Source organism: Nannobrachium achirus, assembly GCF_963921795.1.
Source record: "Nannobrachium achirus genome assembly, chromosome: 2".
Classification (NCBI taxonomy): Eukaryota; Metazoa; Chordata; class Actinopteri; order Myctophiformes; family Myctophidae; genus Nannobrachium; species Nannobrachium achirus.
In genome coordinates, this window is record NC_137811.1 from 65,888,494 (window position 1) to 65,956,623 (window position 68,130).

The window sequence follows — 68,130 nt, forward strand, 5'->3', positions numbered from 1 at the left end:
ACTTAGTGGGCTCTTTTTCCCCCCTCTACACCAAATGTCTTTGCCAAAAATAACTGATCTACAACCTCACAATGTATCTGCTATTTTTGGCCAGTGATTCCCCTCAGAATCGGGATGCTATAGGGTTCAAGTGGTTAAATCAATACAGGACAACGGGCTTTTGGCACGCCAGTGCTGAGTGAGATTCCATTCCTTTGAACACGCACTGTGTGTATTAGGGATCACACACGCTGGCTTGTCTGAGCTAGGGATGGGACGATGCGCGATATCATCGTTTATCGTGATTAAAAACACTCACGATAATCGTATCGTGGAGAATTTAATTTATAGTGATATCGTCCTCCGTCATGCACTGGGATCTATTCACCTTTTATTTGCAGAGCTGCACATCCGGTACAACTTAAACCCTCTATAATTGGTAAACGGTACTTATAATATACGTACTTGATTGTCTTTTTTCACTTTCTATCAAATGTCTTTGCGGAAAAATAGCCGATCTACAAGCTCGCAGCGCGTCGCAACGCAACACGTTGTGAGCTTGTAGATCTGCTATTTTTTGGCAAATGTTCCGCCCAGGATATTATAACGCTAATATGGTAAATCGCGATTTCTTTTGTCACAATAATCGTCATATGAAATTTTCATATTGTCCCATCCCTAGTCTGAGCGCCATGGCCTACCTACTCACTCACTACACACCACGGGTAGAGATTTATAAGCGAACATCGAGGACAGACGAGAAGGTGAGGGCAGCCATTGTGAACCACTAATGACACACTGTCTGCCAGCGTAAAGTTACAGCAAAACGCACCGTCAGGTCATAACAAGGGCTTATACACAATTAGAATGAGAGAGGATTATTGAGCTTTTCTTCCTCATCAAGTTGCAGTCATCGACTCGTTCAGAGTTCTTATCGCAAAGGGAGTCTGGATTTACTGGGCCCCTCCACTGCAAATGAGGACGCTCCATCTCCCCAGTGTATGTACTCATGGACGACCACAGTTTACCCCTCTATTTATATTTTCTTAAGGATTTAGCTGATGCTCTTATCGGGATCCACTTGCAATAAGAAACAACCCACAACCTTCCCTTGAACCAGTGGGATTTTAACCTAGTTATCAACAACATACTGAACATTTCCTTCCTAGTTACTGTGAGGGCGTTGCCTATTTTTAACCACTTAAACCCTATATACAGTACTTTGTTGACTGCATGTGGTCCCCTAGGGGTCTATACTTTTCCCTCTACACCAAATCCCTTCACACTGCAACTCATTGTAAGCTTTTAAGTTTGCAATTTTCACAGAATGTTTGCCTATTATGACATGCCCAGAATAGGAATGCTATGGTTCATTTGGTTATACAAGGCCTAATTGCATGGTTCCATAAAACCGTAGAGCAGGGGTCTTCAACAGGGGGTCCGGGAGTTACTACAGGGGGTCCTCCAAATCTTTGTGTGATAGAAGTTTTTTTTCCCCATCCTTTTTAATATTAACCACTTGAACCCTAGCGTCCATATTCTGAGAACTTTAGACAAAAATAGCAGATCTACAAGCTCACAGGCCTTGGCCTGAAAACGTTGAAGACCCCTGACGTAGAGGGAATAATGACACTCATGTGAGCATGTTGATAATAATAACAGTGTCTCACATTTAGTACAATGGGACAGTAGAGGACGAACACAAAACGACAATACATACTCTACAGTCTACATAATCACTTGACATTAAGCATTCAGCATGCATCGTGTTACAGCAGCAGCATATTAGAGCAGTGGTTCTCAACCTGTGGGTCTGGACCCCCCGGGGGGGTCCCCACATTATTTTGGTCCCCAGATGATTAACTAAATGTGCAACATTGTTTTCTCACTCAACAGTAAACAAACCAACATACAGTGTAAGTGTATGGAGGGTATCTGCACATTTCTAAAGTGACAATGTAAGGACTTTTTAATACCTCTAAAATGACAAATTAAACATTGTCCAAATTGTCAAATATATAGAGGCAGAAATTGTGAAAATAGCCGACCTACATGATGCGAGGCGTTGTGAGCATGGAGATCTGCTATTTCCACAATAGAACAGTGTTATACAAAATGTAATGCCTCAACTCTTAGTGCTCATCAGGGTGGAGGGGGGTCCCCCAGTTAAAAGATAATCATTTTGGGTGTCGCAGCCTGAAAAGGTTGAGAACCACTGTATTAGAGCAACAGACCAGTTGTACAGAGTATAGCACGTGTACATGCATGGATACAGCTTGGGCATATTGTGGCGCACAGGTGCAAATCTTGAAACTCGAGAGACGCAGTGTCTGTCCGTTGACCCGGGATTCAGTTTCTACTTTAATATCAAAATCGTTAAGAGGATTACAGCAGCAGTGTATTTACAGTTGGTGGTGGGTATACTCTCCTCACCTCATGAATAGTAAATCGCCGTGCCTGCCTACCATAGGGCACTTAAACAGACCATTGTAATGCCATGAGCGGCGGCAGATTGTACCACGTAACGGTGGGACGCGAAGGGAAACTCCAGCATACACTAACGACAGTTATAAGAACGCAAGATTGCATTAAAAAAACAACCAAAACACTTTATTTACAGTGTACTTTGGTTTTAATTGTGTGCCTACAATTATTATTTTCATTTGAACTGAAATGTTGTGACATTGTTGCTGTGATTTTATCTGCTCCAGACAAGCAGAGTGAATGCAACATTATAATAATGGAGCCAAGTGACGATTACGGGAAAGGGGAGCGTTCTATCGTCTGCACCCCGCAGATGGCTGGGTGGGGAGCCCTGAGTGCCGCGCTGCAAGCTTGTAGATCTGCTATTTTTGAAAAATCTTGAAAACCTTTGCAAATCTTTGAATATATATATTTTTAAAGCAAACATTTGTAACTCAAATATTTGCTTCTGGGGGGAGTCCCTGATACATAATATTTCGAGATGGGGTCGGCGGCCAAATCATTTAGGGGTCCTTCATGTGAAAAGGTTTTGAGCACCACTGACATAGAAACATGCGTTTTACAAAAACCTTAGAAGGATTTACAAGACATTTATAGAATTTATAGATGGGCGAGCCCAGGGTCGAACTGTAACCTCATTACCAGATAACGGCTCTAACCCCTCAGCTACAGTAACCATAACAATACATCATATATAAATAACAGGCCTACTGTTTCATTTGAACGTTTCCTTGAACATAGTGACATTCATCAATTATTTTATCAAACTGAATTTGTTCTTTGATACAATTTAAATGGGAGGTGGAACATGTGTGTTTGGTAAGGTGCGAATGGTAGTAAATTGATGTGGGTTTAACTTGGAAAACGTTTTTAAGGTAAAATCAATAGTGTTAATGAGTGCCAAAACCTGAAGTGAACAATAAAAATGTTTCAGTGCATTTGTAGACCATCAGACCTGCTGATTATAACTATATTAACAGTGCCCATGTGGACGAGAAAGTTACTGTGCACACTTAGAAAAGCATGTCATGGGGGCGTGGTTATGGCGCTGAGCTGAGCACACGTAGTTCTCGTGAGCTCCCGACAAAAGTGGCTTAAACTCCTGTAAAATATATTTTTTACAAGCAAACAGACCCAATTTCCAACGGCTGAACGTTTACTGTACGACTGTACTGCAACATCATGCCAACAAGACGCAACACGACGAGAGCAAACACTGGTTTGGCTGTGGAGGACGCCGAGCTGGCTAGCAGTAGCAACCCAGCTAGCATACAACAACAGGACATTGCTAGTGATGCTAACCAAACAGCCGAGGCTAGCCTGGCCGTTCCTGCTGCACGTGATAACTCAGCTGCACTCCAGAAGACCGCGGCGGCTGCTAACGAGTCCCAAAACATGGACATCATACAGAGACTCGATGCAATGAAGACTGCCTTTGACTCAAAGTTTGAGGGGGTTCTTCAGGCGATTAAAGAGGTAAAGGCAGATGTGCGGAACTTTTCGAGTCGCATGGACGAGGCAGAACAGCGCATTAGCAATGTCGAAGACACAGTTACCACGGAGAAGAGCAAAGTCGACATGCTAGCCAAACAAATCGATATCCTGACAAATAAAATCGACGAAATGGAAAATAGATCAAGAAGATGCAACGTGAGGTTAGTGAACTTGCCGCCTGTAGAAGCAGATGACCCAGTAGGGTTTATTACTAAATGGCTACCTGAAGCTTTGGGGGCTACAACTTTCCCAGCTCCTTTGATCATCGAGGCGGCACATCGGCTACCAGGACGCGAGCGTCAATGGCGTTCCAACCGCCCACGGCCCCCGAAAGTGTTCATCTTGAAGTTTCTGAATTTCCAAGATAAAGTCAGGGCTATGAAGGCGGCGAGAGCCAAGGGGAAGGTAATGTGTGGCGACCACCAGGTGATGTTCTTCCCAGACCTGTCAGCAGAGCTTCACCGTCGGAGAAGGAGATTTGATCCAATAAAACAACAATTAAAATCTTTGAATATCCGCTACGGACTATTCTTTCCTTCCAAGCTGCGTGTATGGATGAATGGACAGACCCGTGAGTTCGAGACACCTGAAGACGCTGAGAAGTTTGTCCAGGGCATCCATCAGGAAGAACCTTCAGATGTACATCGCGGAGAAACTACAGATGGAATCACCGAGGAAGATGGAGAGTAAAAGGTTTATTCCAAGTCTTGTTGCACAGAGGAAAGAAGAGCCAATGACGTAAAGTGTGAATCTGTTATATGTTTGTCTGTCCTGTCTTGGTGTGTGTGTGTGTGTGTGTGTGTGTGTGCGTGCGTGTGTGTGTGTGGGTGTCATTTTGCTCTGTCTTTTCTCCCCTCTTTTTTTCTCTCTTTCTTTCCTTTCCTAGTTTCCCATATTTTATTTTTATATGGAGGTGACATGTTTATCTTTTGATAATATGGCCTATGGTTAGTTTAGGATAGGTCTTTTCTATTGGACATTTCTATATTGCTAGTTCTAAAGTTGCTGGTCTCTTCGTTTGAAGAGCATTGAGTACCCACCAATGTTATATGTTAAAGATCTTTCTTTGTTTTTGTCATTTTACCCGGACAGTCATCTACATTTTGTTTTAATATTGTTCTAATCTCAGAAATGTGAGTCTGAACCTCAGAGCTCTATTGTTATGAGTACTCTTTATTTTTTATTTTTTTATTATTCTAATCTACAACACTGAGCTTTGAGAGTTGTGCATTTAACAGCACATTTAATTTCTATTGATGAAGGCCAAGGTCACCGTATTGTTATTTATTTTTATTTTTATTTTTCTGTTTTGCAATATTATAAAGCCCTTCTTAATTGCTAATTTAACGTATCAAAGGTTCTGAATACTAAAGTTACATTAGGCCTCTTAAAAGCCTTGCAATGCAGCGTAAAAGGTGAACAGATTTATTTATTTTTGTTATGATTATCATTTTATAACTTTTTCCCACTCCTATATTATAATAGAGTCCACATGGGTATAATATGTACAGGGTACTTGATTTAATATTTGCGTGTATGGTTATTTTCCTTATCTTATGCCTGGAAAGGGCTGTTTTGCAAAGGCTCATAGTCGGGAGCCACGGGGATGGGTGGTTAGTTTAGGATTAAGTTAGCTTGGTTCTGAACAGAAGGCTTAGCTTGGTTAACTGCTCCCTTGCTTGCATTGGATCAGTTTGAGTTGTAATCTCAATCCAAGTTAGGGGGAGGGGGGATGTTTGAAGAGGCTGATAGGGTTTTTGGGTCAGCCGGAGGGTATTTGTTATGGCAGTTTTTTGTTTTTGTAATTTTTCTGTTTTCTTATGTCACAATACAGTTCCAACGACAATCTTGCCCTTTGATCGACTTCCACACAGAATGCAGCAGGCGTATATACAATATAGAGGTACTGACATTTGGTATAATCCTGTCTCATAGTATTAACGGATGACACCTACTAGAGAACTGAAGGTGACTTCCTGGAATGTAAGGGGAATGGCTAAGATTACCAAACTAAAACAAGTTTTTACTAGGCTTAAACATCTTGATGCATCCATTGTTTTCATCCAGGAGTCACATCTACTTAGTGAGGATATAATTAAGGTGCGTAGGCGATGGCCGGGCCTAGTTGTGGCGTCTTGTTTTCCCTCGCGATCAAGAGGGGTCTTGGTGTTGATTCATAAAAGTATACCGTTCCAGGTTACTAATACAATTACAGATAAAGCTGGTAGATATCTCATAGTGCAGGGCACTCTATTGAGTGAAAATATTATTCTCGTGAACGCCTATTGCCCAAATGATGATAACCCCTCATTCTTTGAGAATCTATTTTTATTAATTGCTTCCCTTCCTGGTAAAGTTTTAATGGCTGCGGACTTCAACCTTACTTTGGACCCGCTAGATCGTTCCACAGGACTAGATACCTCTCACCCACAAAGCAAAAAGAAATTACAACAATACATGAAAGAGCTGGCCCTATGTGATCCTTGGAGGACTCAAAATCCAACAAAAAGGGAATTTTCATGTCATTCGGCAACACATAATACTTATAGCCGAATAGATTTTTTCCTTATCTCCACCTCCTTATTATCTAATGTTGAAAATTGTAATTATGAGAGTATTGTATTATCAGACCATGCTCCTATCTCCTTGACATATAAGGACTCACAGCTACCTAAAAGATCCACAAGATGGCGCCTACAGCCTAGATGGCTGCAAGACCCTGACTTTATTAAGCATGTGGACTCCCACATTGATTGTTATTTTGCTACAAATACAGACCAAACCTCCGCGAGTATTAGGTGGGAGGCCTTTAAAGTTTGTATTAGAGGACAGATGATAAGTTACACTAGTTCTAAATCTAATAAATTTAAACTGCGAATGAAAGAGCTGGAGTCCAAAATTAAAGAATTGGAAATGGCTGCTAGTTTAGACAACTCAACCCAAACAAAACAGGAATTATTGGCTCTTAAAACAGAATATGAGGGGCTATCCACAGTTAAAGCTGAGAATTCCCTATTGAGGCTTAGGCAAAACTTTTATGACCAAGGGGAAAAATCTGGCAGATTACTGGCCTGGCAAATTAAAAAGCTGGATTCTCAAAGGGCAATAAGTACGATCAGAAGTGAAAAGGGGGTTTTAACCACTGACCCTAAGGAGATTAATCAAACATTTGAGTCCTTTTACAAGGAGGTTTATTCATCTCACCAACCTACAGATACAGTAAACCAGATGACCTTCTTAGATGGGTTGGATATCCCCTGTATTTCTGAAATTGATAAACATAACCTAGACGAGGAATTAGGAGCGGGTGATATTTCCAATGCAATTCTCAGTATGAACGGGGGTAAAGCATCAGGCCCGGATGGGATCCCAATTGACATCTATAAATTATTCAAAGATAAGTTAATTAATCCACTGCTCGATATGTATAGAGAATCCTTTGAACAAGGCTGTCTCCCTCCCTCACTTCAGAGTGCACTAATAACACTTATTCTGAAACCAGGGAAGCCACCAACTGAATGTGGGTCTTACAGACCAATATCACTATTAAACTCTGATGCTAAGATTATAGCTAAAGCCCTGGCTATGAGACTAGATGGTGTTTTGGATTCTATTATATCGAATGACCAGAATGGATTTGTGGCTAAAAGACAGGGGTTCCACAATGTTAGAAGAGTGCTCAATATAATTAATACAAATGAAGGAGCCCCTGATAAAGCGGTACTGTCGCTTGATGCCCAGCGGGCGTTCGACCAAGTCTCGTGGTCCTATCTTCAGGAAGTACTTAAGTGGTTTGGGTTTGGAGAATATTTTTGTAAATGGATTGACATCCTTACTGTTGACTCATCGGCAATGGTGTGTACAAATGACCTGACCTCCTTGCCGTTTAGATTACACCGCGGGGTTCGTCAGGGCTCCGCCATTTCTCCTTTGCTCTTCGTAATTTCAGTTGAAACGCTTGCTATAGCAATAAGGTCACATCCTATGATCAGCGGTATTAAAATTGACGAGCGGGAACATCATTTGGCATTATATGCTGATGATGCAATTTTATTCCTCTCAGACCTTGCCAAATCGATCCCTGCCCTTTTAGAACTTATCAGTCTGTTCGGTGGCTTTTCGGGTTTCGAGGTGAATAAAAATAAGTCTTATATTATGTTTTTAAATGAACAGGAGAGAAGAAATCCAAAAGTGGCGCACCCTTTTACGAATGCGGTGGAAGGATTTACTTATCTGGGTATTAAAATCAAGCCGGAGATAAAACAACTTAGCTCAGCTAACTATGAGCCTATGATGTCTAGGGTGTCGGAGGACATCACTAGATGGTCAACCTTACCGATCTCAATAATTGGACGAATAAATACAATCAAAATGAATGTACTTCCCAAATTCTTATATCTTTTCCAGGCAATTCCATTAGCTCCTCCTCTGAATCTCTTCAAAAGAATAAAAAAGCTATTCACAAATTATATCTGGAATAATAGAAAGCCCAGACTGAGACTCTCTCTTTTATATTTACCATATGATAGAGGGGGATTACAACTTCCAAACTTGCAGTGGTACTATTGGGCTGCCCAGCTGCGAGCTGCAATGTTTTGGTTTGCTCGAGATTTTGAACCGTCCTGGGTACAAATTGAACAACAATCCTCAGGAGAAATCTCTTTGGATTCCTTTCTTTACTCAGCTCCGGTTAAAAAATTAAAAAAGACAGTGACTAACCCCTTTGTCATCAACACTATTAATACTTGGTTTGAGGTCCATAAATATCTAGGAGATACCCCTGAGTTGTCTTGTTTCTCCCCAATTTGGGGAAATGATCATTTCATCCCAGCTAGAAAGGACTCAGGTTTTAAATTATGGTTCAATAGGGGGATATGGAAAATTATAGATCTATATGAGGATGGCAATCTAATGTCTTTTGAAGGGCTAAAGAGGAAATATGATATTCCCCAAAAGCACCTTTTCAAATATTTTCAGATCCGAAGTTTTATTTGTTCACATTTAAAAAATACAAAACAACCTTCCCTCTCTGTGCTCGAGAAATTCTCCACACAGAACTGTCTAGAGAAAGGGTTGGTCTCTCAAATGTATGGCATTCTGGAAGGTAATCATAAAGATAATTCTGAGAGTACAAGATTAAAGTGGTCTCAGGATTTACAGGAGGACATCGAAAAAGTTGACTGGAGTATAATATGTTCCAAGGCACAAACACAGACTATCAATTCCAGATTAAAACTAATTCAATACAATTGGATAATGAGAACATACATAACCCCAGAGAAATTAAATAAATTCAATCCTAACTTTCCAGATACATGTTATAAGTGTAGTGAACATAAAGGTACCCTATTCCATTGCTTGTGGGAATGTGAGAAAGTTAAATCATTCTGGAAATCGGTGGTGCGGTATATATCTCAAATCACGTCAGTGAGAGTCCCTCTCTGTCCTAAATTATGTATACTCAGTATTTACCCACTAACCTGCACACTAAAAAATAATGAAAAGATAATGATTGATCTCTGCCTACTTGAGGCCAGACGCTCAATCGCATTATGTTGGAAGAATGTCAATGCCCCCACGATTGGATTTTGGTTGAGGAATTTATCTTCCAGTCTAGCATACGAGAAACTAACATATGTAATTAAGAAGAAACCTGCTGCATTCTATAAGATCTGGGAGAGGTTTTTAGATTTCATGCATAATGGAAACATTGAAGAAGCGGTGGAGTAATAGTTCAAAACAGCAGTTGTAGGGTAGGGAAGTTGGAACTGTAGTAGAGATATTGTACATTGTATTTCATCTATTTACATTGTATTTCATTTATTTAATTTGTATTTGCCTTTTTATTTTAGTTGGTATTTATTTCTATTGTTTTTATTGTATGTTTCTGTAATTTGTTATTCCTTTAAATAATGTTGATTTTGTACTGCCATGAGTGTGTTTGGGATGGGGGGGGAAAAAAAAGACATCTATATTTGTACAATTTATTTCTCAACAATGTGAAAATCAATAAAGACATGTTTAAAAAAAAAAAAAAAAGAAAAGCATGTCATGCAAATGAAATACTGCATATATATATAGTGTATAGTTCAGTGGCCATCTGATCTTTGTGGGGTTCTCTCTCTGTAACCCACCGGAACATTTATTTTCGGTTTACTAAATATTTAGATCCTGTTTACGGAACAAACACCTATAGCTACAATTACTCTCGTAATAAAGATAACATATTAACAATAAACCTTTTGTTTTAACCAAAAAAAGATCACTTACAGCACCTTTAACCCTGGTGTCCCTATTTTGAACGTGGGGGGCTAACGTTTTCAAAGATTGTTTTGGAGAAAAAAAAAGATGATTGTTTTAAAAATGTACGAAGAAATTTCAAAAAGGGCTTATACCTCTCTAATTTATAACTCAGAGCAACACTGTCATGCACTGAAGTATATTGCTTGATAGTCCGTCATACGAAGAGGCACAAGTCCGGCTTAAACAAGGCTTTATCCACCCATGTTCGTATATCGTCATTGTCAGGCAGAAACCTCGTATCTCCAAGTTTTTTCAAAATGAAAGCCATACTTCATCATACAAGAATGTTGAGCAAAAGTAGTGAAAATAGCCGATCTACAGTACAGTAAATCGGCTATTTTCACTATTTTAAATCATTTTTTTTGTAAATAATTACACGTTTTAATAACACCTGCATTTTCCACTGTTTCATTTCCTCAAGATTACCAGTAAGACTCCCTAATCGGGAGATAAGCAACTGTCACGTCGCATACACAAACTTTAGAAGGCAATGGTAGCCAATCCGGTGGGAATATGGGAAATGGGACAGATCCATGTTGATGACATGCCTTTAGAGATACTGTGTACCGTTTTGCGTGATTTTAGGACAAAATCTGTAGGAGCCGTGTCCAAAAATTTGGGCTGGAGGTTGTGATTTGGCATCCAAGGAGAGTGTGTGCAAAGTTTGACATGGATAGGGGCAACGGTGGCAGAGATAAGAGCAGGGGGCCAAAGTGTGATGGGACGGACAGACGGAGGGACTGACTGACGGAGGGACAGCCCGGCCGGTGGAGCTTTTCATAGTAACTTGCGACCTGGTGGTCACAATAAAAAAGGAACGGTTTTGGACATACAAGGTTTCCACCCGACAAGACAATATAATACAACAACACAAGGCCTCCATACGTGTGCAGTGTGGCAACAACAAGACAAAAGACAAGACGAGGTGAATAGGTGGGTCTCTTACATGTTGGAGACTTACATTGAACCCCACTCCTCCCCTCTTGCAGCACAGACAGGTGAGGAGCAGCAACACGAAGGAGACCAGGCCGGAACAGGAGATGAGGATGACGACGTAGGGCGGCGGGGAGAGCGACGCGACCCTGGAGGGAGAGACTGAGAGGGAGAGGAGGAGGAGGAGGAGGGAAAAATAGAGAGTGAGAGAGAGGACGAGAAAAACACAAGGAGGAGGAGGACGAGATTTACGGTATCACTGCCCAAGGCTACCATCCGGCGCTTCAAAGGGGGGAGGAGGACGGGGCAGGCAGTGGTGGAAAGTAACTACTTATGTGCAATTTTGGCAGGTTTTTTTTTTTACGTAACTGGATTTCCAATTATTTTCAATAATTCTACTTCTACTCCACTACTTCTAACTTCCTTTCCATCAAAGGAAAATATTGTACTGTTTACTCCACTACAATTATTTGAAAACTTTAGTTACTAGAACCACTTCAGACCTATTTGAAAATAGCAGATCGATTTGCGGCGCGTGGTGAGCTTGTAGAGCTCAGGGCTTGACATTAACTTTTTGAGGCACTTGTCCTTTGAACAAGTACATTTGCCATTCACTTGTCCGGCCACAATTTCACTTGTCCGGATAAAAATCTGACATTTCACAGTTTCTTTCTTAAATGCATGCATAGAAGTCAGACATTGAAATACAATAAATAACAAAAGGACAGCTAACGACCCCCCTTGCTCCCTCCACCCTCCACTCCATATAGTATTGCCACTCCATAGTCTGCATACAGCACAAAGCTCAAAGCACAGTCACAGAAAAAGTAAATTTTTAATGAGCTTGTCCGGAAGGATTTATTACTTGTCCCGGACAACAGGACAAGCCTTAATGTCAAGCCCTGGAGCTGCTATTTTCAAAGGATTTTTATACATTTTATAAACTTGAAAACTTGCCCGGACATTCTTCATAATGAGTACTTTTACTTTTGGTACTTTAAGTAGTATATTTGGATGCCAATACATTTGTACTTATTTGTACTGTTTGGGGTTCGAGTCAGTGACGAGGGAGAACAGATGACAGTTCATTTAATCCGGGGGGGAAAAAAACTCTCAAGACATTAGAAATCGTTTTTTTTACAGAGGAGATCATAGAGGCAGGTTCGGAACACAGGGAGAAATAGCGGGGGAAACAAACCCAAGTTCAGAGAAAACACCAGTGCCTGGATCATTTAAAAGGAAAAGAGAGACTGCAATCAAAGAATTAAAAAGTTTGAAAATGGGAGAGTATATACATACTGTACCATTCCGGTTAGGATTAAAAGCAGGAGGAGAGAGGGGGGGTAAGAAATATCGGAAATGGCATTCCACTTAAGGAAACACAGTTGAGAAGCAAAGGGAGAAAATAGTCATTTTGGTAAGACGAGTGCCACACACAGTCAAATACAAGTGTTCATTTAGCTCTGAAAGTGTAAAAATTGAACTTCTTTTTTTTTTACACTTTGGGAGTTCGATTAACACTCGGGATTCTTTTGCTGTGTGCATGGGAAGGGTTAACACAAGAAATCAGGAAGGTGTACTATTTGAGGTCAGAGAGAGAGGGAGGGTTTAGGGGGCGTTTGATATTTGTACCTCAACGTGGTCGATTGGGAGGAGCCAACCATCTGTAAGAAAGAAGGGTCAGGGGTCAGGGTGGTTAAATACCCTTCAGCTCATTACTTACTGAAGGCCCCTGTTTCTCAACATCTGGTCCGGGGGCCCACCAAGGGGGTCCAAATGGACCCTTAGGGGTCTGTAACTCTGAGAGTCAGTGTACACTTTTATTTGTATTTTCTCCAGTGTTAATTTAACACTCTGAGAGTATAGAAATGGAACCAAATTGGACCTGTTTGTTTCTCTTCTGAGTTACAGACCCGTAGAGGTCAAATTGGACCCCCTGGGGTTCCCCTGACCTGACATTGAAAACCAGTGTCGTAGGCAACATCTGAACATGACGTAGTACAGGCTCATGCTTCATTTATACAGTATATACGGTAGTCCAGTGTACGTCACTCACTGCTAACAGCAGATCTGCAGGCTCTTAGTGTGAGCTTGTAGATTGGATATTTCCGCTGAGCGACACCACCGCTGCGCCGCACAACGAAGTGTAAATCAGTCTTCAATTAGGACAGACTAGAGTCGTTATAATGAATGACGCCGTGTCAATTGTCAGAAAGGTGTCAGATTTGTCCCAGCAAAGCCCAGAGGATTTCACCCTTTTCAGAATAGGTCAGGATAGTTGGCTACAATCTGACACGTTGTCTGAGATATGAATTTTGCCACTGGGCATGACTGAGCAAGTGCTGAATGACTGTTTACAAGTCTGTACTAGGCTACTGTTACTGTACTACAAATGACACCACCTGATCCTCTGAAAATAAATCTGAATCCAATACTACGTCCATTCACTAGACTGTAATAGTGCAAACACTGCATTTTAACATAGCAAAAACTATGTTGTTTCATCATCTATGGCGCTATATATATATCCCATGGAAACAGGACAGATGGTCCTCTCAAGAGTCAGATCTAAAGACTTTTACTGATGTTTGTCGTGTATAGGAACCTAACTGTGATTAACACTTTGGCAGGAGCTTTTTTTCCAGTTTCTCGGCAAAGCTTACAAAGATGTGTAATAAAGCACACAAGGAATGAGGTAGTCATCTGACTGACACAGGCCTGGGCTGGAGGCCAGATGACCTCAGCAGAGGTAAGCAAGGATGAGTTTAGCATAAAAAACACCTCCATGTCCCTATAGTGTGTAGGCTATCACATATGGCTGATTCTTAGAAAGAATCATTTGTATTTGAACAAATTAGAGCTGATTTAAAATACCAACTCTAAATCAAAATATATAGAATATATTAATTCATAAGCACATTTTTTTTTTTTTTTTTAGCAGGACTCATTTTAACTGCATGGTGTGATATGAAGAAAGACATGTACAGGCATAATATGAATTTCTAATGCAGTGCATGCATTCTCTGGGTGTTTAACTCTGGGTGTTCAAATTGATACCAAATGGTTCACATGATTTTACTGTGTGGTTACAAAAAGATAAAGGCTATATATCCCTCTACCATAACTAGCCTATAGTGGCTATAAAAACTGATGTACAATTCAATTCCTGTGCAAAAGCAGTTCTTTCATCTTCCCCTAGACGTCCAGACAGACACTGCATATAAATAGGAACATAACAGGGGCCTATACCAGCTCTGTGCCAAGAGCTTTTAAAAAAAAATCAAAACAATACACCACCACCATACAATGACGGCACACATTACACAAACACATCACATATGCGTTGCCACATCACGAGGAAACGGGGCAACCATGGGGGGTTAATAACAATAGCCTAAAAAACATGAAAAAAATATGTTCATTGCCAAAATGAAGGCTATTAATAAACATAGGCTATATCTTCAATTGGCCAAGCATTACTATTCATAATGCTGTTTCTAAATGCCACCGAAGGGACTATAGGGCCAATATTCCTCCAAAATAGCGTTATTTGAATGCAAATAGCCTATTTGGACCGATCGTCGCGTCAACAACATCACTCCGTTGCCTAGCTATTAATTATTTTAGATGCATTGAATCAGGTAGGCCTATACGACTATCGCGGGTAGGCTCTGCATTTTTCGCCTTTATTATTAGCCTACCGCGATCGTTTCAGTCATGTAGCCTACTATTATTCCCCCCCATGTAGGCCTTTTCATAACCTCATATAGACTGACTCCCCCCCCCCCCCCCTCCTTTCTCCAGCATCACTAAAGGTTCCATCGCATTCCGCCGACATACAGCCAGACAGCCAGCCCAGCGCTCAGCCGCCGCTCCGCTCACCTTCTCTCTGCGGGGCTCCGAGCACTCTCTCCGGGTTGAAGTAGGACATGATCCCGGCCAGCAGCACCATCATCAGCCAGCGGTGTCGTCGCATCGTCGCGGTCGCAGCGGCGGCGGCACCATCCGGAGCGGCGGCGGCGTCGCTCCCGATCGGCGCTGCTGGTCCTCCTCCTCCTCTGCCGTTATTATTGTGATGATGATCCCCGCCACCGTTCTATGCCGTCTCTGGGTCTCCTTCTCCCCCCACCTCCACCACCACCTAATAAAGAGCGTCTCCTTCTTGTTGTGCTCCGCTCTCCTCCTCGGTTTGATAAGATACCCCCACCTCCTCCCCCCCTAATCCGCTATTAAACACGGTGTGATGCTGATGAGAGGCGCTTCTTCTATTGTGCGTCTCTCTCGGTCCAACGAGCTCCACGCATCATCAATCCATCGCTCTCATATATGGAGCCATAGCAGTTCTATAGCCTATCTATGGCGGTCTGGTGTCTGTAAACAACACGGGTTAACTCCGGCGATGCTCACCGTCTGTATCCCCCTCTCATCCGTGCGTGTTGGGGGGCTATAGTCTGTGTTTTTTTTACGTCCCCGTTATGGAGAGGGGAAAAACTCGCTACGTCAGACAGCGTGCCTTATCATGATGCTCCGCTTTGCTGTTATGATAATTCAGGATTGTGCGTTTGGACATGAGGCTCGAGTCCTATATAGACCTTCTACTTTCTTTTTTAATTGCACTCAAACAAACAAATAAAAATAAACCTATTTATTTCAATATCCTATTTGGGCATATTTATTTTAATATCCTATTTGGGCATTATATGCCCAAATACTTAGGGACCTAGGGAAATTTATGGAGGGGGGTCACTGGAGGAAAATAGGGGAGGGTCATGTCTTTTTAGTTTTAGTTTGAGGGAGGGTCATCAAATTTTACTTTGAGTCCAAGGGAGGGTCATCCAATTTTTATTTTTAAAATGAGCCCGGATTTTATATGCATATTTTCTTTACAGCTTTCCTGAATAATAGTACAACAATAGTCATTGACACCCCTCCGTTGCTTATCTTGGTTTTTCCCAACAGCTGGGCTATTGAGCCTTTCCCATTGTTCCTTCTATGTGTCAATCATTTAGCTTGGCCTATCCAGCCAGTAGGCGTGTGCAGTTTCTGGCCAATCACTGACGCTCTTCCTGGCAGCGACAATACTTTTAGTCAGAGGGAAAAGTTCAGAACACAACAAACATGGCGTCTTACAACATCAAGAGAACAAATGTGCGTACTAAAAGTTACTTGGATCACAATTTAAGAGCTTCGCTGCAGACCCTCTCTGCTGAGGAGAGTCTTGTCAGACTCGAAACTAAATTAGAGAAGAGCACGGACAACAAGAAGATCAGAGGGGTTAGGCAAGTCCTACTGGAATTGCGTGTGTGTGGCTGTTTGGATTTTGATTTTGGCTTCGAGGTTTTTTCGTCTTTTTTTCTTTCTCCACCACAACGGGAATCTTTTAGGGATAGTCTCATTGATGAAACATATGGCATCCCTGTTTTAATATATAGGGTTAAGTTCGGCCGGCAGTGGATCATCTTAAAGGATGGCAGTGTTCCAATGGAAAGCATTTTTCTTCACTTTCACATTTGCGTATAAAATTTCCCAGACAGATAGATGAAGCGGTGAGTTTACAGATTAAACATTCATAGCCTTCTCCTAAGTCCTGTAACATCATATGATATAGAAGTGGTAGCTTAAGTTCTAGAGTTCACTTTTATTCACTAAAATGTTATCTGTGAAGATAGCTCAGTGCATTAGTCACTGTGCTAACGATCCATTCGTCCCGTGGGGCCGCCGCCCGCCGGTTCGAGTCTCATAGGGGGAGGTGAATTTGCTTTATTCATGTTCTCGTATATAGTGCCATTATTACTGCAGTTGCGTTTATGAATAAGTTTATGTTTTTAGGGATCATTTTACTCATGTATAAAATGTTATGTTTTAGGGGAGGGCCATCTTCTTTTCTTTTTTTGGTTGGGGAGGGCCACTGATTTTTTCCCACATACAGAGGGAGGGTCATAGCATTTTATATCAGGGCATATACATTTCCTCCAGTGACCCCCCTCCATACATTTCGTTCTGTCCCTTAGGATATTGAAATAGTTTTATTTAGGTGTAATTTTTAGGTGTAATTGTAAGTAGGCCTATACTTACTTTTTAGGTGTAATTGTAAGTTTAATTGTAAGTATACTTACAATTACACCAATAATAATAGCAATTATATAGCAAAAACAACAACCATAAAACAACTATTTGCCATTTTAACCTGAGAGAATAGCTAGGTGTCTTTCAAGGCCATCAACATGCCGGCTTGTGATGGACATTTTCCTCAAAATAAAAAAAATGCCATGGACATACAAAATGAGTGGTCAATATTACCAGAAACACTTGAGGTCTTAAGGCCCATTCCCACTGGGCCAGATAACAGATGAAAAAAATCTTTCTCCGTTTAAAATATGCCTTACATTATGATGCTCCCACATATGCTCCCACATATTCTCACGCACGCACCAGTTACAGTAACTTTCCCCACAACCCACACTCTGCACATATTTTGGAGCACATATCTTCGAACGGGTAAGGTCTAGTTTAAAAAAATCTCTTTCTTCATTCAAGTGGATGGTAAGATAGAGATAAAAAAATATATATATCTGTGACAGATATTTTCTTTTCTGTATCTTACCATCCACTTGAATGGAGAATATTTTTTTTTATCTGGAGAAAGAGATTTTTTAATCTGTTATCTGGCCCAGTGGGAATGGGCCTTTATAGCCATAAATGTATACCAGCAGACATGATGGAGTTAGTCCTTATTTTATTTATTATAGGTAGGAAAGCTGAGAGCTTATGGTATGGATCTATTTGTAACCCAGTTTCAAACATTACTTTAAAGGTATATTACTATTATTTCCATGGCCATCTCTGTACACACATACTTTCTACTCCATCTTCTTCTGTCTAAATTGAACTGGCTTTGCACTTCTCAAAGCATTAGAGACAATCAGAGACGGTGAGGAGAATTGTCATATTGACATCACCCAGCAGTCATTAGAACAGCTTAAAACGACCAGGCCCATTCATTAGGCATGTTCTGTATCCACTGTTTGATAATTGCTTTAACAAGGTTTGAATATCTGTCTAGCTGCCAGTGTCTTTATTAGACTGTTAATGTCAAAGGGCATTTGGGAAACCCAGCTCTCTCTTTAGGCCTAGAATTATTGAATGCTTTAACTATTGAAAAATAGCAGATATACAAGCTCACAGCGCGGCACCGAGTGCCGCGCTGCGAGCTTGTAGATCTGCTATTTTTGAAAAAAGTTGTGAAAATGTGTGCACATCTTTGAATATGTATTTTTAAAGCGTACGTTTGTAACTCAAATTTTGCTTCTGGGTGGTCCCTGGAACTAAATATTTTGAGATGGGGGTCCGTGGCCAAATACATATCAGTTTGGGGGTCCTTCACATGAAAAGGTTTGAGATCCACTGACAGTAATCTCTCAAGAACAGACTAACTGAGCTCCAGTTAAGTGAAAAGGACCTTTTCTTTGACGATGGCTGGCCAGATTGCTGACATAGAAACATGGGGTTTTTCAAAAAACCTTAGGATTCAAAAGACACTTATAGAATCGGGTCAAAATTCTAATTTTCACAATTTTTCAAAAATAGCAGATCTACAAGCTCGCAGCTCGGCACCGACGCACTCGGGGCCGCGCTGTGAGCTTGTATATCTGCTATTTTTCAATAGTTAAAGCATAAAATAATGATACACAATAATGTGTACCAGGGTTCCAGGGGGTCCCCAGCAAAACTGCTTAGTAGCATCAAAATCAGTTTAACCACTTTAACCTATCTTATGTCAGCGTACAACAAAGGACTGCAAGCATCTTGTCTCGGTGAGAGTGCCTGTTGTGAATATGAACAGTCTGGATATTAATCCAATATCATGATGAGAGACTTGCAATTATATTCTGATTTGATTAGAGTAATAAGGTGTCCAATGATAATGAAGTGTACAATTATAATTCTTGTTTTAAATGTTTTGAAGTAAAAGTGAAAGTTGTGATGAATAGATTATAAACTCAAGTATAGATGTATTGTAACAAAGTTGTACTCTGTTACTTTACACCACAGGTATTTCTACATGTATTAGATCAGTGTCCTACCTATTCTGAAGAAAACCTGTAGACTGGCAAGTCAGCCACTGTATACTAGCTCTAGTATTTGTATTTATTTTTAATCAAAGATTTGCATTATTGAAGGCCCCGGTCTTTTCAAGGCAGCCTTCTGCCAAGACTACATTTTCACCCGAATCAGCTGTGTGTTCCAAACCACTGGACCAATGTCACCAATCAATAATAATAATTGCAAAAAAGGAAAATTAAATATATCTATCCATCTCCTGTACCTACCTAAAGCCACCTCTAATTTAGTTAGGAATGGGTCAGACAGAATAATCAACTAGAAGCAGTGCTCTTCCGAGCACAGGTCTCCACCAGGTCAGGCATGTAATGTGTTTTACATAAGTCGGCCTCCTGATGGCGCTATAAAAGGCTGATGTAAAAAATGCAGGGAAAAGGTTTTACCTTGGCCTCTAAGGAGTGCGCATACAAAGTTTGACACTGATCGGTGGAGTTATAGGTGAAAACATGAATCGGCCTGTTATAGCGCCACCATGAGGCTGATTTGATTTTTCTTAAGTTGTACCATGTAACTTTTTTTATAAAACAAATCTTAAAATTGTCCTAACTGCTAAATCGCTAAAGTTTTAGAACACCCACTCCGTTATTTTCAGCTTCTGAAGCCTTCTCTTTATATGTTTTCTATGATCCTGGCCGTGGACCGGATTTCGCGCCAAAATGACGTAATCTGCATCATCTGTATACGTTGTGTATACGTTGCCCAATCACATCGCCGATCATGCACACATGGTACACTACCGGCCAATCACAGCGCATCTTGAAGTGGGGTCGCCATATTTGTAGTCGCCCGTGTGTCTCTTTACTCAAAAGGTAATCTCGCCTACCAGGCAGGGTGAAGTAGTCCGTTTCTCCGGAATGCCTGAACGCACAGGAACCAGGGACCCCTCTAAAGATAGCTCTCGGCGTTGTGGAGGCAGACGCGGGGGTGTGAAGGTACGAAAAACGGGCGAAAGACGCGAAAAATGATCTGTAGGAGTACTGGCAAAAGTTAGTTTTGCAAAAGTCGGCCTCCTGGTGGCGCTAGAACAGGCCCATGTGAAATATTTGGGGCAGAGGTTCTGAATTGGTGTCGAGGGAGTGTGTGTGCACAGTTTGGCAGTGACCGGGCCAACGGCGTCGGAGATTAGCTGAAAATTAAATATATCTATCCATCTCCTGTACCTACCTAAAGCCACCTCTAATTTAGTTAGGAATGGGTCAGACAGAATAATCAATGAATGCTCAGGGAATTGGAGGGGAAAGTGGGAGCTATACTGCCATTCAAAGGCAGACCATGTAAACTCTGCCAGTCTTAATAACCTTTCTATTTTAGCCTATTGTACAAGGCCAGTATGCAGTGTGTACATACAACAAGAGCAAATTCATGAGGATATCAGAATAATGAAATTTATTTTTTGCTGAAGCTTGTTTTCTTAATGATTTACGACCATCTAAAACCAACACATGCCGTTTATTCTTGAGAACTGGTTGATGGACCATGAGCTTTACCCCTCTGCAGCCTACTAATGGAGAATACCAAGATTCATAATTCTAGAGGGTTTATTTGTCACTCACTCATACAGCTACAGCAATGAGATTAAACATAGTTGAGTACAGTTACAGACAGGTATGATATGGTGTGTGCAGAATATATGGTGTAGGTTAATTTAGGCCAGTAAAAAAAATAAAAATACACAGCCCAGCCCGACAAGAACTTCAAGCACTAAATCAAGTAAGAACACACTGTTATTAGGGCACATACCAAATGGGCTCCAATACCCAGCAGCGAGTCACTGATTTCATTCCTGGACGGACCGAGCATTTTGCTGCATGTCACTCTCCTACTCTCCCTGTGTTTCCTCTAAGTACCTATACTGTATAAATAAAGGCCAAAAGAAACTATACAAATAACTTAAAAAGCTCTAAAAAATAACTTAAAATTCAATATTATTCTTCTGTAATAGAATTCTAACATGCGCTTCAAGGAGAAAAAAAGAAAAGAAAGAAAAAACAAATCATCGTGATCTAAGTGTGGATGAATCAGCAAACTGCGCAACTCAAATGAGTTAGCACAACAAATAAATTAAAGCTCAAATTACACATTTACAAGCTACCTGCAACGGTACAGCCTGTCCCGTGGGAAAGCTATATTTGCTTTCATGTGGTTAACTGTGCCAAATAACATGTACAGTACAGCAGTCTTTCTCAACCGCTATGCTTGGTGTGCCGTGTGAGATGTCTTGGTGTCCCTTTGAAATTTAGAATGTAAGCAACCCCACCCCACAACAATGGATACATGGGCTGCGTCACGTATCGATTGCCACTCATCGTCTGTCATGGCACACAGCCAATCGCCACCAAGTCCATTCAGTGAATAGACCCTCACCCATAGTAATGCAAATCTATGGCTTTGTGTTCATGGGGCCATCATCACCTGCAGTGCACTCGCCTGGCAGGTACTGTGTAAAAAGGGCACAGGCACTACTCAGATACTGTACTGAGTGAGTACAGTATCTAGTAGTACAGTCTTTTTCTCTTCCACTACAGTAAAAGTATGCTCATCAGTACAGACTTAAGCCAATCTATGTTGACTTGTTTCTGCACCAATCTGATGAGACAGTCCTGTTGAGACAGTCCCGTTGAGACTAATAGTTGGGCATTCTGCAAAAACAACAAAAAAGTCTGAATTCAGTCCCCCATAGACGGGTCATGACTTTAAAATCTCGTCTCTCCAGCTGTCGCGGTCTTTCCTCTGGCGTTTGCGTGCGAGTTCTGGGAAGTAAGCGCTGTTATAGGGCCTGTCCCGCTCCTCCGCCTCCTGGCCTGCCTCCTTATCCTTCCCCTTGCCGTTCCTTTGGTCCAGCAGAGCCTGGGCTCGCCGCTTCTCCTCCACTTCTCTCTGCAAGCGCTCGGCACGCAAACGCTCTATGGAGCTGGACGAGACAGAACAGATGTGTGTTAACGTCCATATCTCTCCATGAGGTTATTGCTCACATAAATAAACATCTGGTTGTAGTTTGCTTTTCTTTATTGTTTTGAGACATTTTTCATGAGCCTCTTGGATGTTTCTCTTACCCTCATGAATAGAACACATTAGATTAGAATAAGAAATGTTATTATTCCTGCACATGGCATTTTAATCATAAGATACAATAAATACACAGTAACCACACAAGGAAAGTACAAGAGCCCACATTCAACATTTTTGTTAGCAGGCGAACACAAAAACACTGGAATGCTTGAGCTCATTCTGTGTTTCCATAATTGTGTTTATTTGTGCCTGTGTTCTATCATTGTGCAAAATGAACATATGTGAGTGTTCTCTAGTGTCCTCGGGTGTTGAAATGTATTTATTCTTACCTCTCTCCACTGCTCCTCCGCTCGCCTCTGTCTTTCCTGTCCTTCTTCTTGCTCTTGTGTTTCCTGTCCTTGATGGCGAGGGCCTTCTTCATGTCCTTCAAGGGGTCCAAGAGGTCTTTCAGCCTCCGGTCTTTCTTCTCCCTCTCCTCTGCACTCAAGGGTTTTCTCTTCCACCCGTGGTCTTTTTCTTTCTTCTCTTTGTCCTTCTTCTCTTTGTTTTTCTTCTCCTCTTCTTCTTTTTCGCTGCCAGTCTTCATGTACCAGGGTGTGACCTCTGTGCCTGGTTGTGGGCCCAGGGACACCAGTAGGCCGATGGCGCGTTCCTGTTTCTCCTGGAAAAAGGCAAAGACATCAAATGGAAATTAAACACACTGTGAACTTCATGGCCCTTTTTTTTTACCACGGCTTGGATCGATAGGACGATGTAGAGAGAGCACAGGAATCGGATTTGAACCTGAGATATTGTGACTCACAAGGTGCATATGGTCAATGTATTACCTGATTGTAGCACAGGGACCAGTGTTAATTTTGACAGCAAATTCTGATTTAGTCATAGGCAGATTAACTATACATAGCTGAGTGAATACCATTTCAACTGACCAAATTCACTTCACTTGTACAGTGCATAAAATGTGTACTTTCTCTGTATAAGATACATTAATTATTATTTATTTACAGATAATTCTTTATATTCTCAAAATGCTCACAGAATGGTGGTCATCTTTGTTGGCACCATTTATTTAATGTATCGATTCATGTTTGGAGATATTTTGCACCATAACCTTTTACCTACTGTTTTGGCAATTCTCCCTCCAGTTTCCCTTCCTTGTTATTTAATTTGCCAAATTACATGTGCAACGGCTAGTAATACTGCAGCCTAAGGCTAGAGCACAAAAGTTAAATGTCACTCCCATACTCTCACACCACTGTCTACACGCAATAATCATTAAGCTCACTCATCCCGCACAAAGTAATAATTAGCTGCTTTGAGGTTGTCTCCCCACACTGGCAGCCCACCTGTAGGGCAAGGTACGGTAACCGTTGTTTATTGAGAACGAGCGAGTTTTAAACGGGGGAGAAGCGAGGACCGCTTGTGCCCCATGCCGCTCTGTTCTGGGCCGCGTACCACATGTTTGGAAGCTCTGGCCGTCAAAGGAAAGGTGCGCTTCCAAATCGTCGGAGACAAATCCTTACTGGAGCAGTAGCCTCATAGCCTAGCAGCAGCGTTAAACTTTCTCCATAATCCACATGACAAGTATGTTTATACATTCCTTGTGGCAGTTTCTTTTTCATTCATACGGGCAGAGCACAAGGACTAAAACCGAAAACGAAACTAGTGCTGGCTAGACGCTAGGGATTGTCACTTACTACTTTTGACTGCAATTGCAGGAGTGTGCGTGCTCCGTAGTTGTTCTTACAACCTTTTCTGTCAAGTCTGGTAACTAAACCTGCCTACTTGTCTATATCACCACTCAATCAATGTGAATTGCGACGTGAGTTTACAGAATCACACAATCTACCCGTCTCATCTCACACACGTAGTGTCTGAGAAGCCACAGTGTGTTACTATAGAAACCCGACACTGCACAGATCGAAAAGCTCGACGCGTTGTAAGCTTGTAGATCTGCTATTTTCGAAGCCAGAGCCGCTGTGCTGTGCTGTATGGGGAAATATAACTCGGGCTTGTAGGACTGTGGAGCGGTGAGTTTTGGGCAAATGATAGGACTATTTTGGCTTATCGCCGAACCTTAATTAATAGATACAGGGATGGGGTAATTACCGCAATACCGTCTGTAAATGGGAGGACGATAACCGCGATAACAAAATGTCGATACCGCCCCAGGCCTACCCACCTGTTAGTGTGGTAGTACTGCCTAAAGCTAAAAAAAAGCACAATGTCTCCCCTGACAAAACAGTCTTGGAAGAGTGGTAAATGGTTGGTCTCCCATATTGGGAGAGGACCAGGTTTAAATCCTAGGCAGGAAACGAAATTTGACAGATTACAACTTAACGTATTTGATGAAAGAAGCGATAGAAGTGCGTTTGTGGTTTACCGTTTCCTCTTTCTTTTCCTTGAGATATTCCGCGTTCCCTTTCTTCTCCGATGAATCCTCCAGAGGGAACAGGTTGAGGTGTTCCAACACTCCACCGCTCTTCTCCTCCTCCTCTTCTATCTTCACTCCCGCCTGTTCCAGAGCTGCCCTGGACTTCCTTCTCAGGTAATTTGTACGTGCCTGCAGAACAGTAGAGCAGGTTAGCAAGCAAGACAGACATTTCATATTACACCTGATTTATATACTTGGTTGTACATTGTGTTGCAGAGTGAAAATAGCCAATCTACGACAATGCTGTGTGAGTGTGGAACATGCGCAGACATATTGGAGAAGATCAACAGCTGGTTTCACTGTTTATGATGATCAATATGTACAACCATTCTCTCTTGCAAAAAAAAAATAATAATCATAGTCTGATTTACAATTTAGGCATTTAGCAGCTTTTAATCCAAAGCGACGTAAGCAAGATAATGTCAGTGCATCAACAACTATAACAAATGCATGGGAATATCAATCAAGAAAAATAATAACATAGGTAGACCACGCACCTAATCAGTGTAAAACGTTTTAAAAAAAGTTTCTAAAACCTAAAAATGCTATCTAGCTTCATGTATGGTCATTGAGGGAAGGGGAGTTTTACAGTAGTGCTATGGGTTTAGGGTTTTAATTTCTTAATACTAGGCTGGAGAGAAGGCATTGTTAAACCCACCTCTCACCACGTGCAATGCAATACATTATTGTAACAAAATAAGGTGTCAGACCGCCATTCCGAAACACCGCCATTCCGAACATTGACTAGGGTTAGGGTTAGGGGTAGGGTTGGTTAGGGTAATTGTGTTGATACAAGGCTACAGAGTTCACATATAGTGCTGAAGTATTTCATAGAGTATGACTTTTACTTTGCAAATGTCAACAACAAAAAAAACAATCAAATACATCTACGATAGTCTTGATCCAGGGCTCGGGCTAGACATACAGGAACCACTGCCACACATAACACACTAAAGCGAGCAACACTAAAGCTTACATTGATTTAATCAGCAGCTGAAAAGCTTGTTGTTATTGTTTACCTCTTGCTCTGCGCGCTCCACGCGCCGCTGGGCCTCGCGCTCCTCCTCAGCCGCCTGGGCCTCGTCCTTCCGCACGCGAGCAACATTATCCTTGTTCCTCACGTGCCAGCTCTTCTTAGGAAGGATGTTCATGTTGTTGTCCGATAAAGTAGCTACACTTTAAACGTTAAGCTAGCGTGAACGTATTATAATAAACGATATATATAACGCGTGTCGTGTGTGTAAACAAAGTCTAACACGACAGCACAGCTAGCAGTTAGCCAAGTTAGCTAACTCTCATTTCTACAATACAAACGCCAACTAACTACAGAACAGTAAAACTACGGCAAACACGTTAAACTTTACCCGACGGCCTAAACTGTAACGGATAACGGGTCGATGAATAAACGGCTGCTGTCCTAATTTTTATGTCCGAAATGTTTGCTGGCTGCTGCTCTCTCTCTCTGTCCAGTGTCGGAGTGTCCACTCTCTCTTAACTCTCTCTCACCAAACCAAAGATCCAAAGCAAACAGAACTTACCACGCCTCCTTCTTGGAGCGGGCTGCACTTCCGGTCTCCTACGTGGGCGTGGTCACCCCACGTGACTACAGGTTATCTTAAAATTCAGATAGTGTGTATTCAATTCATCGAGACATTTAAAGAGTCAAGACTAATAACAACCCGTGCTAAGTTTTATTGATTGAAGTTTGCATATAAAAAAAGTACAGTTTCATGACAGTACAAATCACTAAAAGGAGATCCTAGTACGCTTTTTGCTTATTTACTCAGGAACCACTATCCGTCTGTCTTTCAATGTTATACGAGATACATAAAGTGGTTCCTGTGTGTAAATAACCCAAAAAGCTTACTCTCCTTTTAGATGACCTTGTACCAGTGAATTTTTTTAGGCCTTCAGTCGTGATGAAACTACTTTTTCCTATGCATCCTTCTAATACATTCTTCACTCACTCACTCACTCACTCACTCACTCAATCAAACCCACTTTATGTATCTCAAATAACATTGAAAGACAGACCACCAGTGGGCTACTTTAGTTTGCATAGGATATCATCAATAACAAAAGGAGGGGAAAAGCAGTCATAAGGAAGAAAAAGAAAATGTTGCGGACACGTTTGATTGAAGAATTTATTAGAAGTTTGCAATAGAAAAAGGTACAGTTTCATGACTACAAATCACTACGTGAGAAAGGTTTCGAAGAACGTTAATTTCCTCTTGATGTCACATCAGTTACTGATGAAAGTATGATTGTGAGAATGTTTGTGCATGTGTGTGCAACTGCGCGTGTGCGTCTGATCTCAGACATACATGTATGAACTCACAAACGTGCATTTACTCATGCCATTTAAATCAGGCCTGTCAACTCTCCTGGATTTCCCAGGAGTCTCCTGGATTTTGAACCCCTCTCCTGGGAGTCTCCTGGATTGGCAAATCTCCTGGATTTCTCCTGGATTTTGTATCAAACTCCCAAAATTCACCAGAACACAGGAAATTACATCTACTATGTTAAAATATTTCTGGGGGAGGACCCCCAGACCCCCCGCTTTAGGGGTGGGGGCAATGCATGCAAGAAAGATCATACAGATATTCACTTAAGTAATGACTTAAAGATGAGAAATCATTATTAAAGATGTCCTTTTGCTTCAGTCATCAAATCTGTACAACAACATTTGGCATTTTAAGGCTGAAATTGTACCCATGCTAGTAAAGTAAGCCTGATAAATGTATCAAACATGCACAAAATTCAACAGAACACAGGAAAAAATATCTATTAATACGTTTTGGGGAGAGGACCCCCCAGACCCCGGTTGGGGAGTTCCGCGCGCCCCCCAAAAATAAATCTCCTGGATTCTGACAGTCCAATGTTGACAACCCTGCATCAGTATAGGAATCAAAATTGTTTTATCAGTTTTAAAATTAAAACCAAATGGACCCATAAGCCATACTATATGGGGGGTTGGGGCGTCTCTCTCTCGGTTTCATTCTAATCAACCGTCTCTGAGTACTCTCGAAGAAACCAGATAACATGACACATATTCTTTACACTTATATCACCATGGCGCTAGAGGGCGCAATACTACACTTCATTATGGCTTTGAAGTTGTAACACAGTGGACAGGTTTTGGCCATAATAACCTACTTATTCTAACTCTATGATAACTCTATGATAATAACTCTATCTGGTTTAATACCACAGCTTTGTTTGATTGCAAAACATGCGACTAAAATGAATCTAACATTTTCACTGAAATATTTCTTCACATGGTTTTGTATCGTTTATTCTCTCCCGGTAGCATACAGGGAAACAGGAAATTCTGATTCTGAAAATAAATGTATTTCCCTTTGAATTATGTGTCTTATAAAAACAGAAAATACATCTATCACAACTCAAGAACGCAAGACCACTGGCTATTATTAAAAAAAAAGGAAAATACATTAATTTCTTCTACTCTTTGGCACATGTGTAAACCCTAAAAAAATATATAAGAAACATATTATTACAGTGTATACAATTACTATGTAGAGGACAATATAAGCTACATTGTTAGGCCTATTAGTTTCCATTCATCACCCTTTGGCTACGTACAGTTTGAGGCAAATACTTTACATAATACATATAATAATAAGTGTGTGGAAGACCAGTCATCATGACGCTGGGGTCATTGTAGATCAGTCCCATGGCTCTTTTGGAATGCCAAGCTTCCGAGTGAGCTCCTCAATCTGCTTGACGAGGAACCGCTTATCCTGACCCTCCTGTTAACCAGAACCACACACCCACAAACCAAGTAAGTACATTTACTCAAGTATTGTACACTTAGGCTGAAGACACACCAAAGTACCTATGAGAGTGGATTCCCCATTCCGCCAATGCATTTCAATGAGAATGGAGCGTTTTTTTGCAGAAATCCTCAACTGGCATGAAACCGCCCCTCTATTAGGCATTTCTGCCTAATAGACCACATGGACAGTCTTTTTGGATCAATATAAGTAGGAAAATGAGCCTAGAAGTTGTCCTTTAAGGACACCTTTGAGTTACTTTGAGTATTTCCAATTCCAGATATTTCCAAATCCACTTCAGCCCTATTTAAACTTTGGCTATTTGAAAATAGCCGATCTACAAGCCCACAACGCCTCGCGATGCGACATGTTGTGAGCGTGTAGATCTGCTATTTTCAAAAGATTTGAATACATTTTATACATACTATATCTTGTGAAACAGGACATTCTGCATAATGAGTACTTTTACTGTTGGTACTTAAAGTGTATTCTGATGCCAATATACTTTTGTACTTTTACCCAAGTATATTTGGATTGCCGGAACAGAGTGTTTGTACATTGCAGTATTAATACTTTTACTTAATTAAAGAAATGTGGTACTTTTACCACCTCTGATGAAACTGCACTTTTAAAATATTAGCAAAATGCACCTGGTCCCGTGTTGTTGTGCTAGTAATACTGTCATTAATCTATCTTCAGACTGTGTAATAATACAAATGTATATTAAATAATTGAATGGGCCTATCAAAACACTGCTTTAACTATATACTCTTTATATACAGTATATAATGTCATAGAATATTCAAATGCCCATGACTTACCAGTTTAAGTTGATTTTTTAGTAAGGCGACACTTTTTCCATAGACAGCAGCCATGGCGATGAAATAAAACATCAACACACTGTTGAGGAATGGAGATGTTTAGAACATAAGCTGGGCAATACAGAAACACTGATAGTTATGGCTGGTTTAAGGCTGATATACTTCGTCGTACAACTGTGTCACATGCCATTCTACTAGCTCACAATGCATTGCAGATTTTATATATACTGTAGATAGATGGATGAATGGATGGATGAATGGTGAAAAAACCTTGTGTGTCCTAAACTCGTAAAATGGAAAAAGAACAACCTGTGTTCCAATTATTGTAGTTATTATTTAGTCACACAAGCTCTTGTTAATACTTTCTCATTGGTTCAATATTCATAAAACCCTCAGAAAGACTTTCATACACGTTGTGAGCATGCAGAAGGGCATTCATTTATAAAAGTTTTGAAATAAGGTTCCTGCCTGACAGCAACAATATATACTGTACACGTGGTATACGCTCTTAATCGTACTCACAAAAAGAACAAGCACAGAGGAATGGAGAAGGCCTGTGAGCCGATGGCGAAGAGAAAGTCTTGGGTGGTTTTTGGCAGACCGTAGAAGGAGGTTGGGACGATGGCCCACATGGTGGGGAAAAAACGGAACGGCCCGCAGCTCTCGGATGGATGGATCCTGGGGAGGACAAGACAAACGACTTTTAATTCAACGATTAGTGTACAAAAACCTCAATTAGTGCAATGATTATTACTTTTGATTACATTTGGTTAGAAAGGCGGGGGTAGCCTAGAGCTGTGGTCCTCAACCTGTGGGTCGGAAATTATTTTTTAGGGGTCCCCAGATGATTAACCTAATGTGCAACATTGTTTTCTCACTCAACAGTAGACAAACCAGCATAAGGTTTAAGTGTATAGAGGGTATCTGAACATTTCTACAGTGACAATTTAAGAACTTTTTAATACCTTAATGCACAACTGGGGTAGGAATACAATGAATCATTATCATGTTAAAACATCAAAGCGTCCTTCAGCAAGGCATAACTCCCAACTTCTGGAGTGGAGCAGCTCAATGGCCTGCAGTACAAAGCAATATGCATACTGGTCAGCTCCCAGAGGTGAATGTTTGGATTAGGGTTAGGTATAGAAAACTATCCTGTGGACCTGCTCTGCATATTTCCTGTCATTCGGACTATAATGGTTCATGAGAAGAACAAACATTTTAGAAACAGTTTCAGAAAACTCTAAATGCAGGTGAAAAAGTGTGTTCACAAATTGTGTGAGTTCATGCGGCCAAGGGGTCGGCCCTATAAACACATTTATCTTCCAATGGCATTGCGAGCATAAACAGAAGGATCCAAAAAAAAAAAACATAATATTTATTTTAAAATAGCTGAATGTTATGTTGTAATATTACAACTGATGGCCTTACAGTTCTGTATGAAATTGGCTGGGCTACAGTTAAGCCGTTGTGGGCCAAACACTCACTCAGCCATGCTGTAGATCATGACAGCAACAGCGAGGGCCCACCCAAACAGCAACACGACCAGGAAGAAGAAAGCTGAGGTGGTGGATCGGAACGTCTTCACTGCAGGACGGCAGTTATTAAACAGAGTGATCTGTGCAGTGAAGAAGGAAGGAGTTAACCGTTAATGGTGTCCCAATTCAGGGGCTGCGCACATGAACCTAGATTTGAAGGCCAATTGTATCACAGAGGCACGCCAAGGCCTGTCCCATGTTGTAGGCTGCTTCAAATGCGTTTGACATATTCGTAGGCTGCAGCTTTCAACTGTTTGGCTCGCACGCACGCACGCACGCACGCACGCACGCACGCACGCACGCACGCACGCACGCACGTGTGCACGTTTACTGTAAGGACCACCATCTTGTATAATTATAGCTGTTTCCTTTTCTGGGCCTACTGCTGACACCACTAAGGAATGACCGATTTCATGGCTGTGATTATTGTTGACGCAACATCTAAACTCTAGTTGAGACCACTGTCAAGACTCAACACAGATTAAAGGACAACTCCGCCCTAAATCACTTCTAGGCTCATTTTCCTACTTATATTGATCCAAAAAGACCATGGGGTCTATTAGGCAGAAATCCCCCTACCTCTCATAGCATAGAGTGGAGCATATAAGCCTATCGCTTTTACACTATTTGTTGTAGTCAAAAGTGTCTTTATTTTTCATGAATGTGGTACTAGTTGTCATTACAAACACATTCATGTCATCGTTGTCCCACACAAGCCATCACACTCTGCTAAACAGATGTTATGCTATTACCGTATGGGTTTTGCCAAGTCCCGGAAAAGATGCCCTGTGATTGGCCAGTACAGTCACTTTGATTGGCACTTGTGCCGAACGCTCACCCCAAAACATTATTTATGAGATTGTGGTGGCTTGTGATGTGTTTGTAATGACAACTAGTAACACAATCATGAAACAGAAAATCACTTTTGAACACAAAACGTTTTGTAAAAGTTCCACTCTAGCTATGAATGCAGCTGGGTTCTGCATAGGGAAACTGGACAACAGGTGCATTTCTGCCTAATACACCCCATGGAAAACAGTCTGCCCCTGCGCAGATGTAGCGCAGGGCATGCTCTAATGATTTAGCTAGGGCGCCCGAGTCGGCGACCTTCGGGGTCGCCACAGCGGCCAAATCAAGTTGGGCTCCGAGCATCGACTTTCTATACAGGAGGAAAATATCCAGAAAAACACTTTTCTTCTGGTTATTTAAGTAGGATTTGAGGGGTCTAACTAAGGGTTTGTCATGATGCTGAATCTATTGCAAGCATTGTAATCACTCGCTTTTCATGAGTTTCATCAGTTTTGTGGGCGTTTTCTGGGGCCATTTGTAGCCCAAGGAATGTTTTTTGTGCAAAACAAATGCTTGCAATGGACTCAGCATCATAACAAACCCCTTGTTAGACCCCCTACTTAAATACCCAGAAAAAAAACAGTTTTTCTGGGTATTTTCCTCCTGTATAGAAAGTCGATGGGAGCCCAACTTGATTTGGCAGCTGTGGCGACCCCGAATGTCGCCGACTCGGGCACCCTAGTTAAATCATTAGAGCAAGCCCTGGGCTACATCTGTGCAAAATTTTGCGCTTTTAGACTGATTAGCACGAAAAAACCCTAAGGCCTCCGACTAGTTTGGGTCTGCTGACAATTTGTACATAGGTGGAATTCATGCTCTGCATTTACCCATCCTACCGAGCAGCTGTAAAGCACTTTACTGTACTGTAGCATAATGTGTGGATAATGGTGGAGTGGGTGACGATCCTGTAACATGACACATATCTACGTATAGCAGTAACCACTTAAACCCCAGCATCTGTATTGTGGGGAAAGCTTTTGCAGACAGTATCAGACACTAGTAAACCGCCCTGCGGGACTCTATAAGGTCAACTATAAGGGGGATTCAGTGCATGTTAGCCATTATCTTCACCTCCTTGCAGTAGAAGACGATGATGAACTTCATGGTGTTGATGACTGGCAGCAAGGGGCAGAAGAGAGCACCCGTCCAGACCACCGTCTGACCGTAGACGAGGCCCAGCACGTTGGAAGGAACCAGGAACTCCTGACGGCCAACCCACTGGACCAGTTTGTTGGAGCAGCTGTCCACCACCATCCTGACACACCATTTCAATTCAATTCAATTCAATGGGCTTTATTGGCATGAGAAAACATACGTTCACATTGCCAAAGCAGAAGTGTACACAGTACAATACAATACAATACAATCAATCAATATAATATAATCAAAATAAAATATGTACAATTGAAAGGGATGAAACAGTTTTCATGTATGGAGATTACTTGACGCAGACAGTGCAGGAAATCATACACTATGATCAGTAGTCTTTAAAGTGGTTGTATTCCATTTGATATCCTTCTCACACACACACACACACACACACACACACACACACACACACACACACACACACACACACACACACACACACACACACACACACACACACACACACACACACACACACACACACACACACACACTGTCTTCAACAGGGGGTCCTCAGAGTTACTACAGGGGGTCCTCCAAATCTTTGTGTGATAGAAACTTGTTTTCCCCCCCATTTTTACATTAACCACTTGAACCCTATGTGTCCATACTCTGAGAACTTTAGCCAAAAATAGCAGATCTACAACTAAGCTCGTCTATTTTTGGCAAAGAGCTTTGGAGGGGGAAAAGAGCAGACTAAGTACAGTGAAAGGTCAAGTTTATTAAGTATTGATGGTTCAGTGGTTAAAGATCTGAAAACCCACATTAACATGAATCCAAAATATACTTATGATGATCGTGCTGTAAAACAATGAAACTATATGGAATCCATGAACAGGTTGTGCGGGTTCCTGCTTCATCCCTGTCTCAACAAAGGGTTCCTTGGCCTGAAAACGTTGAAGACCCCTGCTTTATAGATAAAGTGGTGCATGTGTGTATTGTACCTGCGTGGGAACTCTATCAGGACCAGCATGGCGATGGTGATGAGGAGATCAAACAATGCTAGCTTGTACATCTCCTGGCCCACACGAGTTTCCCAGCACTTATCAACACAAAGACGCACATGCACGCATGCACAAGCACACACACACACACACACACACACACACACACACACACACACACACACACACACACACACACACACACACACACACACACACACACACACACACACACACACACACACACACACACACACACACACACACAAACACACACACACACACAGGATGACACAGGATGACACAGGACATTAGATACAGCTTCCTATTTTTGTTTTATAGCCTGCAGTTTGTCATCTGAAACACTTGCTTTCATATTATTTCGCTTCCTTATTCTCTAAACTAAAGCGATAAAGCCACAGTAGAAGAATCAGCATAATATCATTTCAAGATCAGTTAACCATGTTGGCCCTTAATAGGAGGAGCCGATCTACAAGCTCACAAGGGGGTAGGGAGTCAACAGCTAAATTACTCAGAATTATTAACCATTTTAAATGGTTATGTTTGCTTATGTTCAAACAATTAAAATATTCAAATTTACACAAGAAAACAACAAATTAAAACCCCACAATTAGAGAATATGCAATAATACCTCTATGTAACTAGTTATATACATTTTAGCAAAGTTTTAGCATTAGTTTATGCGGGACACAAGAGACTCTTCAGCTACAGTACAGGTCAGAGAACAGTGTCGATTTATCATCCACTATCAGCTACAGGTCAGAGAACAGTATCTAAATCAGGGTTGGGCAACTTTGGTGATGGAGAGGGCCACTATATCTCCAACTACACTCCAGAGTGCCACATTGCATATTGTTACGTCCTACTTTGTCATTCTAGTATCTAATACAAAAGAAGCAAAAATAGCCGATCAAGGGGCTATCCCTTCAAATAAAATCTGAAGTCGCTATGAATTAAGAATGTCTAGCCGCTAAAAGCCTTAATTGTGCATTTATATAGTTGCGGTGTAATTACCGGATATTCTGCATGGTTGTATTGGCAGAGTTCACACTTATCATTGTTCACATCGCCAGCACAGGTGACCTGAACCCACAGCGTAATGAGGAGGACCCCAAGGCTGACCAAACGCAGGAACACTGACCTGGCAGGAGACACACAGAGAATATCATTAATACGGTGGAGAGACATATTTAGATTTGCCCTACAGTAGGTTTTCAGTGGATATCTGGTTTCTGTTATCCAGTTCATTAGTGGTATTGCCATGATCATTTTAAGAGTTACCGTATGTTCTTCTAAAATAACCACGCACACACGCATGTGCGCGCGCGCACACACACACACACACACACACACACACACACACACACACACACACACACACACACACACACACACACACACACACACACACACACACACACACACACACACACACACACACACACACACACACCTTAACAGTGCCAATATGACAGTGGTGCTGGGCGAGTATTTCTCCCACAGAGCGATCTGGTCAGTAAGTAGAGGCACTATGAAGTTTCCAGCGGTGATGACTATGGAAGGCAGGTACTCAAAAAACAATCCCACAAACCCTTGCTCTCCGCTCTTGCTCTGTTTGGCAAAGATGGGTCAAAGGTCAAACTTCAAACAACGGTTACACCCACACACACATTAAAAGTGCAGTTCATTGGTACATCCAACGGTGGTAGACATATTGCACCTAACCACTTGAACCATAGCATTCTATGGGAGGGAACATTCGTCAAAAATAGCAGATCTACCGGTACAAGCTCATATACCGGTAGCCAAGCATAGCTTGTACAAGAGATTATTTAGTAGAGGGAAAAAAGAGCAGACCAAGTAGAGAGCCAACTCAGGGGAAGTTTATAAAGTGAGCTACAATCTGGACTTTCTTTGCACATTCTAGTGGTTCCCCGAAGGGCAATAGTTCTGGGGAAACTTTCTTTTCACTAGATCAGGGGTTTTCAAAGTGGGTGACGGGGCACCCTGGGGTGCCGCGACGGCAGTCCAGGGGTGCTGCGACGATAATATTTGGAATTTATTTGGACACTTGAAGAAATATTTAGTATCATTTTAAACTAGAAGTACAAAGTTATTTTCTGTCAGTTCTAACCAAAATGGCTGTTATCTCAACGTTTTCCTCGTTAAATAATCACTAAAATATCGCCACTGTCGGGCAGAAACCTCTGTCGCACTATACAAGCCGATGCGAGACGTCGTGTGCTTGTAGATCTGCTGTTTTCACTAGTTTAGTGCATTTTATTGATGATAAATACAAAACGAACGGTTTTGGACATACAAGGTTTCCACCCGACTACGACGATATGCTATAAATATAAGGTTCTGGGAGTGAAAATTATAATGTAGGGGTGCCTCGGATTAAAAAAAATATATATTTATGGGATGCCCTGAGACAACAAAGTTTGGGAACCCCTGCACTAGATAAACTCACTAGATAAACTTTTCCGCTGCCTTTGGAAATTGATGGAAACCATATGCAATTGGAAATTGAAGGAAAAACATTTGAAGAGTGGTGCTTGCTCGAGTATTGGTTGAGCTTCACATGACAGTCAACTTGCTGCTGAAAATATAGTCACAGCAACCACACTTGCAATTTCCAATCGCATCTTTTCTAGTTAACAAACACAAAGGCTTTATACCAGAGGTGGTGTAACAATATACAGTATACAGTACGCTGCACATCCACATCATAACTGTGTAGTTAGTGGCTGACCTGGCTGAAGACGGTAGCCCGGATGACACAATATATGGCTGCTGTTATGAGGGCCAACGTCACCAGCATCAGAAGCACACGCAGGGAATACAGAAAGACCTTACGACACAACGTCAGAGAGGCCGCCTTTCTCTTTATCCTCTCTTCCTCTAGCTCCACCTATGGAGAGAGAGAGGGGGGGGGGGTCAGATATTTCCCTCATTTACAGTTTAGTATTTACAGTTTATAATAAGACTGTTAACCAGTAAGACGCCCTAAGGGCACATGGGTGCGTGCCAAAACAGCAATGTGCACCCACATGGGTGCACATGGGCGTGTGCACATGGCTGCTTTGGCATGTATACCCTTCTGCTGACCTGGCCGAAACATCACTGTGATGTTAGAACAGGTCAGCTATATCCATATATGGAGTCCGTGAGGTCAGATGTAGAGGTATTGACCAGCTCCATATATGGAGATCTAGGTGATGATCCAGTCATCTCCATGTATGGATATCCATGGTTGGTTGAGGTCAGTGTTGTGATCTTCATACAGATATATGGAGATCCAGGTGATGATAGTCAGCAGTCTTGATTTGCAAATGAATTCTGTCGAGGCCATATATGGAGTGTCTATTTATGGGAATTGCCAAATATGGGCATTCCCAGATATGTGCTTAATTGCGACCGTAAGGTCGCAGTTTAGTATGAAAACCTCCACCGGCCGTCCGTCCGTCCGTCCGTCCGTCCGTCCGTCCGTCAGTCCGTCCGTCACACACGTCACACCTTTGCCCTGCTCAATGTATACGTGTAACGCCTGATACTGAGGTGATGTGTCACTGTGACATCACAGATACTGAGGTGATGTGTCACTGTGACATCACAGGTGAGATCGCAGTGATGTCAGATACTCAGAGCAGGGATCTCCATATTTAGGCATAAACAGGTGACATCACAGTGATGTCAGATACTCAGAGCAGGTATCTCCATATATGGGCATAAAATGGATTCTGTTAGGGATCTCCATACTGTATATGGGCATAAAAGGGATTAGTGATGTCAGATACTCAGAGCAGGGATCTCCATATATGGGCATAAAAGGGATTAGTGATGTCAGATACTCAGAGCAGGGATCTCCATATATGGGCATAAAAGGGATTCAGATGGAGATTCAACTTCAATGAGTAACAATGGCAAACTGTCAACTGCCTGTATGTCTTGATAATTGGTAAAACAAACTTTTGGCCTATTTGTGGCTTATCATCACATCCAACCATCTTAAGATACTCAGCTAGTGGGGAATGCTCTCTTCCCTGGTGAGAATTGCCAAATATGGGCTTGATATTGATGACATCAGGGATCTCCATATATGATTGCCAGAACAGTCTGTCTTGGTCATTGAGTCAACACAATGTGATGCCACAACAGGTCAGCTTTAGACATTGAGCCTAACCAATGACTGACTCACTGACATAAGGACAGGATATGCTCGGTTTCACAGTAAACTGCGACCCACGTTCGCAATAATAATATCAAACTTACATACTGTAAATCAAACTAAGTGATACTGTGTACAGTATATTCTGTATTTGTGTGTTTATACATGTACAGTATTTATGTACTGTATATTTCGTGAATGAAAATGTGTCAATGTTCTATCTGTGTATCTCCGTTCTTGAAGTTATTTTTTGGGGGTGTTTTGGATGTTAGACACTGTTCTCTGACCAGTAGCTGAGAGTGGATGTTAAATAGACACTGTTCTCTGACTTGTAGCTGATAGTGGATGTTAAATAGACACTGTTCTCTGACCTGTAGCTGGTAGTGGATGTTAAATAGACACTGTTCTCTGACCTGTAGCTGGTAGTGGATGTTAAATAGACACTGTTCTCTGACCTGTAGCTGGTAGTGGATGTTAAATAGACACTGTTCTCTGACCAGTAGCTGGTAGTGGATGTTAAATAGACACTGTTCTCTGACCTGTAGCTGGTAGTGGATGTTAAATAGACACTGTTCTCTGACCTGTAGCTGATAGTGGATGTTCTTCTGCTTCAGCTTGGTGGCTCGGTCTCCCTGGCAACCGTAGTCCCAGCTGGTGAACACCGTTTTGCTGTAGCTGCCGGCAGCCCCGCCTCCCGTTGCTACGGCAACACGAGCTGCCGTCCCCATGCTGGAAGAACAGCCAATCAGGCGAGGGTAAATACAGGCATCCACCTGTTTCCGCGAGAATTTACTGTAGCATTATTTGCAGGACACTTCCGGTTAACAGCAGACATACAAGCTCACGTCGCGTCACAGATGCAACTGTTGTGACCTTGTAGATCACTCTCGGCTGCGGCGCCGGAAGCTGCCTGCACATTCTGCGCAATGCACGATGGGATGTTGGAAAGTTGTGGATAGCTGGTCAAAGATCAATCAAAAGAATACCTTGCTGTGTTTTTTTCCCTGGCATGTCACATTCAACATCACAAACACAAACGTGCCTCTTGAATTTAATCCGAGAAGCTCTCTCATACAACACAGTGGTTCTCAGGGGGGGGGGGGGTAGCTATTCTATATGTATTGATATGAGACATTACACACTTGTGAGCGCCGTATGAGATATAATGATTATGATACATTTTATTTACTGTCATCTAAGGCACTGGTTACCAAACACTGGGTCGGGACCCATTTGTGCGTCGCGGACACATTTTAATAGGTCCCTTAATTGTGTGAGCTTGTGTGAAAATGCAACTCTTTAGCTTTACCTCGTGAACTAAAGACCACAGGTGAAACCTTTCACTCAACATAAGGTCAAGTTCCTCAATTCAAGTGATTAATACTCCGCAACCCGACTAAATTATGACCCGCTTTATATTCCCTCCCGCTGATAAAAAAGACATGGTAAACGATACGTACCGTACAATGATACAGACGAGGCAGAAGGCAAAGTAGAAGACAGTTGTGAAGAGGTAAGCCAGGGGGATGTTGTAGGAGAAGTCAGTACCAAATGCAAACACCATGGTGTTTCTGTAGTAGCCATAGAACAGATAGGAATACTCCATGAAACCCTATATGCATGGGAAGAGAAATACTGGATCAACAAGGTGCCATTTGGGGTGTACTAATAGATGACCATAGTGTGGTCCCTTAAGGCAGTGGTTCTCAACCTTTTCAGGCCGCAACCCCCAAAATAATCATATTTAAACATATTTGAACCCCCCCACCCTGACGAGCACTAAGAGTTGAGGCATTGCAACACGGTTCCATTATGAAAATAGCAGATCTACATGCTCACAACGCCTTGCGTTGCGAGGCATTGTGAGCATGTAGATCGGCTATTTTCACAATTCCTGCCTCTAATATTTGACAATTTGGCCAATGTTTAATTAAAAGTCCTTAAATTGTCACTTTAGAAATGTGCAGATTTACTGTTGTTTGTTTACTAGTGTTGAGTGAGAAAACAATGTTGCACATTAAGTTAATCATCTGGGGACCCCTCCCAAATAATTTGGGTCCCGACCACAGGTTGAGAACCACTGCAGTAGATGACCATAGTGTGGTCCCTTAATGTTTGATTCTATCTGTGTTGCATGTCCATCCCACCTCTGCCCTGTCTAAATACAGCAAAAAACTGCCACAAATGTACAAAAGTGTTCAAAAAAGTTCACCATCACCGTAAACAGTTGAGTTGATTGTCCCCCTCCTCACTCCTTTTTTCCATACTCTGTTATAGCTATATTTTATTATTTTCATCTATGCCTTACCCCTTATTCCTAAACTTCTTTGCATTGTTTTACTATTTTGCAAAACAATTAAAATACTTCAAATAGCCGTGTTCATGTTGTGTTTTGACCGTACTCGTCGTGCTGTTTTACATTTCTGGCTAATGCATAAAATATTACATCAAAGTTCATGGACACATCAACAATATTTGACAGAACCAAAAAGCACTGTATGTCATGACATTTACAGGAGTAACATGTAGATCTCTATGTGGCTGATACTGGTTCTGTTAATCTAATCAGACAACTGTGTGCTGTTGTTTTCTCACCGTTCCAGACAATAAGTCCAGGAAGTAGTTGTAGAACGGCACCAGGCCGTGAGGATTAGGGTCATAAGCTGTGCATTCTTCTGGACCTGAACACCACCACCACCACCACAGAATGAACATGTAGTTTATAGTCAGATTGCTGTTGGTTCAGGATTTAATCAAAGTTGTTAAAAGAGATTTGTACAGAGAGAGGAGAGGGGAAGTCTAACGAGGCTCTGGTGGGGTTTAAATGCAGGAACACTGATGGCCTGTAGCTGAAACCTCAGTTGTTTCATCCTGTTTTAGTAAAACACTTATTTTGTATAAATTAATATTTTATTAGGGAATAAATAGAAAAGTGCAGGTGCACGAACACGCTTACAACATTCTTTGAAATGCATCCTCTAGGTTGTCTTTTATTAGTAGTGCAAACCATACATTGTCAAAAGTCTTAATTTATTATTATTGTTAGTGGGGTCAAACAACATAATCGAGGGGGATTAAAATGCAAGCCTACAGTGACCACAGGGGTTAAGAACCCCTGTCCGTCTAGACTGTAGGGGTACTTAATCCCCCACCACACCAACATCATCAAGGCAAAATAGTTTTCTCTCTGCTTTTAAAAATCAAAGCAAAGCTCACACCTTCAAGCATTTCCTGTGTTCAGTTTCCTAGAGGGAATAGAAATCACATCACTTATTTTTTTCACTTATTGTCTCCACCAGCCGAAGGCTGAGGGAGAGTATGTTTTCCCCTCCGTCCGTGTGTCCGTCCGTGCGTGCGTCCGTGCGTCCGTCCGTCCGTCCGTCCGTGCGTCCTCGCAGTTTGTGAGCGCCAAATCTCAGTCACCGTTGGCCCGGTCGCTGCCAAAGTGAGCACACACATTCCCTGGATGCCAATCTAGAACCTCTGCCCTAAATTTTTCAAATGGGCCTTTTCTAGCGCCAACTAGTGGCCAATGTTTGCTAAACACATTTCTGTGCACTACTCTTACAGATTTTGTCCAAAAATCCTACAAATCGGTAGGCAATATCTCGACAGTCATGTGATCGACACGGATCTGTCCGATTTTGCATATTCCATCCTGATTGGCTAAGATTGGCTTCCAAAGTTTGTGGGATTGAGCCGTTTTGAACAAAATGCCTCAAATCACAAACGCAAAGTGCAATTATCATGAAATCGCGCACACACGTTCCCACTAGGCCGAGGAAGAAATGCCACTTAATTTTTTTTTAATCAGCCTCATGGTGGCGCTATAACAGCCCGATTTGTGGTTTTACCTATAACTCCACCGATCAGTTTCAAACTTTGTAAGCGCACTCCCTAGAGGCTAAGGATAAACCTTTGCCCTGCATTTTTCACATCAGCCTTTTATAGCGCCACCTTTGGCCTGACTTATGTAAAACACATTTTTGGATATTACTCCTTGAGATTTTATCCAAAAATCATGCAAATCGGTACACAGTATCTCTATAGTCATGTGATCAAGTCCAATCCGTCTGATATTTCACATTCCATCCTGATTGGCTAATATTAGCTTCCAAAGTTTGCAGGATTGCTCCGTTTTTGAACAAAATGCCTCAAATCATCAACGCAGCTTGCGATTACCGTGACATTTGCCACACATATTCCCACTAGGTCAAGGAACAAATGCTACCTTTTTAACATTGTCCTGTTATAGCGCCACCAGCAGGTAGACTTTAGAAAAACACATTTTTGGAACACAATGCTTGAAATCATGCATGCAGCGTCCGACTGCCATGAAAGATCTAAGGTGAAGAACATATGCCACCCTTTTTACATTGGCCTATTATACAGTAGCACCACCAGGACGCACGGCCTGGTGGAGACCTGTGCTCGGAAGAGCACTGCTTCTAGTTGCTACTGAGATTCTATCCGTGTTGCTAGGATACTGATGCCTGACACTGTGAGGTGGCATTCTGGCGATAATAAAGAGATTTGGGCATCCCTTCAGACTAAGAAAACTTGTATGAAAAGAATAGATCTCCCTCTTGAGCTAAATGAAAAAGGATATTATTAGAATAACCTGTTGCAAAAGAAGCACACAGTTTGATTGTACATTTTGTGACTTATTTGCTTTTCATCCAATATTTTGTTTGTTTACACCTCTTAATTTCTTTTCTCCTTCATTACGTTCCTTTTGTGGTGAGATGTATTTTTATAAGCCCTTTAGGGTTTCAAGTCTCCTTTGCACATACGGATTTATTTAAAATTTTTATTGTTATATGTTTTTATGTATAATTTTAGCCTTGTTAATCCATTCATTTGCTTCTGTGGTTTATCATTATCAATGAATAGACTATAAATATGAATTGAAATATTGCTACAGTGGGACAATATTATCTATGGCATTGAATCTGTAGGTTGGGGCCCCACTGGTGGGCCGTGATGATGTTGCAAGAGAGACCCCAAATAACTGGCAAAACACTAGAATTCTATTGATAATAAAACATGAATATAAATAAACATTACAAAAAAGAATGTCATGGCATTCTTTTCTTCAAATCCTTGAAGAATATCTGCAACAATAGCTCAACACGCAGCCGTGAGGATGGGATGCTCTTTATCAGTCTTCTGATAGTCCTTAACGCATTAAGACATGGTATTATTTTAAACTATAGCTATTGAAAAATAGCAGATATACAAGTTCACAGCACGGCACTCTCTGTGCTATATAACTTGTAGATCTGCTATTTTTGGAAAAAAGCGAACATTTGTAACTCAAATATTTGCTTCTGGGGGGGTCCCTGGAACAACATATTTTGAGATGGGGGTCCGTGGCCAAATACATGTAATTTTGTGGGTCCTTGACATGAAGAAGTTTGAGAACCACTGATTTAGAAGAAGATCTACAAGCTCAATGAACATTGTGTAATCTCTCACCAGTGGAGTTGATAGCACTGTTGCCAACAGATCTGAAGATGATGCTGGGGACCAGGACCAGTCCAGCCAGCAGCAGGAAGGACAGGAGGTTGAGGACCACCAGGAACCTCAGGAACAGGAAGTAGGACTGGACACCACCACCAAAGTTCCCTGTCCAAGGTCAAAGGTTATTATTTACTACTAATACTGCATCAAGGTGTGGCTAAACAGTACAGTAATGAATTATCCTGTCATGTAAATCTACACATTTTGTCAGATTATCTTTGTAGAAGTATTCACACCTCCACCTGATTCGGATGCAAGTGTGTTGGACAGTGAAAACTGAAGCAATCATGGCAAATTATTCCATGAACAAAGATCCTGCAGACATTGACAGACATTTCAGTCCCACTGGACCTTCATCAAGAGTGACAGATTATCTTTACCTGGCAGAGTCAGAAAAGAGTGGAGGTACATGATTCTGAATGACTGGTTTGTGGTTTCCCTTTAATTGCTATGGTATATGAGACTATAATCCACACCTTGAATCAGTTTATATCAAACCCAGGTGCGTTATTTCTTTCCACAGTGCACTGCACCAATTATCTGCACCTGTGTTGGCAAAAAAGCTGGGAACTACTTTCTTGTAGCTGGGAACTACTTTCTTGCAGACCTTGTAGTGAATTATTAGTGAAATAGAAGTTTTAATTGGTACATATGATTTTTCATGTTGCCATATTGTAACCGTTTTAGAAAAGCAATAAGCCACGCGGAGCATGTGGTTACCTGTATTTTATAACGGCTGAGAGGGCCTCGTGTCTCACCACGCCTCTCAGCCGTTATAAAATACAAGGTAACCACATGCCTCTTGTGGCTTATTGCTTCAATAACACATTTCAGCTACGTCTGTGCCTTAAGTGGTACAGCATGCTAGAGATGAGTCTGATTATGTATGAGGATCATCTTGAGTACTGTAGATTTGATGAACAGAGGACTTTTGACAGTTTCGAGTTTAACTGACAATTACACACTCTCTGTGCTAATCATGTACTATTCCCTAAGCCTCACTGAATTTTGTATTTTCGTTAAAAAGAAAGGTTCTGGTAGGATTGTGTGATGCTCAAACCTATGAATGGGATATTGTAAAGTGGTCACTCTCTATAAGCACCAGGCCACCCTATAAACCGTCCTAGCTATAGCTATCAGCCGACCTCCTATCTTGTTCAGGGATTTCCTCCAGAGTGCAAAGAAGGCCACGAATCCTTGGACATTGTCCTTGTGCCACTGCAGCGACTTGACCTTGTTCCTTCTCCACGACTGCCAACTGGTCACCACAGGAATGTGCATCTTCTGCACCTGTCTGGATCGGACAAAAGACACAATGTCATGATCTGCTCTATACATTGCTGGTGGAGAAAGAACACACACAAACCAAACTATTTTAAACCAGACCATTTTGTTGTTTGATCTGTTTTTCTCACTCATTTTATATTACACAGTTTCCCACAATAACACCATGCTTCATCGTTTAGATTGTTTAAGGAATTGTTGAATTGTCTTTGTCATGTTGTTTTTGTTTCAGAATGTTTTTTCCTCTCATTTCGTATTCATAAGCTGCTAGAGATTGCTATCTAGCTTTCAAGTATGGTCATTGAGGGTAGGCGAGTGCTATGATGGTAAGTGCTATGGGCTTAGGTGTAGTCTGAAGAGGTGAGTCTTCAGGCCACGGCGGAGGCTAGGGAGTGAGTCTGTCGTTCTAAGTGCAACAGAGATTTTATTCCACAATTTTTCCCGGACGGCCTTTGCTGCATGTCACTCCCAATCTCTCTCCCTGTTTTCTGTCTAGTGTACTATCAATAAAGGCAAAAAGACCCAAAAACATCCAAAAAAAAGTATGTCTCGTGTGATGTTAGTCTTGTACTATGGACATAGGGACATACACACAAAGCCAGACGTAGGAGTAGTTAGCACCGCTCAAGGAAAAAGAGTTACAGAACTCAGAACTGGGTTCGGAACGGTTTGGTTCCTAACAAAATCGTTAGCTGGGGACCCCCTGGAACCCCCTCAAGGACCCCACATTGAGGACCAGTGACGTACCGGACAGCTCTCTTCAGGGCCATGGACATCGGCAGGCTCCTGAGGTCCCTAGACTCCTCCCCCTCATCCTCATCCTGGGAAGGACTCCAGTTGAACTGAGGAGAACTGTGATTGGACGCGCTGGATGGAGCCCTCCGTAACCGTAGCGACTGCTGGTCACCGTGGTAACCATTCTCTCTACCTGTGTGAGGAACAGAAAATCACTAGAGCAAAATAAACGATATGAAATAACTTTAGATTTTCTGGCCTTTTTTAAAGCTTTTATTTGAATGTCACAGTGTTGAGAGATAGGAAACATAGAGTAGGGCAGTGACAAGTAAATCAAAGCGGGGACTCACGGTCAGGCGTTAAAGAGTCCTGTGGTACACTTCCCTAACCACTGGGCTATCGGGTAGCCCTTGTAGGATTTATTTTTAAAGAGTTTAACAAGTGAAAATGGAAAACAAACCTCACAAGGCAACACTAGAGTATTTTAAAAGAATGGCAAAAAAGACTGTTGTATACAAATTGGATAATATGTACGTATCAATAGGATAAAAGACAACATACAGTAAAGGCAAATCTTGTCCAGGAATCATCCACCAAAACAATGAGTTTAGTTGAGCACTGACTGATTGATTCATAATCCATTGTAAAACTGGTATTTACCACATCAACCCTGATGTCCTTATTTTGAGCATATCATAGGCAAAAACGTACAAATAGTAGAAATAGACACAATGGGTCACATCGTGAGCAGCTTGTAGATAAGAGTTTAACATGGGCAAATTCTGATTTGTGTGCTATTAAGTAAAAGCGTTTTTAAATGTCCACACAGCTTACCTGTACCTGCGACAACGGGGCCTCCTCTCTGTAGCTCACTGGCCATTTCCCTGAAACCAAACTATTACCGCTGCTCTCTGAAAATCACCCCCAATAACACAAAAAAACAATGCATTCAAATAAGCTACAGTATACCAGCTTGTCAGGAGGAAATGATCTCTCCATCCAGGAATCTCGTCCCCTCTTATCCATGGACTTTACACCCTATGTGAATTGACACACACAGGTACTTCCTTGTAGGCTTAACCCATTACTTCACGCTAGACTGTCGCCATGTACACAGACAGCAGCCAACGGAACTATAGGTAACAGTACCCGACCTGTCACCTAAACACCAAACATAATACACGTGACACCCAACACAATAGCGGGCTTTCACCTCTTTGGTTACCTATAGTTCTGGACAGGTGTGTAACCTTCCCCATGACATGTGTACTAGGGCATTCACCGAACATTCGAATATCAAAGTCACTATTCGACGTTGTTCACCAAAGTCGAATATTCGCTTATTTTATTTTATTGTTTTCTCTTTACAAAATATATAAAGCTTGGCTAGATAGGAAGTCATAAGAATGAGTTGTTAATGCCCCTGGTGGATGAATTTGTTAATGCTCTATACCAGGGGTTCTCAAACCTTTTTAGGACGTGACCCCCAAAATAAACATATTTGAACTGGGGACCCCCACCCTGACAAGCACTTGGAATTGTAGGTATTGCATTTAATGTGACTCGGTTCCGCAGATAAATATTATGAAAATAGCAGTTGCGAGGCGTTCGTTGTGAGCATGTAGATCGGCTATTTTCACAATGTTCGCCTCTTGCTTACTTAATATTTGACAGTTTGGCCTGTGCTGTCGAATATTCGACTATTCGAATACTTTGAGGTCGAAAAATTCGAATACTAAAAATCACTATTCGTGAATGCCCTAAGTCCAGGTTGTGTGGATATACCTCAAGCTGTCTCATGGTACAGAAAGAGGAGATAGGCTTCTGACCTATGGTCCACAAGTCTCTGGGAATGCCGGTTCCCAAGGCTACTTACTTACTGTACGTCTAAGATTACATAAGTACGTTGACTGTGGGGACTGAAGTAGGGTTGTCAGGTAGCTATGAAGTGGAGTTGGTAAACAGTCAAATTAGCGATGTAGGTAAGGGTGTGTGTGTGTGGGGGGGAGGTTAATTCACCGTTTGTCAGCCTTCTGATTGGTCCCTGAGACTCCCTGACTGGCCAACCAGAAAAAACCATTCACTTTTTGCTATCGGGGGTGGAGTTTGTGTAGTGGAGAATGTTGTTTCAGGCTTTCAGCAACTGTCCGCAGTGCGGAGCACGACCTTCGTCCAGTACGGCCGCGGCAGTACGGCGCGATCTCGAACATCATAATGAATAAGCTTCAACAAACTAGTTCACATGGACCTTATCAATGGTCTAACTAGTTACGATTGGGTACATATATTTTAAATGGGCAGAATTACGAAAAGCCAGCCTATTATGTGAGGAGAACAGATTATAGTTCTCCTCTTCCTACCCAAGATGCAATGCGCTTTCTTTTTCTATTTCTATTCTCTCTCTGATCCAGAGGATTAAACTAATTAAAACATATATTTTCGGGGGAAAATTACTGTTTTGCTATGTAATTACTGTACCTTTTTCTTCCCTTTTTATTAATATCACGTAGATGTGTTTTTTTTTGGTACTTTATATAGCTGTAATGAGGCTATGACGAAAAAAAAAATCCCATCCACTTCCACTATAAAAGAATCTGCAATAGTGATTCTGTCCCACTGGGATTAAACAAATTAAAACATATATTTTCGGGGAAACCCCCTGTTTTGCAATGTAACTACTGTACCTTTGTCTTCCCTTTTTATTAATATCACCTAGATGTTTTTCCTTTGATACTTTAAATTGCAATAATGAGGCTATGAAAAAAACAATCTGCCCAGGGTTAATGTCCCAGCAAAGTAACAGGGCAGAATGGGGCGGGATTTGCAAAAGCCTGAATTATTTGCCAGTATGACTGCTGAAAAAGACCTCACCGGAATAGATGTTAAAGGAGTAGTTCACCCCCAAAATCTTTTCTATTGATTACTAATGCCATGGAGACTTGAGTTCAATAATAACATTCTTTTGTATTTGTAGCATTCCTAAGACAACATTTTGGATATAGTAAATTTACCCCCATTGATTCCGGATGGGGAACCAAATGCATTCGGGTCCCCAACCGGAATCAATGGGGGTACATTTATCGTAATCAAATTATTGTCTTAGGAATGCGACAAAAAACTAAAAATGTTATTGAACTCAAGTCTCCATGGCATTAGTAATCAATAGAAAAAAAGTAATTTGGGGGGTGAACTACTCCTTTAAGTGTGAAATTGATTAGCGACATAATACAATAAATAGCATAGAGGACAAAACACGTTACACAGCCTGGGGATGAGAGGAAAATAATTATAATTCACAATGAACACTTAATGCAATGTTTGCATTTGGGATTTGGAACAAGAAAAGCAAAAGGATAACATTACAAAAACAACACACGCAAGGAATTGTACAGAAGTTGTAACCTTTAACTCACGAGGTCTATCACATTCTGATAAAGCAGAGGAATAATTAGCTCACAGGCTAAAGAACCGAGCTGATGTTAAAGGGGAATTTCAGCACTATAAATAGAGTTCTCGTGATTTATTTTGCACACTCCTATGAGAGTATGAGTATGCAAGTCAAGTGTATTGAGCTGCATCTTGATGAAATGATGTAAAAAGAGAAGGGCTAAAGCCTCACACGTGGAATACTGTTGTCTGTTGTTGGGCCCATAGAGGTTTCAAACAGCTAGAGATGTTTAGGACTTTTAGAAACTCAGAACATTAGATCAAAGCATTACAATCAAATATATATAATGACAGTTCAGATTAATTGTATGTGAAAATGCCCACTTAAAAGCCAGTGAGCTCTACAACCCACTGTAGGGTTTTCCAAGTTCAACAGCATATTTCCAATACATTTGTTCATCGGTAAAATGAGGCAGCCTATACACTTTGTATCAAATGTTTTTTTGGTCCAAACCCAAGATGGTCCTTGATGGCAGTACAGTTTTGGCAGTGAACAAACTGTGGCAGAGTCTGCTTCAGATGACACCCTCTTTTCCTCTATCACTACATGTTCACACTGGAAGCCCAAATCAGATCTTCATTCTATACAGAAAAATAATATGCCTGGGCTTGTATATTGTATTATGCTAATCATATTTGAACTGTGAATTACTGAGTCCTGTTTGTATGTTTCATAGGCAGGATTTTACACTAAGGGTTGCCCACCTGCCCCTGGCAGGTAAAGAAATCTTTCGGGCAGGTGGAGTTTGCTTTCAGGTTGAGGGACGCAACCGTATAAACACAACATGAGATATATCTGTCTAAATACCTGAATGTGGCCAGAGCCACTATCTGCTGGTCTGTGGAATGTAAAATAAAAGCACTGTTTACCTATAATGTGCGGTTTTCACTGTTGCTACATCCATAGTCATATTCAGCTATGTAGGTATTTGGCATAATAATTCAGGTATACCATTTTTTATGACACAGCACAAAAACAAAAAAAAGTGTTAAATTGAATGGTAATTACATTTTTACCTAAAATTTTATAATGGAAGATTTAGTTTTGGGGCAAGTGGGCATGACCTTTGGGCAAGTAGAACATGACCTGCACTTGCCCGATGGGAAAGTGCCTCTGGGACCTTAGTGTCAACCCCTGCTAAGAGGTAATGTTGGAGCATTTGAATCCCTTAACCTTCAAGTCTTTCATGGAGTTCAGAGGGTGTAATCTGAAACAGCAGCAATGAAAGACAACGCTGAAAAACAGTAATCAAGAGTCAATGTAAAACAATCATTTTGAACAACATATCTTGTCAAATGACAAGGCCACCACACAGGAATGCTTGATAGAGAGGCCACAACATGGAAATGCTTGACATAGTACAGCGTGGAATAGTGAGTGACCAAAACCATGAACTCATTGGTGTCTCACAGCAGTCAACTACTTGATAAGTAGTTAGTTCTACTGCCAGGGGCGTCACAAGGGGTAGGAAAGTGGGACTGAGTTACTAGGGCCCAAGGTGGTGGAGAGGCCTTAATTATTTTATACTTTAGCTATTGAAAAATAGCAGATATACAAGCTCACAGCGCGGCACCGAGTGCCGCGCTGCGAGCTTGTAGATCTGCTATTTTTGAAAAGTCGTGAAAATGTGTGCAAATCTTTGAATATATGTATTTTTTAAGCGAACATTTGTAACTCAAATTTTGCTTCTGGGGGGTCCCTGGAACTCAATATTTTGAGATGGGGTTCTGTGGCCAAATACATACATTTTGGGGGTCCTTCACATGAAAAGGTTTGAGCTCCACTGACATAGAAACATAACCTCAGAAGGATTTGAAATATTCAAAGATTTTCATGATTTTTCAAAAATAGCAGATCTACAAGCTCGCAGCGCGGCACTCGGTGCCGCGCTGTGAGCTTGTATATCTGCTATTTTTCAATAGTTAAAGCACAGGGGCCCCGCAGTGAATCGTTGTACCCAGGGCCCAGAATTTGGTGCGACACCCCTGTCTACTGCTCTGCCGTGGTGGCCTAAGCTTATTCAGGACAGGTAAACAAATGTGTGTTTTGACAAATCTCCACATCTTAAGTGGACCTGGCATGATTTATACTTCATTGCATGCAGTTATGCATGCCAGCGTCGTGTAGCAAAAATAGCCGAGCTACAAGCTCAAGCGTCGCAGAACTTGTCGAACGGCTATTTTCCATGCGCAACAACATATAAATCAGGCTTAATGCAGGTAAACATGGTGATGGAAGACCAACTTATTTCATACATATTGTCACCAACTCAATCATCCAAATCCTCTTTTTCCTCCAACATCCAACCCACAGGTTTCTGCATGTTTGTAGGTCCTGGATGGCAATGTACTGTATAGTTAAGTCAGATCATGTGCTTTGGCAATGCATCTTGTACCTTGTTACAAGCAACTGCAAAATGCCGCATAACCTTCTGTGTTTATTTCAGCTTTTATATTATATTAGTCTCTATACTGATCATTTCAACAGTGTTATCAGGGCTCAATATGAGAACAAAATGTCTGTAGAAACATATTCTATTGTCATTTTATCAAAAGCAACTCCTCCTGAAATGCATCTGCCCTTCAAAGCCAAAGAGCAGTAACTGCAGCTTTTTCTTTTTAAATGATTTGTTTTTACCGACAGCAGCTGAAGTCCTTGTCATGTCATGTCTATCTATCAGTTCCTCCTGGTATACACAACACTACTGTCCACACTCTACACACAGTGAGGAAACATCATTAAATAATAGACTTGAAGCCCAAAACGTTTTCACCAGGATCTTGTGGCCTTTTTGGGGGAATTTGCTAGATTACATTTTATTTTTGTAGATTATTGTTTTAACTATTTAACCATTGCTGTGGTGCTTTGGTTTTAAGAGGTAGTATGTGATATACTGTGCATCAGTATTTGTTTAATTCTGAGTTATATTACATTGTGGTACTCACTGGACTTATATTCTCAATTATATCATTTTCCATTGTTTAGTTGTCAAATTTGTGAATATAACAAAACTAAATAAACCTAATGTGTGTAATGAGTGCTCTCCAAATTGTGGTGTTACAAAGTCTTTAACCTCTTTTCACCTCTTACCAGAAATGTAAGATTTTACTTTGCACTACTTGTGAATCGAATTTGATATGGACTTTCATTGTAATATGAAAGCAATGCTCTAGTCAAACTCAGATGGTAGTTACTGCTGTTTGCTTTTCGTAAGTCAGACGTTTCTATGGGAACTGTTGGAATGTGTACTTGGTTTGGCTCGTCAACTGAACAGCGATGGGCTCGATTCCCTTGGTCAGTGCGTTCAAACTATGGGAACTATGTGATCACACTTATGTTCCACTGTTGTCATCAGTCACTCCCAATGCAGGGAAGTTCAAGTTGTTCTTTTAGTCACTGAGGAAAGAAAGCATTGCAATGTCTCTGTGAGGTAGCAAAAACCTGTTTGACCTCTGAGCTGAGTTTAAAAGCATTTGTATGAAAACTGGACTTTGGAAGTTGGTGTTTAAATAATCTCACAATTGTGCACTTGCTCAAATCTACAAAAGGCAGGTAGGAGTGAATAAAGGTATTCTGTATACATCCCCCCGTTTACCACACTCAAAACAACATTCACTGAGCTCAAGCATCGCTCCAACGCCTATCTCAATATTTGAAACTTTAAAACGAAAACATCTCCATCGGCTACTGTAACTTCGGTTTTATAGAACCATTGACCCAATGACGCTTCTCCCATCAATGATGGCATGAATTAACCCCTTCCCAATCCTGCCAGGAAAAACCCCAGACCTGTGTAGACATTTGCAACTGTCTGGGTAACTGGTGAGCGACAGATAGCACAATGAAGACTGTTAAATTCAATTGAAGGCTCGCAGTGTCCCTTCCCGAACGCCCGCCCCCAAAACATCCGGCATACAATTCACCATACCTACAGTACAGTCAGGGGCGTCACAAGGGGGGGAAAAGTGGGACTGAGTTACTAGGGCCCAAGGTGGAGGCGCCTTAATTATTTTATACTTTAGCTATTGAAAAATAGCAGATATACAAGCTCACAGCGTGGCACCGAGTGCCGTGCTGCAAGCTTGTAGATCTGCTATTTTTGAAAAGTCGTGAAAATGTGTGCAAATCTTTGAATATATGTATTTTGTAAGCGAACATTTGTAACTCAAATCTTTCTTCTGGGTGGTCCCTGAAACTAAATACCCTGCGGCCAAATATATATCATTTTGGGGGTCCTTCACATGAAAAAGTTTGAGCACCACTGACTTAGAAACATAGGTTTTTCAAAAAAACCTTAGAAGGATTTGAAGACTTGCACAAATTTTCACGATTTTTCAAAAATAGCAGATCTACAAGCTTGCAGCATGGCACTCTGTGCAGCGCTGTGAGCTTGTATATCTGCTATTTTTCAATAGTTAAAGCGCAAAATAATGCGTAATAATGCGTTCCCAGTCTAAATGGGTTAAACCTCCTCCACCTACGTATGAAAAACATCCATGGGGGGCCCGCAGTGAATCCTTGTACCCAGGGCCCAGGATTTGGTGCGACACCCCTGCCTACAGTACAGTACACGTTCAGTCTTTCTTCTCTCGGATTTCCTCTGTCGTCGTGTCCTCTACCGCGTGTCCGTCTGTCTTCTCTCCGTCCTTACCCTTATCTCTCTTGCCTTCCCTCTTGCCTGCTCCCTTCAGCAGCCTGCCGAGCACGATGCAGCCGACGGCGAGGACGTGCATGATGAAGTAGATGGAGGTCCAGTAGCTGATGGTGTCGTCGGCCCTCAGCAGAACGAAGCCCATGCACATGTAGTCGTAGGCCCTCATCTTCAGGAACCAGTGGACCCAGTCGAAGGCGCTCTGGCCCCGCGGCCCCAGCCGGGCCCTGACGGACGCCTCCATGGCCGACTCGGCGGCGATGCACAGTGGGATGGTGAGGAAGGAGAGGTAGTAGCCCACGTGCAGGCCGTGCCAGTAGGCGCTGATCAGCATGGTCCAGCCAGCTCTGGAGGGTGGAGGGGAGAGGGTGTGATGCCGTTAAAAAGGTACTGTCAACAAATAAATAGTTCACCATGTAATGTAAAACAAAAACAAAGTTGGTTTCCTCCCAAGTGTCTGCGGTTGTCCTTACCTGAGAGCATAGGACTTGAAGGGGGCGTTGGGGTAGATGTAGTGATGCAGCCACCACTGCACCGTCATGTTCCAGTAGCGCATGCCATGGCGCACCTTCACACAGAAGTCTGTGTTGTAGCAGTCTATGTTCTGGATGGTTCTGAAGTCATACACCACAGGAGCGTTGGGATCAGGGCTGGGACAATGAAGACAACAAGGTTTTAAGCAACAACAAAACATACGTTTTCAACTGACCAAGACCACTGGTTCTCAAAACACTTTAATTTCAAGGACCCCCATAACGTTGAGTGTACAAATGAAACAATGTGTCCATTTGGATAATCTTACAGGTACGGAGCTGTCAGGGCCCATTTGGAACCCCCTCAAGCAAACATGAAGCTCAGCAGGGCTCTCTGGCTGTCAGCAGACAACCATAGACTCCAAATATGAATGCATGTACTGTAACTGAGTCACATAGGTCACTTGTTTTAACGCATGCGTGTCCTGATTGTCCTCCAAACAACACGCTTCACGTTCTGGAAGCACTCCAAGTTGAATATAGCAACATTTTATCCTTGGCACACATCAATGTCACCCTCGGGATGACCAAAACAATCAAATCATTAGTGGAGGGACCTTACAATGACCTAAAACTTTTCAAACATTGTAATGCAGTGGTTCTCAACAAAATCACAATCCTTTTTTAACTATTTCATACTTTGGCCACCTATGAGATTCAGGCCCTAACGGTTTTATACTTCGGCTACTAAATCAGGCCCTAAAGGAGTATCCATTCTCCACTTTCACCTGTTTAAATACAGATTATAAACATGTACCTGTACTTCACAGTGGGTCCTCCTCCAGGTTTACACATGGCTCCCTCTGGGTAGCAGCCTAAGCCTGCACTGATACAGCCAGCCTCTGCACCACACCACGCCGCATAGAAACGCATGCGAAACACAAAGAACACTGCTACCATGTAGAACAACCTGGAGAGAGAGGGAGGGGGGATTGTAGGATGTTAATCTGTATAATTTATCACCCTTTTTAATATCATTTTAATGTTGACATGACCAATACCAGGGCTCCACGTCCCAGGACCGTCCCAAAATACAAATGTAACCGGTCCCCAAATGAATGTAATCCATCCCAAAACATATTATTGATAATGATATGCACAGTTGTCTCAAAAAATCCTCTGTGTCCCAGAGGAGATACATTTGCATTGCAAATACATAGTTGTACCGACGTCGGGATCTCTCAAGCCCTTTAGAACACATTTTCACCTTGCCATATCCAGACAACATCTTAATGCAGGTTGCAAATGGGTTGATGGATACACACCTAGGCCCAGGTGTCACAATTATTATTAAATAATCGCATCATCGCAATTAATTGAGGTAATTGCAATTATTTGGCATAGTTGTCACAGACTTGTTTCCATTCATGTGTTATGAATTCATCTGTTGTTATTGAACATTGAAAATTGTTATAATGGAAATGGCTGATCTACTGTACAAGCTCACAATGTGTCACAATGTCTTTGAGCTAGTAGAGCACAATATCTTTAACATGTTTAAAGGACCTACACCATGAATTTTCACTTTTTCTATTTTAAAACCTTTTTTTGGGGTCCCACTGGCACCTTCTATCCTCACAAAGTCCTATTTCTGTACATTGTGTCTTTCTCTGGTTTTGGGAAGACAGAGATGAAAAGCTTTCCACGGGTTCTCAGAACAGTGCTGTTCTGAGAGTTGACGCATGTGACGTCACACGCGTTTCCCGTTTTTTTTTCAGAGTCAAAAAAAAAAAATATTCAAAAAAATTTTTTTTTCAAAAATTTTTTTTTTCAAAACTTTTTATTTTTCAAAAAAAAAATTCAAAATATTTTTTTTTCAAAAACTGTCAAAAAGTAAAAAAAAAATATTTTTTTTTTCAAAACTTTTTTCAAAAAACTTTTTTTCAAAAACTTTTTTTTTCAAAAACTTTTTTTTTCAAAAAAATTTTTTTCAAAAAATTTTTTTTTCAAAAAATTTTTTTTTCAAAAACTGTCAAAAAGTTAAAAAATATATATTATTTTTTTTTTTCAAAACTTTTTTTCAAAAAACTTTTTTTTCAAAAACTTTTTTTCTCAAAAATTTTTTTTTCAAAAAACTTTTTTTTTTTCAAAAACTTTTTTTTTTCAAAAAACTTCTTTTTTTTCAAAAAACTTCTTTTTTTTCTGCAAAAACCCCACTAGATGCGCCCCTGAGCAAACAGAGGCCGTTTTGGTATTGCAGCTGGAGAGCCTCATTATAGTAGAGCTAGAACAAACAAAAAGAATGGTCAGAGTGTTTGTTGAGGGTTAAAACCTGTCTAAGACTCAATTTTGAGCATATATTTATACAAAAAATATAGTTTTAAAAGCATGGTGTAGGCCCTTTAAAAGATGCATAAAAGTATTAAATATGTCCTAATTTGGCCATTGTACATTAATTATTTTGATTATTTGTACCAGTCAGTTATTTTATTTTTAATACCTAATTTGTCATATTTGCCCTGTGCACGAGTCACAGAAATATGTAATGTTTTTATTTGTTCAAATGGTCAATGTCCAAAGCACAATTGAAGTCAACTAAAACATCACGATCAAGACAGCTTCCTGACATACATTACACACCTACAGACTGTGTAGCTGAAACCGAAATGACAAAACCAGAGAGACCCACAGAACATCCTTGCATCACACTCAGTGTCACAATACCTGAAGAGGAAGTGGCAGTCCAGGAACTCCTCTGCGCGTACGTACGCCAGGGGAAAGACAGAGTTCACGCCCAGGAACAGAGCCCCGTAGAGGGGGACCATCTTCAGTCTTTGCAGACATGGGGTCCAGCCGGGCAGGCTGAGAGGACTGGGCTGCCTCAGCCAGTCCATGTAGGTCTGGAAACGGAAGAACGGGCCTTCGGGGAAACCCAGGGAGGAGATAAGGGGACGACGGATACCATAGAGAGAATAAGATTAAAAGGAATTCAAGGCAGTAAGAAATATAAGAGACTATGTGAACAGAATAAAAAAGGAGGAACAGCTCAGTAAGAGGAAGGGTGGAGGTGCATGTATGAAGGGTTAAGTGGTTAAAGGAAGACATGGGGAGTTACACGAAAACACTGGAACTAATTTGAAAGAGTGAAAACGTATATATATGGACTCACACAAGATTGAACAAGTGGCAGAGGGCGAGACAAAGAGAGACGAGAGTTAAAATGGATGCAAACGTAAAGGTCGAACAATACAAATGACTGTTGAAACACAAACACAAATGTCATGGCTCAAGTTTCAAACATTTATTCAAACGTATAAACAGAAAGAAATTCCAAGCTCCAGTCCCAAAATATATGCCATTTCATTATTAAGATCTGTGATTACGAAATGTAGAAGAGGTGATAATTATTACTGTCTTCTACAAAAACTGCCTTGAGGAAAAACTAGCTTTACAAACTTAATAGAGATCCATAATACTCATTATCAATGTTGCCCAGAGCAGACTTACCTGTCATGATGCCGACATAGCAGTAGCTATAGGACAGAATGTCATAGAGGGAGGGTTCCTGAGATAAGCCCCCGATCACAGGAGACTTGGAGAATGAGCTGACTTCGTTTTTCTTCTCCAGGTGGAAACTATGGATCTCATTGGCCAGGCTCACCATCTGTATTGAAAACAATAACTTAGACTCCATACAATATAGTGTGTCGTATGATTTTAGGACATTTCTGTTTTATTGAGAGGTCATGCTACAGGTCATGGGCCGGACTATAGCCAAGGACATCACATGACTACACTGTATGCAAAACGACTGGCTAAGAGACAAGGAGGCCCTGTAAGATGCTGTTTGCCACTAACAATAGTGCTCTGTAGGCTCTGTCTTTCTAGTGAATCTATTATTATTTGCTTTTTCTGCCTTTATTGATAGTTTACAGTAGATTGACAGGAAATGGGGAGAGAGAGATGGGGTGTGACTTGCAGAAAAGGTCGTCGGGATTCGGGAATCGAACCCGCGACACGCTGTCAGGCTGGCATTGCAGCAGTCCAACAAGTCAATCTAGTTTAATTCAAAATCGTATTGTTCAGGGTGTAACAATGTCGCTTTGTCAAAACAGGATCTCTGGCTCACTGGGTGAAAACGGTACATAAAATGGCAGAGGACGTGGAGGCATGCAGTGGATTCTATCGGATAAATAAAGCCCCTTTTCCACTATGAGGTGGAACCAGAACTTTTTAGAACCTGAACCTATCTTTTTGGTTCTGGTTTTGTTTCCATAGGGCACGGCCCGGTTTCAGACATGGTTCTGGGAACCTATGGGCAGGGCCAACAGTGCTGCTGCTTTTTTTGGGGGACCTTCCTGGTTATGTCTGGTTATATGGAAACGTAAGCAAAACTTGGTCCCTGAACTTCAGGGTCCTTGAAAGTTCTTGGTTTTGGAAAGTTCTGGTTCTGGTTTGGCCCTGTAGTGGAGAAGGGGCCTAAGAGTAGGTTTACAGTACATAGGGAAAAATAAGAAGGTCAGTCGGACTTGGTGGCAGCCTGAACCTGCAAGCTGAGCAGAGTTTTGGGTACCTTGAGTGTGAGGAGCAGCTGGATGGCGTTGGCAAACGGTGTTGGTGGAGGTAGACCAAACCATGTGACCAGTCTGAAGAAGAGGAGGTAGAGGAAGGTCCAGGCCAGGGAGATGGCAGGCGCACTCCTGGTTGACATGCAAAGTCATAGAACATTGTGTTGTTTGTTTCATGAAGTTCAGTAGATCACACTCAGACCAGTTAAACGCTACAGTACATTTAGCTGGGTCGTCTTCCAGAGCACTGTGCTAGGTCTGCTGCTTTTTCCCCCTCTACAGTCTACACCAAATATCTTTGCGTAACATAAGCGAACTAGTGAGTTGTGAACTTGTAGAGCTGTTATTTTTGCAGAATGTTTGCCCCAAATTATGAAGTGTGGTTAAAATACAGTGAGAAACACACAGGAAGACAAGACATCGCAATTATGCTTTCTTGTGGGCAAAAACCATAAGGGATTTACACCGGGAAAGAAACCGAATCAATTGAAAACAAACAGCAGGGGGCGGTCTGAACCCCTACCAGGAACAGGCAACAACAGGATGATGTTGCCTTTGCCTAGCTCAGACTTCTGCTTTTCTTCGTTATCTTTAACAACATAGCAGTTTTAAAAATGCAACTCTGTGGGTTCATTACTTCTGCTGGAGTACAAGTAGGCCTACTCACGTTGAGAATGTACAGTACAACCTGGATGTGCGCAGGTGCTGTCATATAATATAATATATGACAGCGTAGTTCACATATTGTGTGAACTATTCTATGAAACATTTTAATCTGGCCTCTCACTCACCTCCAACTGGTTTTGATGATGATCCATGTTCCTATCACTGTCACCAAAGAGTGCAGAGTGTGGATCTGACACGTTGCTATGGCAACAGTGAGACCTAAGAGCAAAGATGCCCCTTGCTTCACAGGAGGACCTAGAATGAGTACAGCCAAAGCAAAGCAAATGCAACATAGTTAATACAGTGTCTGTATTCAGAAACAATTAAAGTCTGGTCTTGTGGTGCTGGTTGACTGACAAATAGGGACATGGGTAGATGGTACAAACGTACAGCCAACTTTTACTGAGGAGAAGGCAAGATGGTACAGGTAACTTGCTGTCATGATGACAGAGGAATCGAGGATCTCTCTTGAGTGTTTGGGTATGGATGATTTATCATGTGCACATCGATTAGATTGATGCACAACAGTTATGCAGTTACACCCAGCCCAAAACCTGATTAATCTGACTCAGCCCGGTTTTGACTGATTTAATCAGCCAACACCCACACAATAATTACAACAACAATAAAAAAGAGGAACAACATTTGCTCCATTAGAAAAAACTCCCTTGGCCCAGACAGCTTTCATTAGGTGAAGATGTGTTGTTTTTGTTTTCATCTGATAAAAGCCTGTAAAATACTTAACAGAGATAAGTGGTTGCCAATGATCATTGCTCACTCGTAAAAAAAAAAGAAAAAAAAAGAAAATGAGACTGATATAGGCTATAATAGCCAGCACCTCACTATTCGTCCCATCATAACATCACAAATTCAGTCTGACAACAGATAGTTGCCTATCTGGCTTTACCTGTACATTCTTTCTTATATACAGCTACTGAAACAGACAACGAAATATAATGTATTTTTTGCTGAAAGCAATAGTGAGCAGTAGAGAGAAACACCCAGCAAGTGAGTCAAGTTCAACCCAAGTGACAGGCAGCAATAGTAGTACTGTAGTCTACTACAGTATATGACTGACTATGCATAAACTAGTATGTATACTGTACACAATAACTTGCCACCAGTACCTCAATCTAACACATTATTATTAATGCCATTGTCTCCATCAAAAGGGTGTAATCCAGAATACTCACTGAGATAACGGAATAGGAATCCCACAGGGATGGAAGCAGCGAGGACGCCCAGATACACCAGCTCGTCAGGAGACATCCTCTCTCTGCTTAATGCAAATCAACACATTCATATTTAAAACAAATTGATCGGATCACAGACTTCGGAAATGGCCAATGTACAAGCTCACGATCTGCTATTTTCAGAGTAGGATTGATGATTGAATTAATATTGTATTAGCATTTCGCAAAAGAAAAAAGAAACAGGAAAGTACACTTCAATACAAGGTCTGCAAAGATAATTTAAAGGGATATAGTTCACCACCAAATGACTTGTTTGCGACAAAAAACATCAATATCCATGAACTCAATTAAGTCTCCATGGGGTGAGTAATCGATAAAAAATAAAAATAAAGTATCTCTTGGCTGTTTACATTGGGGTCCTTTGTACTCAGTTCATTGAAACATTAAATGACAGACATAGCAACAATAAAAGTATGAAAGTAACCTATATGTATTATGAAAGTAACCTATTAGTATATGAGGACTGATGTTAACTCGGACGTATCTGTTAGAATGAAGCCTGTCTTTTGAATGTCTTATCAACCCAGGGTAACACCTACACCGTCGTAAGTTAATGGCATGTACAAATGCAATGAACACTTACTAGTTTAGTTTAGCCAGTTGTAGTCAGTGTTATACAATCAATGCATGATCCGACACATCTATCATTGTTATTAAAATGCTAAATACGAGCCAGTGTGGAATGAGGAAAAGGCTTGCTTGACATGTTAGCCTGGCTCAGACAGAATGAAATGTTAGCCTACTAGCCTAGCCATTTCATTTCAATTAAGGCACTGCATATTAACAACTTAAATGTAAGAGGGTAAACGTTACTTACATTTAGGAAAGAATCACCACCGTTTAAATACTTATAGCATCCGTGGAGGCTTGAACCTCTGCTGTTATAGCTGCTCCATTTAGCTAGCTGGACGAGTCTGTCAGCGTAGGGTACTTTTATACCTTTAATGCATGACTGAGGCATCATTTCCTTTACATGGCTTTAATCCCGACATGCTAGAACATGCGCTGAATTCATTCCAGTCCTTTTATCATTTACACCTTTTGATTAACCATCGTAACCTTTGCCTTGGATAACAGGACTGTCTAGTAGATCATTGCTTAATATTTAGCAATTAAGGCAAAAAATTACCCAGTGCGCTGTTGCTCAACCTCTTAACTTCCTTGTTTTAAAGATCATGCCTCAATACCCGAGGGGCGTGGATGATAAGTTTGTTTAGTATAGTATATTTAATGGATTCAACCTCCCATTACATGGCATACTGTATTTGTTACTACATATTAGGAATCTCTCAAGTGCAACCCCACAAGAACATTTCAAATGCTAATCCCACCCAGTGTACACACTAAACAGTGATTCCCAAACCTTTAGCTCAAGACCCAAAAGAGGATTACTTTTTCCCTGGACCCACTCTCGTGAAGTAACATTCAAGCAAAACCTGATATTTTCACTACTTCAACATTCGTTTTAAGTTTTTAAATTTATTAAATTATATTTATGAAACTTAAACATTGGAATAGTTTTTGAATTGAAGTTGTAATTTGTTTAACCTTTTTAAATCTTGAAATATATATATTTTTAAATTTAGTTAACTCCAGACCCATAAAAATTGGTCCGACCCACTTTGGGAAACAGTGCTGTAAACTTAACATTCATCAGTTGGCATTCACGACAAAAACACATGAATTTCTGGTCCAACAAATAAGTCTTTATTGACTAGACGAAACAAAATGCAGCATGAACAAAATGCAGCACAACACGTCAGAGGCACTTCTTAATCCTCCTCCTCGTCGTCTCCTGCTGCAGCACCACCGCTAAGGGCCTTCTTAGCGTTCTTGCGCTTGACGCGGCCAGGGCGTCCGCCTCCATAGGGTGACCTCAGGGAAAAGTCGATGTGTTTCTGGGAGTCCAGGCGCACCACGAAAGAGGGGATATTCACCACCTGTTTGCGAACACTGCAAAACAGGAGGAAAGATTATTAGTGGACAGCGAGTGAGAGGAAAACCACTACCACCTGCCTGTTCAGACTACAAATCACAGATGTTGGGGAACTAAATGCACTGGCATGTTGGATAAATGTCAAGTTTCTACTTTGTCAGCTCAGGCGTAAGGATAGTTAACGTGCTTACTGAACTATCAAGACTAGTTATTTCACAAGCTGGAGGTGGAAAAAGCAGAAGCCATCATCTGTGATGCTCCCCTAGTTATGTTTTCAACCTGTATAGTCTTAATCAGGTACAATTCATGTTTTTTTTTCTTGAACCATGTATTGAACCGGCACCCGTTTAAATTATCTTGGACATCATAAAATTCATATTCAGGTTTTACAGGCCAGGGGAAACACTGGCAAGAAACCAAAGATGATCTTGTGTACATGTTTGTTCTGTCAGTGCAAAAATTATTAGAACAGGCCTCATTGACGAGGAATTCGTGACACCACAGGAAATCTGAGGAATTCATTTAAATCACTGGCCTGTTACTAAATTAAAGCATGTACCAACTACATTTATATATTTTATTTAGTGGCTGTGATGGGACTCGGTACCTTTCACTTGCCAGAGGTGCAATCCCCCATACCTTACCTCGCACAGGCTCGCAGCCAAAAGGCCATGGTCAGAGTCTGCCCCCTCTTGGTTGGAGGATTGTCTCTAGGCTGGGAGGATTGGCTCTAAGGCCTAGAGCCAATCCTCAATAGACAGTCTAACAAGGTATACGGCTTTGAGACCGAATTGACCTTGCAGAAATGTTTAAAGGAGCTATAGTCAACTTGTTCTTGAAAAACGGACACTAAAATAAAAAATAATGTTTCGAAAATATTTTATAAAAAGATTTAAGCTTCATATATGTTTTTCTATTAAAAAAAATGTTATTTTACCATTATTTTATACTTTTTGTGGCCATTTTTGAATAGAAACACATATGAAGCTTAATCTTTTAGAAAATATTTTCGAAGGATTATTTTTATTTTAAAGTCTGTTTTTCAAGAAAAAGTATAGCTCCTTTAATTGACCTCAGCACTTGGTAGACCTCTGATGAAAGAGGAAGCATTGAAGGTGTGTAAACGTCTTGTAGGCTGTGAGTTCTAAGTAACGACTACAGTTGCATGTGATAAAAGAATTATGCACACTAGTTATTTGCATTTGATCCTAACCTTTAACCACAAATGTAGGCTGTCTTTCCTTCCCACTTACCGGATGTGCCTCTGGCGGATAAGGACACGGGCATGATGGATGGATTTGGCGAGCCCCAGTTTAAAGACCTGGGTCTGGAGCCTCCTCTCCAGAAAGTCCTCGACCTTCAGACCGAGGATGTAATCCAGCTTCATTTTTCCCTCATCCAGCACACCGATCCTCACCAGACGTCTCAGGAGGGCGTTTCCTAAGAGGCAAGGAACAGGACCACTTAGATACAAGGTTGGTAAAGTTCCCCTCACTTTTCCCACCAAGTACTAACTAGAGCATTTGTTGGCCTCATTGACGAGGAATTCATGACACCACAGAGAGTCTGACAGTTGAAATATTAAATCATCGGCCAGATCCAAAATAAGAATAAAAACCTTTAACACTGTTAAACTTACCCTCGAACAGACGTTTGGGTTCCTTCTCATCCAGAGTGAGCAGTTCCCTGGCAGCCTTGCGGATCTTGGCCAGGGTGAACTTGACCCTCCACACCTCACGCTTGTTTCTCAGACCATATTCGCCTAAAGACAATACAAAGAAAACATTAGTGAGCTGCGTGCAATCAAGATGAACCCTAGCATTCATATTACAGGGGGACGATTCGCAAAAAATAGATGATCTACAAGCTCACACTCAGACTAGACCATGTTTGGCAATGAAATTTCGTTTAGCCAGAAGAGTACAGGGCAAACTCAGGTCCAGTTCACAAAGACTAGAGGGTTTAATTAAGTGGTCAAGAGCAACTCAGAATTTCAATGTATTCGTTTGGTCAGTACAAAAATTCGAACAGGCCTCATTGACGAGGAATTCATGACACCACAGGAAATCTGAGGAATTCATTTAAATCATTGGCCTCTAATTACATTTCATGTAGTTGTAAAATATATTAACATAAGTTTTCAAATAATAGGGGAGTAAAAAATACAATTTACCTCAGATTAAGCTTAAAGGAGCTATAGTCAACTTTTCCTTGAAAAACCGATGCTTATATAAAAATAATGTTTCGAAAATATTTCATAAATAAGCTTCATACATGTGTAGGGGTGGGCGATATGGCGATAATTATCGTCTCGGCGATACAGCTTTGCCACGATAGGCCATTTCAGAATATCGTTTCTCTCGTGATACAAACAGTCATTTAGAAAAGGCTCTGGATACAGCGAGTGCACGTTCCATGAGTCGCAGCTCTATTGCTTAATTTATACTTCTATAGTACTGTGGTGTAATTCGCCAAAAAGAACAGATCTACAAGCTATAACGTGTCGCGGCTCAACGTGTCATATAGTTTGAGGATCTGTCCCCTGCTTTCACGGCCCCTCCCCCGTGCAGCACGCAGACAGGCTACAGAGTGTCTACAGCACTGACTGAGTTGTGATTGTGTGCAGGAGCACGGCACAGTGGTCCACGAGTTAGTTTCACTTTCACGGGACTTTAGTAAAGCAGTGATGCAGCTTGGCCTGCATTCTTTGAAGCATATTTTTTTATAATGGATGCATTAAACTAACAGGACGCAAACTACTTATCCGTCCTGCTATCGCTATCAGCCATCTCACTGCTTGCAAAGCTGAACTGTGCTGGAGTCTCATCCATAGCTGTGTGTTCTGGCAGTATTGATGAGATGATTTAGATCACCTTGTAAATCCATGCATCTGTTTTTATTAACTATAAACAAGTAGCTATTTGCTGCTATTTGTAAAGTGCTTATGTTTTCACCATTGATGCATGCGTGTGTCGTCGCGAATCGCGGTGAAATCGTCGCGTCTATTTTGCGTCTATTTTATCTATTACATAATTGGCTTAGTCATAAAAACCATGCCATTATTGTTAGTAGAAAAGCGAAAAGCTAGGATGATAATGAGTGAGTAATTCTCTAAAAATAAAGCTTGTATCATAACAAACCTCCTGACTTTGGTTGGTCATAAGGTAATTTGTTTTCCCTCAAGTTTCAATGGTAAGGCATGGGTTGTTGTCAACCTGTGGGTCGAGACCCCCAGAGAGGTCCCGCCAAATTGTTTTGAATATAGCCTATCTACAAGCTCACAACACTCAAAAAACATTTCAAAGGAACCCATAAAACATTTCTGGGACCCATTTGAATGACCTGAACCATCATCACACCAACTAGTAAATATTTTGAGGTAAAGGATGATAATTGTTTAATCAAACATCTGAATGTTATCATTAAAAAAAAACTATCTTTCTATCTGCAGCATAAAAATGAATAGATTATCTATAGAATATCTGTGTGGGTCTAATAAACCAACCATAAGGTAATTTGTTTTCCCTCAAGTTTCAATGGTAAGGCATGGGTTGTTGTCAACCTGTGGGTCGAGACCCCCAGAGAGGTCCCGCCAAATTGTTTTGAATATAGCCTATCTACAAGCTCACAACACTCTGATAACATTTTAAGGGAACCCATAAAACATTTCTGGGACCCATTTGAATGACCTGAACCATCATCACACCAACTAGTAAATATTTTGAGGTAAAAAATGATAATTGTTTAATCAAAAATCTGAATGTAAAAAAATCATAGATTAGTCTATCTATCTTTCTATCTGCAGCATACAAATGAATAGATTATCTATAGATTATATGTGAGGGTCTAATAATCATAATAAACCTAAAAACCCGCATAAAACAGTATCGTGATAATATCGTGTATCGTGATACTGCATGAAGCATATCGTGATAATGCTTTTATCCAGTATCGCCCACCCCTATACATGTGTTTAAATTAAAAAATGACCACAAAAAGCGTAAAATAATCATTTTGGCCATTGTCTGGCCGACACTTTGTTTACATCCTAGTCTATCAAAGAATAGACTAGAATATTTTCGAAACATTATTTTTACTTTAGCATCCGTTTTTCAAGAAAAAGTTGACTATAGCTCTGAACATTTTAAATACTCTAGTACAGAAAACTAAATTGTACTTTATTACAGTACTTGAGTAAATGTACTTAATAGTTACCTTACAATACAGATTTGTATTCCATTTGATCAAAAGCTGCTACTTGTAAATGCACATACAGTAGTTACTAGTTATGTTACACCTACAGACTTAATTCCATTAGATTGATCAAAAGCTGCCACTGATGATCTTCAGGAGAACCATGTAGATGATAAAATAAATGTTAAATCATACCAATGAGTTTCAACTCCTGGTCGAGACGGGACTTCTCGAAGGGACGACGAGGGGTGACATACGTCTTGCGACAGACCCAGCTCCTGGCAACGGGCATGATGGCTCAGTTGTGCCTGCGGGTTCAAGACAGGTTCTTTATTAGAAAAGCACCGATACAATTTTTTATGGCAAGCAGGCACAGGCATTTTAACCTTTTGAGTGATTATAAGTCTCCCGTCAACGGGAGACGTATAATGTTAAATGATGCTAAATGTTTAATTGCTCTTAGCGCAGTGCATGGATACAGAACCAAATGGACCCGTCCCAGCCGTTTTAAGTTTTATTAAACACAAATGATGTAGTAGTGCATGTGTCAAAAGTCAAGTGTTGAACACAACGATTTTCTGGTTTGTAGACTGATGTTTAGTGACTTTTATTGCGTTTATTGCACAGATTAAAAGGACTGCTAGGCTACAACTTAGCTCAGCTAGCCGTTAGCTAGCCCTGAAGCCTGAATACAGGACGGTCATATTCAGGGCTAGCCGTTAGCTTGCCTACTGCGAGCTACTTGGCGTCTTAACTGTCGTCAACCAACCACTTTTATATAAAATACACGCTAGCTTCTCCCGTAGTATTTATAGAGATACCTAAAGGCAGTACATGCTGTCAGTAAACCATGTGAAAGTACTAGGCCGCAGACCACGTGTTATCGGGACGCATGCTATGGACGCATGCCGTTAGCTAAGCTATAGCTAGCTAGTCTCCTTGTCAGTTAACTTACAAAGTTGTCAATTTACACAAAAACAGAAGCCGTATGGTTTTGACTTATAATAATACGTTCTATACTGCGATAAAAAGTGCATTTCTAGTCGACTGTGGCCTTCTATAGTGGAATTCACACAATAAGCGCACGCAAGAACAGCGCTCGGCGTACCGTATCGTCAGCTCGTTGAAGGAAAGAGGAAGTGCAGACCATCTCCGAGGTATTTATATGGGATTCTCATGAACTACACTTCCCATAATGCACGTCTGCTGGGAACGGAAGTAACCTCTTCACCATCGAGCAACACTCTCTACCTGTGGCGTTAGTGCCCTCTAATGGTTGAAACTAAAAGCCTTACCAAACTTCAGAATGAATTATCTTTACTACCATATGAAGAACGGAAAGACAGATTTTGTTC

General features: G+C 41.2%; 4 protein-coding genes across 4 annotated transcripts; all 4 read right to left on the minus strand.

The window, feature by feature from the left end:
* Window positions 1–20,863: 20,863 nt before the first annotated feature.
* Window positions 20,864–26,208, minus strand: leng1 (leukocyte receptor cluster (LRC) member 1). Its single transcript, XM_080744902.1, has 4 exons — window positions 25,777–26,208; window positions 24,707–24,886; window positions 22,653–22,984; window positions 20,864–22,225 (listed from the first exon to the last, which is right to left on the minus strand). Exons 1-4 carry the CDS (start codon window positions 25,906–25,908, stop codon window positions 22,000–22,002), a joined length of 870 nt encoding a protein of 289 aa, XP_080601028.1. The 5' UTR covers window positions 25,909–26,208; the 3' UTR covers window positions 20,864–21,999.
* A 2,187-nt stretch (window positions 26,209–28,395) lies between these two features.
* On the minus strand, window positions 28,396–46,558 carry tmc4 (transmembrane channel-like 4). Its single transcript, XM_080749823.1, has 16 exons — window positions 46,421–46,558; window positions 45,599–45,779; window positions 44,713–44,861; window positions 43,523–43,672; window positions 40,640–40,725; window positions 39,505–39,656; window positions 38,626–38,773; window positions 36,629–36,787; window positions 35,327–35,484; window positions 34,888–35,014; window positions 33,853–33,950; window positions 32,831–33,014; window positions 30,860–30,990; window positions 29,895–30,050; window positions 29,373–29,451; window positions 28,396–28,527 (listed from the first exon to the last, which is right to left on the minus strand). Exons 1-16 carry the CDS (start codon window positions 46,464–46,466, stop codon window positions 28,444–28,446), a joined length of 2,088 nt encoding a protein of 695 aa, XP_080605949.1. The 5' UTR covers window positions 46,467–46,558; the 3' UTR covers window positions 28,396–28,443.
* A 6,950-nt stretch (window positions 46,559–53,508) lies between these two features.
* On the minus strand, window positions 53,509–60,661 carry mboat7 (membrane bound O-acyltransferase domain containing 7; the record flags this gene model as incomplete). The annotated part of the gene is made up of 8 exons (XM_080751823.1): window positions 53,509–54,032; window positions 54,159–54,335; window positions 54,976–55,128; window positions 56,883–57,078; window positions 57,666–57,822; window positions 58,732–58,858; window positions 59,518–59,647; window positions 60,586–60,661. The coding sequence occupies 8 exons, from the start codon at window positions 60,659–60,661 to the stop codon at window positions 53,609–53,611; spliced, it is 1,440 nt and encodes a 479-aa protein (XP_080607949.1). The 3' UTR covers window positions 53,509–53,608.
* A 1,668-nt stretch (window positions 60,662–62,329) lies between these two features.
* On the minus strand, window positions 62,330–67,907 carry rps9 (ribosomal protein S9). The gene is made up of 5 exons (XM_080748214.1): window positions 67,884–67,907; window positions 66,971–67,083; window positions 64,221–64,343; window positions 63,835–64,021; window positions 62,330–62,598 (listed from the first exon to the last, which is right to left on the minus strand). Exons 2-5 carry the CDS (start codon window positions 67,065–67,067, stop codon window positions 62,418–62,420), a joined length of 588 nt encoding a protein of 195 aa, XP_080604340.1. The 5' UTR covers window positions 67,068–67,083; window positions 67,884–67,907; the 3' UTR covers window positions 62,330–62,417.
* Window positions 67,908–68,130: the final 223 nt, after the last annotated feature.

Excerpts from the sequence above, each read along its gene's own strand:
- leng1 (XM_080744902.1), bottom strand. The coding sequence starts at position 25,908 with ATGAACATCCTTCCTAAGAAGAGCTGGCACGTGAGGAACAAGGATAAT. Across the intron at positions 24,887-25,776 it reads TGGAGCGCGCAGAGCAAGAG|GCACGTACAAATTACCTGAG; the intron begins GTAAACAATAAC and ends ACTGTTCTGCAG. Across the intron at positions 22,985-24,706 it reads AGGAAAAGAAAGAGGAAACG|GAGAAACAGGAACGCGCCAT; the intron begins GTAAACCACAAA and ends GCCTTTTTCCAG.
- tmc4 (XM_080749823.1), bottom strand. The coding sequence starts at position 46,466 with ATGGCCAGTGAGCTACAGAGAGGAGGCCCCGTTGTCGCAGGTACAG. Across the intron at positions 43,673-44,712 it reads ATCCCTGAACAAGATAGGAG|GGAACTTTGGTGGTGGTGTC; the intron begins GTCGGCTGATAG and ends GACCTTGGACAG. Across the intron at positions 36,788-38,625 it reads ACATCCACTATCAGCTACAG|GTGGAGCTAGAGGAAGAGAG; the intron begins GTCAGAGAACAG and ends CTCTCTCCATAG.
- rps9 (XM_080748214.1), bottom strand. The coding sequence starts at position 67,067 with ATGCCCGTTGCCAGGAGCTGGGTCTGTCGCAAGACGTATGTCACCCCT. Across the intron at positions 64,344-66,970 it reads CCAGGAGTTGAAACTCATTG|GCGAATATGGTCTGAGAAAC; the intron begins GTATGATTTAAC and ends TATTGTCTTTAG. Across the intron at positions 62,599-63,834 it reads ATCCGCCAGAGGCACATCCG|TGTTCGCAAACAGGTGGTGA; the intron begins GTAAGTGGGAAG and ends CCTGTTTTGCAG.